The 72,089-nt window shown below is 39.0% G+C and overlaps 1 protein-coding gene across 1 annotated transcript; it reads left to right on the plus strand.

Annotated features, from left to right (window-relative positions):
* The first annotated feature begins 5,297 nt into the window (after positions 1 to 5,297).
* Positions 5,298 to 47,400, plus strand: rtn4r (reticulon 4 receptor). The gene is made up of 2 exons (XM_066689765.1): positions 5,298 to 5,793; positions 45,285 to 47,400. The coding sequence occupies exons 1-2, from the start codon at positions 5,772 to 5,774 to the stop codon at positions 46,700 to 46,702; spliced, it is 1,440 nt and encodes a 479-aa protein (XP_066545862.1). The 5' UTR covers positions 5,298 to 5,771; the 3' UTR covers positions 46,703 to 47,400.
* Positions 47,401 to 72,089: the final 24,689 nt, after the last annotated feature.

The following is a 72,089-nucleotide window of genomic DNA, read 5'->3' on the forward strand; positions in this document are numbered from 1 at the left end:
GGACCACACTCCCAGAGCTATTTAACTCAACTTAATGTTTATTCATGTCTTTATAACAACTTCGCAGCCACTGGGCACTGACAATGTACAGCATTTTGGCTTATGCCATTATGCTTAATATAAATCTAAGTACCAGAATGGTTTTACCAAAGATTGAAACAATGCAGTTCCAAAACATCTTCAGTGCTACTCAAATAAAGTCTGCTCCTGAGTGGAGAAATGTGTCAGGCATTGAAAAAACATGCCTTCTCCCCTCCCCTAGCCCCTCATCAATGTGTTTTTGCTCATTTGTTTCTCTGGCAGTTTCCAGCACAGCTTTAAAACACCTCACAACAACCTACCTGCTACTTCAGGCATTTATCAGCTCATGGAAGGCATAATAATTAAGTTCCTTCTCTCAAAGATAAATCATTTCCTTCTGATTTATAGGTCATTCTCTCTGGTCAGCTGATGGAGGGATTAAGATCCCAAAACCTTTGGCCTTAAATTTGATAATCTGTGTGTCAGAGAGCAGATATCTGTGTACCTTCTAGCATATACATGGAGGGAATCAGAAACCCATATACACCGATCAGCCATAACATTATGACCAACTGCCTAATATTGTGTAGGTCCACCTTTTGCCACCATAACAGCCCTGACCCGTTGAGGCCTGGACTCCACTAGACCTCTGAAGGTGTGCTGTGGTATCTGGCACCAAGATGTTAGCAGCGGATCCTTTAAGTCCTGTAAGTTGCGAGGTGGGGCCTCCATGCATCAGACTTGTTTGTCCAGCACATCCCACAGATGCTTGATTGGATTGAGATCTGGGGAATTTGGAGGCCAAGTCAACACCTTGAACTCGTGATTCATCAAACCAGGCCACCTTCTTCCATTACTCCGTGGTCCAGTTCTGATGCTCACGTGCCCATTGTAGGCGCTTTCGGCAGTGGACAGGGGTCAGCATGGGCACCCTGACTGGTCTGCGGCTATGCAGCCCCATATGCAGCAAACTGTGATGCACTGTGTGTTCTGTCATCTTTCTATCAGAACCAACATTCACTTTTTCAGCAATTTGAGCTACAGTAGCTCATCTGTTGGATTGGACCACACGGGCCAGCCTTCACTCCCCACGTGCATCAATGAGCCTTGGCCGCCCATGACCCTGTCGCCGGTTCAGCGCTTTTCCTTCCTTGGACCACTTTTGATAGGTACTGACCACTGCAGACAGGGAACACCCCACAAGAGCTGCAGTTTTGGAGATGCTCTAACCCAGTCATCTAGCCATCACAATTTTGCGCTTGTCAAAATCTCTCAGATTCTTACGCTTGCCCATTTTTCCTTCTTCTAACACATCAACTTTGAGGACAAAATGTTCACTTGCTGCCTAATATATCCCACCCACTTCACCTGTCAGTGGTCATAATGTTATGGCTGATTGGTGTATGTACTGTGAAGAACAGAGAAAAACAATCTTATACATACTTGTATATCTTCTATATCATTTAAAAAATACATACAGCAGTGTTACCAACTTCTGTCCATTCCAGGGAGCTAATCCTTCCCAGCCACAATGGTTTCAAGAATGGATTTCTGTGCTGCACGTTAATGAATTAAAAAATAATTTAACATGCAAACACAGACCACATATGTCTTTCAACACAGATAACTCAGATCCCAACAGCTGTGTACTACACATACAAGAACATTATTTCATCACACTACTGCCATTCTTGGCTGGGAAATGTGTGCTACCAAAGAATAACACTCTACAAATTTAATATCTGAAAAAGTATAATACAAAAGGGAAAAAAAAGAGTAAAGCTATTAAATTCCATATTGGTTACCTTATTCAGCCCCAAATGCTAAGGCATCACATCCAGAATGAGAAAAAGTAATTTATCTGTGAAGTATTATGCCCAAGCACATTACTGACCACTCTGGACTCTAGAGAAACAGATCATTTGTACCACTTTTTGTGCTGCAGTAAAAATATAGTGTGGAGAAGAATCACAACAACAACAAACAAAACAGTCAGCGTACAATGACCATGGCACCAATTTGATTATTTAAATGTATATGCTGTGCTTCCCTTTTATTGTAGGCATTAAACACATCAAAGCCTATCCTTTTTTTAGCCTCTGTTGACAGCTGGACTTAGTCAGCAGGGGGTCTTTAATATAGCTTTAATTTAACATACAGACGTATATAAAATCATTCTCACATTTCCAATATTTTAATAACTGGGTTACACTATGCTGTTAAGCCTATTTCTTCATATTATTGTTGAGACTGAGCGAGTGGTCTTTTATGCAATCAGGGCTTATTTTATTTGAAATAGTTGTTTAATAGAAATGCAACTGATGTTTATACTTTTGATTTTATTAACCATAATCATATACCATTCATTATTTTACAGTCACATGCTTTTTATTATCATTTCTGGAATGGCACACATACAATTTGTTTAAGGTAAAGTTTCTATATTTATTTAATTAATTCCTGCAGCCACCATTTGTGTCCCATCCACTGTACATTTTCTGCATTGTCAGTATGGATTTGTAGGATCCCTTTCTTTTCCAGCTGCCACCCAGTTGTTGCTCTAAATGAAAGACTCTGTGAGTCTTATGTTTGGTTTTGAATAGCTTGTGTTTTAATACAGTCCAAATCCATTAAATTAGTTTATTTTTATACATTTTTAATTAGTGTTAATTCAGATAGATACTTTCTTTGTTTTCATCCTATTCAAATGTAGCCATATGTTAAGTAAATTTGTTCATCCTTGTACTGATATTCCCTGTTTTTCATCTCTCTCTCTCTCTCTCTCTGTACTTTACTGGTGTCATCTGCTAGTAACAGAGATCCAAAGTGCAGGGATGGACAGGCAGTGAATCATTATGTTCATGCCTCTGTCAGACCCAAGTCTCATATTACATGTAAAATGACACCCTAAAGGCAAGAATATGCTAACTTGTATCGCGTTTGCCTTTTTAATATAGCAAAGGGGAAATAACATCTCTAGTAAGTGTTTTAATGTAGCAATAAAAGGATTGTCCTTAGGCTATCATAGCTGGTCATAAAGCCATCAAATGGGGAAGGGATGGATTGGGTGGGCAAAGTTGTTTAAATTCTAAATATATATTTTGTTGGAGTAACAAATTCAAAACATGGTTAACTGACATACAACAGGGTTCAAATGATGAATAAAATGCAATCAGTCCTTCATCGAAGTCTTCATTGACTCAACACTATGCTGAAAAAATGAATAAAATGGTTTGCTTAATACTATTACATTAACATCGTTTGTATTAAATGTTGTCACTTACTTATTTGTTAAAAAACAGCAGTGTGACCTTTAACCTTACTTAATATAATAATCTTTAGGCTGCATTCCCCCAGACAGGCAATTTGTATAATCAGTTTAGTCTATTTATGTACATAGAAACTGTAAAAGGTACATAAACAGACAGTAAATGTCAGTGTCACCTGGGAATCTTACTGAAGCAAAGACATTAAATATCAGATTGAACTACTGATGTTTCTCATTGTGTCTGTTTATCTTCCTCAAAAGAAAATGCAGTTGAGATAATGGTTTGCTGGCATTTCACTCCAAACTTTTTTAATAGCAATACCATAGAACCATAACATTTCAATGAGTTTAAGGTCAGATGACTGGGGACAGAAGAGCACATCAATTCAACACCTACTGTTCTTCTCTGACATTTTCCTCATCCCAATCCATTGCTCGCCAGACCATCTTCTCAAAAATATACATACAGTTTCCTGTTGATGAGGACAGCCTTGTCATGAATGTCCGCAGCAAGCGGAGAGTTCTTCAGTAAGGAATTAGTCTGGCTTTCAAAAAGTTAGCCTCTCCGCTCTTTGTATTCCCCCATTCTGCCCAAGACATTTCTCTTTTCCATACCTACCACATCTTCTGTATATGACTGGGGTTTGTACTGAGTGAAGTAAAACATTGCCTTTTCTTGCATTTCCCATCATAAGGTACCATATATTGTGAATGGAAACTTTGAAAACACATTCAAAGCTTACACTATTCTTATTTGAAATCTCAAACTCAAACAGTTATGACAGATCATACTATCTTCATTAGCGTGTAATGAGTAAATGGCAAAGTTTTCTTTTCTTTTCAAATGGATCATGATTGTGAAGAAGTCATTGGTTTATGTACAATCTATGGTTTTCAGTAAGAATTCCAAGTTACCCCATCATTTTCACCTCCAGTTTGTGTGTGCATTAATAGAGGTTCACCTCCTTGCGTTTGCGTTGAAGGTGACTAATAATAACAACAACAATGTAATTATTTCAATGCAATTTAAGGTGAATTGTATAACACATGGTATTCATGCTCAGCCGCTAGGTGGCATTTGTCCCTTACGAATAATCTTGCAAAAGCTCATGCAACGCCCCTATGGCTTCTCCTAATTTATGGACAGCTGGTCGTTACAGAGCGAATTGGTCTCTGCAGCCTCCACCGCTGGTGTGCGTCAAACGTCCACTGCGCTCCTGCAACTCAGTTTTGAATAGTACAAATTGGAAGTATTGATCAGCTCTGTTCGTACTGTGAATATATATATATATATATATATATATATATATATATATATATATATATATATATATATATATATATATATATATTCTAATGTTTATCAAGTGCATTTTGTTGTTTGCATCATTTCACCCCCCCACCAACACACACACACACACACACACACACACACACAATGTTGCTTTGAAATTTAACGAATCTACTTACTTACAAGACTGAACTACAGATGTACTCCGTTAATTTAAATAATGAGAAAGCCATGAGCAGTTCACTTAAAGTAAGCTAGATTACACCTTGCATATTTGGTTATTTCCTATTCCACTGAAGGACTGATTTGTTTTCCACCTTCTTGAGTCTATTATCCATGTCTAATGCATGCGGCAATTATACTCAGACTCTAACAGGACATCTCCACAGGTTCACCTGAGCACCTGCCCTTTCAAATCTGCTGCTTTTCTATTCTTAAGTGCTCCCTCCTCCCTCAGTTTATTCAGCACCTACCGCCTCTCCCTCTCTCTTTCACGATTTCAGTTTTTTTGTATGTGTGTGTGTGTGCGCAAATCTGATCCAGGCTGATTCCCCTCACGTCAAACCACATGATCCCATAAAACATTCATCAGCTCTCAATCCCTGATCCAGCCCCATAAAACATTCATCTTTGCTTCCCCCCCCACTCACAAGCCCCCACCCCCCCCACGCCCTCTCCCTCCTTTGCAATCCTCAATCCTATGCACAGGCTTACACCGCGCAGCAGCACAGTCAATGTCCCTCTACATTTGCAGGCTGCGCGCACTTTGGGATGCCTCTGGTTTAGCATTAAGACCGGGGACTGTTGGATCTGCATTCAGCATCCGTGGATTTCTGTGTGTTTTTTCCCTCGTCCTGCTTGGATTGCTGCGGTTATTCCCCTGCTTTTTGGTTTGTTTGTTTGCTCTTTTTGGGGGGCTATACCCGCTCACTGAAAGGGATCTTCCATCTGGATGTTCATCGCAGTTTTTGTACCCCTTGCCCTCCCCAAATGACTGAGCGCAGTGCGTTGGGGAGACCTGGTTCTCCACTTCGCCTCTATAAGAAAACCTTTGGCTAAAGTTTTCCTGGACCGGTTGTCAGAGATTACCGGTACCTTGGATTTGCGATTATTTCCCTTTTAAATTGCAGAGATCAAGTTGTCTTGCTGCCGTTTACAGGGTGCCTTCTGTTGGATTTTATTTTAATAAAAATGAAGACTCCTGTTGTCGAAGGTATGTAGACATTTAATTTCAATTACATGTAGCACTTATTTGAATAATACTGGGCACACTAATTCATTGAAACTGACTCAATGTGTGTTGGCTACTCTTGAAATACATGCAGTGCCTTTCCATTTGAGCTTTGGAGGCAGGACGTACTGTAAGTTGTGTGTACTAATTGAACGGGTAATATTATATATATATATATATATATATGAGCAGGGTATGTAACCCTATAATTTACGCATTTACTTCTCCCAAATGCCTCGGTGCGTATTAACGAATTAAACAAATTCAAATATAGCCTAAATATTTAAGAATTCATTTGATAAGCCCTTTTATTGCTCCCAGTGGAGTTAGAAAAACATAATATGGTTCATAAAAACGTTTTCATAGTTTTATAGATGTGAAACTTGTAGTCATTCATGTTGTACACAGACACCTGGACTTTCATATAGTTTATTCCATTACCCCTTTTTTACTGGTGCTGTAATATTTAAATCTTGACACCTAATCAGCCTCGGCCGGAATGTAAAGGTCTCATATAGACACAGAAGGGGTACATGCATGCGTGTTTTTATTCTGCAATGGGATTCATATTTCTGATGGCTAGAAGAACCAGGAGGGGATGTTTGGAGAGTGCGGCACGCCTGTTCAAGTCTGTGTATTTTTACTCCACCTTGCACCACCACCTATTGGACCCAAGCTTGTAGGCACCTTCTCTGGGCAGCCTTCTGAGACTGGGGTGATTCTGGAAGTTTGTATACACCCCTTACACTGCATAAACAACAAGGTGTTTATACCACCCGGGTTTAAAGGGGGAAACGCACAGTGGGGGACCTTGGTCTGGCAGGATTGTCCTAAGCCTCCCTATATGGATTGAGGATGTTGAAATAACGGGATTCAGGGCTCTGTAAATATGAAGGTGGGGTGCCATACAGCAGGACTGGGAATACGAAGGATAGGAGGGGCCTCACTGTCTATTTCACATGAAGGGGCAACTAAAGCCTGCTGCGTATGGACATGTTTGACGTTCAGCGTGGATTTTTGTCTAATTAGGACCCTCCACCCCCCCCACCCAACACACACACACACAGTCACAAGGACAGACACGCAAGCTCTCATTTCCTATCAATAAGATTCGAGTATCTTATTCAAAGTGGTGATCTTTAAGTAACACTGAGGAAACTTAAATCAATTTAATTGAACTAATTGTATTTGTTGTACCGGGGAAATTAACTGACAACAGGCTGTTCAAGGAAGGAAGGAATGAACCCAATAAAAAATAAAGAACAGATTATTATTATTATTATTATTATTAATTGCATTATTATTAATATTAATAATCAGATGGTGTGAAGCAAGTTAAAAACATGTATTATTGGTTAGACTACAACCAAACTAGTATTTAAACATATTCCATGCTATTTTTAATTATACCATTTTATTAATAATAATAATAATAATAATAATAATAATAATAATAATAATAATAATAATCTGAAGTTGAAGCTAGCAGTGTAATTCAATTTCTAAGAAGGCTGGCTGGTAATGCGGCTGGTGTGAAATGGGCCCCTGGCTATTTTATTGAAATGAAGCGCTGCATCCCTAATGGCTTATTAAGATCCAGGTTGAGCGTTCATGGTTTGTTTGAAACTATATGCTGTATCTTCAAAGGTACTGATTTCCCTGATGCAAATACCAAGAGAAGGACTGGGGAAAGGCCTCCATTATTAAAAATTACAGTTTGAATATGGTGCATTTTTCTCAGGAATAATATGTATTGCAGTTCTTCTCAAAGCAGGATTATTCAGAATGCAGATTCAACTATGCAGAGACGGCAATAATGCCATGAAATAAATACAGTTGCAGCAAGTCCATGGTATTTAACTTGTACAAAGGCTCCCTCCAGTCTGCCCAAGGTTACAACATAAACTAGAACAATTCTGTCTGTGGCTATAAATAAAATAAAAGGTATGAAATATGAAATAAATGTTTTTTTTTAACAATAAAAGGTAGCCTACAGCCGTAAAGCATGCTAGGCATTTAAGCAATGATGTCTGTGTATTTTATGGCATGACCCATTATTGCTAGGGGACACATTGATTGGATCTTGTTGTGCACTAAAGCTGTCAGAATTAGAGATGCAGAGATTCCAGGATCTGTCATTTGGTCAATTTATTCCCAAATATCTATACCGAAAATCCATATGTATTGCTGTAGGGTGTTTATTACATGTGACCTGCGGTGCAATAAGTTAACTCAACCATGATTTCAGTTCCCATTTTCTCAACAGTATCATAGATCAAAAAGAAGCTACACTTTATGAACATAAAATATATTGTATGTGTATAAATATAGTGTATGTGTATTACTAGAAAGTACATTATTCGTTTTATTTGGCTGATGCATTGTGTGTGAATGTGAGACCGGATATCTATATGGTGGGGGCTTTAGTTTGACGTTTTCTTCATTTATTCTTAAATAACAATCGTTATAATTGTACAATATTGTTGGTCTTTTTTTAATTCCACATAAACCCATAAAGCCATCAAAAGAAGGATGACATGTATGGCAAATAACTTGATGGGCATAATATAAATTAATTTCAATATAGAGTGTCAAATGTTTTGTACATCTGTATGTGTGTGCTTGTGTGTGCATGGAGGGGGTTGTGTGTGCATGTGTGTGTGTGGGGATTGGTGCGAGGATAATATTGGCACAGAGAAATCTTGGCTCAGCTACGCCTCAGCTTACTGCAGTATGACAGTTTGTAAATACATGAATTACACGTCTTAACTGTTATATAAATGGGGCATAAGCAGACATTCGTGATGCATGAGGCTTCTCTGGCTTTATAGGACCAGTATAGACCAAATCGTTGTTGTCAGATGTACTGAATGGTGGCTTGTTAAGTGATATGATATGCACCCAGACTGCCACCAATGATTCAGCCGACTATCAGACGTAACCTCTACAGTTGTCTGTACTGCCAGCACCTTGTACTCATTCCAGATCATAATCTCCCGTGGACTCAATGCAACATGGATCATTGCAAAGGCTGTGCATACCAGCACAAATGGCATAATTTATCAGCATGCATGAGAGTCAGAGTTCATGAAAAACCCCTCTCTTTTTCACCAGGTGGTGTCTATCAACCTGAATAATTAACACCAATTCCAATCAAAAGGAGGTTGCCTAAAATACATCAAAGTATTTATAGCTGAGAAAAAAAAGGGTGAAAAAAAGAAAATACTTCAGTGCTCTAATACCATTCCCCAAAGGATTAAAATCTTGCTGATAAAGGTGTTGCATGTGTTCAGAATGGGCCTCTAATTGAAGCTGTTCAGATAAGATGTCTGACTTAACCAGAAAAAAAAAGCCTTGATTAGCTTCAGGACTAGATCTGCGAATGAAACTAGTTCTCTGTAGCTTCTCCCTTGAGAAAACCGAGTAATGCTATTGGTATAATATATGTGTGTGTGTGTGTGTACATTATTCTGTGCTCACGGTCATCGCAAGATTTTCAGTTATGGGTCGGGTTGGTAATTGCTAGGAAAGCAAAGGAGTCCTGGTGATGCAAACTCGGATTTTATAAATAAGAATTAGATCCTGAGGGAAGCTGGAGACGCTAAGTGGATGAGTAAGAGGGATTTGGGAAGCTGATTTATTGCTGGAGAGGAGAAAAAAAATGCTTTTGGTGTGTCAATGAAAAATCTGCAGAAGAAAAAGATAAAATGGAACACATGCATACTTGGTGGCTTAATCCTTTCTTTAAGATACCATTTGAATAAGGAAGTTGGAAGTACGGCACATGGTAGTAATAATGTGTTGCGGAAATTCCCTCACAAGTTTCATTTGGAGTCTTCAACTAGGATCTGGCCATAGCTTTGTTCTGCAAATTCCAGACAACCATTTACATCTTAAATATCTATTTCCTTGGCAATGTTCTTGCTCTCCAACAAACTATTCAAGTGCTGCTCTGGAACGTGTTCTCACAGGATGTGGATATGTGGACCAGAATTTGAGTGAAAAAAAACCTGTCACTCTAATGGACTGGAAGATCTAGTAGAATCATCTGAGGAAGAGGTTAACCTGTACTGGACAGAGTTCACCATAGCTTTGATATGGCACAGCAGGCTGTTAAAATGGATCATTGAGATTTAGATCCCACTCCCGGCTCATACCCCCCACCGCATATAAATCTTTTAACTGATTGTTGAGCCAGGGCATCTCTCACTCGTTTAGATATCCATTAGCAGCACACACTCAATTGGATTAAGGTTAATTGTTGAAGGGCTAAATGCATCCTCTGTTCTCGAACAGTTGCATGCTATAGCCCTTGTCAGCACCTCTGTATGTCCCACATGAAATTTTAATCATTTAATCTGCCGGAGCTGGGTGGAGGGGATAGGGGGTAAGGGGTGCATTTGTTAAACTGATTATAGCATTGGTGGAAAGGCAGACGGATGGGGTAATAAATTGTTAATTAGACAGAGGAGAACCAGTCTTTTAATTAAGTAGTTGACTAAAGCTTTTGTAAGGTGGATAACCTATTGTTTCCCTTTTTAAGGATGGAGACTCTGGGGGTAACTTTCAAAGGATGGCGGCCTAAAAGTCAATAGGAGCCTCCATTGATTTTCATCTTGTGCTCATTTGAGAAAAAGAGCCTTGTGTGTCTGCAAGTGCCCCACATCAGCAGCCTTGTGTGGGCAAAGTGAAAATCTGCAGGTCACGCCTTAATTCAAGCAAATAGAGAATTTAATGATTTGGGTGAAGTTGAGGGGATAAAGTGTTTAATAAAGATTCCCGTCAATGTTCCCGGCACCAATTAATCTCTTTTCCTCTGCGGTGACCTTGATTTATTAACTCTGCGGATGCTGTTGGGATCTCCTGGGGAATATGATAGGGGTAGGTCTGAGCTGCAGATAATCAGGGTAAGTGATGGTTCTGTTTTTAATGGAGGGAGGAAAGTACATATTTCACTGTTTCCTTGCCATCACTGTCACCATCAGTGGGTAACAGCCTAGATTCATGGATGTCTCATGTTGTTTTGGGAGATGGCCTTGCGGTTCTCCATAAAGCATGCTTATGTCGTGTTTTTGCCTGCGGTTCAGAAGAGACGAACGTCTTCCCCACTCATCTTCACAACGATGCAATTAGTACCTTAAATGTTTGCAAAAGCTGCTAGTTTCATAATCCAGAGGGATGGGAGACTATCCTACAGGGAGCTAGGATGGTATGTGTTGCACCTGGTATTTAAGTTATTCGTCTAAGTTCTGAACAATATGGATTTCCCTTTGATTTGGAGATCAAAACACATCTTTCCTGGGAGGCCCTGTTTCGGAGACAGTGGGTGGGCTGGTTATATAGCGGGAGGACTTTATAAATATTCATACCATCTGGTTATTTTCATTGCCATTTCAAAATAAAATATGGTCCCTGCAGCTCTGGTCAGTAGTTTAATGGAAACTTATTTCGGTCCATGGTGTGAAATTGTGCATAGTGTATTAAATTAGTTTCTGTTTTGCAAGCCTGATTAAAGTATATACTTTTAAAAACATATAGAATGTATGTATGAATTTTACAGATGTAACTACAAAGGAAATGAAACTGCCACTTTTTTTTTCCCAAGCCAGTGCTTGGAGGAAATTGATCTGTTGCTGAAGTGAACCACTGCTGTAAAGGTTGTAAATAAAGAATATATGGCTGGGCAGTATGTCTGCTTATATCATTTTCTATATCCATTGACATCAAATTACATTCTTCTATAACTTTGCTAAACACTACCCCAGAATTAAACAAAATAATCTTTTAGAGTTTTTGAAAAATTGCAGAGCCTTACTTTTATTCGATTTTTTTACTGTATATAACGAGGACCAGTCACTTCATGTGTAGCTGTAGCATGAATGCGACTGTACATTGTGTAGTACGTCCCCATCAATCCATATTAGAAGCAAGGGGGAATCAAGTGGCAAATAAAATCAAGTTACACAAAAGGACGTAGGAGTTGCAGCCCATGAAGAGGCATGGTCGATAATTTATGTGGCCTTTTTTTTGTGGGTTTTAGCTAGTTGTTGAGGTATAGTTTCCAACCTCTTTAAAAAGCATGTCAAAGGCATTTATTATTGGTGTACAGAGAAACTGCTTGTTAGATTATATTCAGTCATCTTTAAAGCTTGAATGTTGATGAGGTGTGTTACAAACATTACACAATCACCAATATTCCAAGGAAAATTCTTAAAAGCATCTATCTATGAAATGTGTATAGACTTTGATCAACACTTTACTTGATATACAATACAGGTGGTACGGTGTTAATTCGCTACCATATCATCTCCCCAGACCTTCAGGGGAGCACGGCTTGGTGTCATGTTATAAAACACCCTCAGCAATAGACAGTATTGGCTTATAAATAGATACATAGCACTTCCATGCATTGTGGCTGGCTCAATTCACAGTCAGCATGCCAGCAAAGTGCAAGTATCCAAATCTATATTTCTGAAAAAAAGGCCCAGAATGCTGTTGATCTGAACTGTACACGTACTGTATCTATATATCTGTCAGTATATGTATATTTGTATATAAACATAATGTATATGTGTGTGTAAGTTAAATGCATATAGATTCAGAGCCAGATTTTTGATTTCTTTGGATTGTCTTCCACTCTTCCTTATGTCAGCAGATTCAATAATCCTGTGCTGTAACTGTAAGTGTTGATTATCTTGCATGGATGTCAAAACCTGTGAAATTAAATTTGACTACTGCTATCTTGCCAGGACCTCCATTATGATGATATCTGTAATCTCAAGGGCTCATGAGGGGTAAAACAACTACAATAGAGGGAACTGAATATAATATGGATCTTTTGCAATAGGTCTGGCGTAAGCAGAGCATTAAGATTTTCCTCGAGATAAATATTTCTGCTCATTTTCAGCATATAGCTCTTCTCACACCTGACCCACACACACCGTGTTAACTGCATTATCTCCAGGTATATTTCAGACCATACTATTTATCAGACCATAGTAAGGACGGATATATAGGCAATTTATCCCAGTTGATCTTAAATGTAATTTATTACAAGCCAAAACACACATTCAGTAATCATTTCATATTCTCATTGTAGGATTTGTCTGTATAGATTGACCCAAATGTGTGTGTTTATTCCTCTAAAGTAAAACAAAGTCCTTATGTTGTAGATATTACATTTCTCAGTTTATTTTCCTTCAAATGCCAAAAATGGGAGTGTCACATATCATGATGGAAGTCCCCGATTGGTGTATACAGTGTCTGCATTTATTTTGCATAAAATGAATCCCTGTTTTGCATGTGCAGTTGTCCTTATTCATTTCACCTGATATTTCACTTGGTATCAGTTTGTCCCTTGATGTTCCTGAGTGAGCCTGATTTTTATAAATGATGGAAATCTCTTGAGAAATGAGTGATTCCTTTATTCCGTTTTTCTGCATTGTCAATTTATTTCGTTGCGGAAATTTGCAGCGTTACATAATCACAACTCATTGTGAGTGTGTTGTTGTTGTCTCTGTTGGCTTATTTACATTTTTTGGTATCTGTGCAAGTGGAAGTCTGTGAAAATGAACAATGGAAATCGTTATTCTGTATGGCAACTCTGAGAAATGTTGTAGGCTCATCAAAACATTTTTTGAAATAGTAGCATTAAATGAGTGGACTGTCTCTTAGCTTCAGTCTCACTTTTTCAGATTTCAGATCAAATATTTAGACTGTAGTGAAGTAAATGCCGCACATGTAGTGTCTCTGCTAAATGAGGCAGTATTTGTTTAACTGTTTATGGAGAATCCCATACAACTTGAGACTCATCCCTTTCCATTCCTCACTTTGTGCTGCCAGCATATCGTATCTCACTCCTCCTTGGCCTCCATGAAAGGTGATTTTAGACATGTCTTTAAAAAGCCGTGCTTGCATAAGCTGCCTACAAAACAACTGTGAAATCGGAGCCACAAGAGGATTTCCTCCAGGCCTGTTTCACGATACAAAGTACATACCATAAGCCAAACTGCATGCACCACCTAAACCAAGCCTAAGGGATGCACGATATTCACTATATTTGTCTGTGTTCTGTAAGTATTTGTAGGTATGTATGAATAAAATATATGCACACCCCCTTACGCAGAGGTATTCCAAAGCAAGGAAGCAGACACATTTATTCTAAGAAATGCATTCTTGGCAGCAGTGACACTATGATTGCTCACATTTTTCACTTAATGTCAATAGCAATTATTATTTGTGTATTATTATTATCATTATCTTCATTCTCCTGCCCTTCTCCTAGTAGTCATGTATGCATATATATCGTTTCTGCAAGTTATAACATTCGTTTATACAAAAAGATAATTAGTATCCGTATTCATTCATAAGAACTTCAGTTTGACAAGGACTGTAGATGCTCTTTTCATTGCACAGTGTTGTGCGTCGGCAAAGGTTAGGTATTTCTGTGTGTGTTGTATTTTGGGGATAATTTCCTTCAGAGAGTTAAGATATAAAAGAACACACTGTAACTGACCATCTCTCCTCTGAGTCAAGGGCATGCCCCTCATAAAACTGAGCTCAAGAAAAACAAAAAACAAACAGACTCACACTAGTGGACAAACCAGGCGGGTGAATAATCTTAGGGGTATTGGACATGAGATCACAGTAGAAGATGTATCAATTAAGACAACCTGTAGATGCAGGGAGATCAGGCTGTCAGACTCCAGTCCTGGGGGGCCACGGCGTCTGCTGGGTTTTGTTCCAACAGGGAATCCCAATTAATTAATGTCATTATTTACTCAAGTAGGCTTTTTAAATTTGTATAGCCGACACCTTTACAATTTGTTAATTACTCAAAACATTTAACCTTCAGAACATTTCAGAGTCTGAAGAGAAGTGTTCAATTCATCCAGTTAATTGTTTAATTAGACCAATTAAGGAGTCAAGAGCTGGGCTCGTTCAAACCCCAGCAGGACTGGAGTCTGACACTGTTCTAGATCTTCTATAACATTTACAATAGTCATAAACGTGGAGCATGACAAGATTTTTCCTTCATAAATTCAAAGTCTACTTCATGAATAGCTACAATTTCAGGAATATAATTCTTCTTGGGCATGACAGATTAAGCATTATAAATATTGTTTAAGTGTGTAATGGACTTTAAATAACCAACTGCCAACATAATTGCAAGTATCTACCCTCTGGAAAATTGAACAATTAATAGTACAATATACAGTATTTATTTTTCATTCTTGCACATAACACAAAAGGACTTCCCTCCCCAAAATTGCCAAAGAAAGGAAAGTAATTAATTACCGTGTGCATCGATTTATACAAATGTGTATCAGAAATATTGTTTACTAAGAGGTTTGGTAGAATTAAAACATTTTTCTGCCGTCCTAGTTTGCCACTGTACATAGTTAAATTATTTTGTTATGTTCCTCTAGCTGTACTATTATAGAAATCCTGTTTACAGTTTCAGATTAATCTGCACAACCCATTTATAAGAATTATGATATGCTTTGCTGGAAATTGGCTGAGTCAATTATAGGTTTTCCAAAACTGTTAGCTACATCCATCAGAATTAAGAGAATCCCATCCAAAGATTTTGCAGTGGAATATCATCTGTTATTAAATCTATAAAAGTCCATTAGCAGCACTTTCCACAGAAGGAGAGCTTTCAAACTCAATGGAGTGATGATCGCAGTTCAAAGAGTTTCAAGATGAAGAGTTTATAAAGCATAAACAAATATATATTATAGAACTCGAGTACAATATGCACTTACCTGAAACTCCCATCCTCACGTCTCTATTGATGGATTTTCGAACCTCCAATGTTTTTGACCAGTTGGTGACCAAGTGGCAGACATGTGAGAAACCACTGTACTCTTAACTAATGATACCAATTGTTCATCCCTTAAAACGTCCATTAACCTGCCAGCTAAGGTGAGACTAATTACCTTATAATGAAGTTCTTGGCACATGGTCATTTTCTATAAAAAAGGACCAGTACTAAAACACAGAATTGGTGCAGGATTACAGGTAATTTATGGGCCGTAAGACTGGCTTGGAATGCAGGCAATTAGAAGTTGGCATTCTGCAGGTCTCATGAATTGTTTCAGGAGTGCTTAAATATGTAAAACCACTTATTTCCCTTCGCCATAATGAACCAGAGATGCAGCACTTGGTGCGATATAAAAAAAGGGGTTCTAAATTAAGCACAGTATCCATAGGAGCATGTGATGCACTGAGTAGCGTTTCTACAGCAAGTAGCGTACACCACACATGCGTGTCCTCATTAGAAGACATCATCGGCTTCAAGAAGAACCACAAATCAAAACCTCACAGCGATTGCTATGCCTTTAGATTCAAAAGCAGGCCAATTAAACCTATTATCAGCCAGTGAGGCGCTACTTCTTGAGCAGCCGATGAAGAAATCGATAGCGCTTTCTGATCATTTGTGATAACATGGAATGGAATGAATAATTACGTGTCAAAAGACAGATCGCAAATCTGAATCCTCATTACAAATACAACCTGTACAAATTACTAGCAGCATAAGCCATTAGGGTTAAGAAAGCAGTGCAAATGAAGGGTGCCATGTAAGATCATTGGCTTTATATCTTCAATATTTATCCATGGCTTATATTGATCGAATTGGATGGGTATTTCTTGAAAATCAGATGTTGCAAACGCATAAATTGGTCCCAATGGTGGCAAAACAGGGATTGAAATGTGAAGAATCATTGTATAGACATCAAATCTTTCTCCATTAATAAAACAATCATGAAAAACATATATATATATATATATATATATATATATATATATACAGTGAGGGAAAAAAGTATTTGATCCCCTGCTGATTTTGTACGTTTGCCCACTGACAAAGAAATGATCAGTCTATAATTTTAATGGTAGGTGTATTTTAACAGTGAGAGACAGAATAACAACAAAAAAATCCAGAAAAACGCATTTAAAAAAAGTTATAAATTGATTTGCATGTTAATGAGGGAAATAAGTATTTGACCCCTTCGACGTAGTACTTGGTGGCAAAACACTTGTTGGCAATCACAGAGGTCAGACGTTTCTTGTAGTTGGCCACCAGGTTTGCACACATCTCAGGAGGGATTTTGTCCCACTCCTCTTTGCAGATCCTCTCCAAGTCATTAAGGTTTCGAGGCTGATGTTTGGCAACTCGAACCTTCAGCTCCCTCCACAGATTTTCTATAGGATTAAGGTCTGGAGACTGGCTAGGCCACTCCAGGACCTTAATGTGCTTCTTCTAGAGCCACTCCTTTGTTGCCTTGGCTGTGTGTTTTGGGTCATTGTCATGCTGGAATACCCATCCACGACCCATTTTCAATGCCCTGGCTGAGGGAAGGAGGTTCTCACCCAAGATTTGATGGTACATGGCCCCGTCCATCGTCCCTTTGATGTGGTGCAGTTGTCCTGTCCCCTTAGCAGAAAAACACACCCAAAGCATAATGTTTCCACCTCCATGTTTGACGTTGGGGATGGGTCATTCCTCCTCCTCCAAACAGGGCGAGTTAAGTTGATGCCAAAGAGCTCGATTTTGGTCTCATCTGACCACAACACTTTCACCCAGTTCTCCTCTGAATCATTCAGATGTTCATTGGCAAACTTCAGACGGGCCTGTACATGTGCTTTCTTGAGCAGGGGGACCTTGCAGGCGCTGCAGGATTTCAGTCCTTCATGGCGTAGTGTGTTACCAATTGTTTTCTTGGTGACTATGGTCCCAGCTGCCTTGAGATCATTCTGATTCCTCACCGTTCTCACGATCATTGAAACTCCACGAGGTGAGATCTTGCATGGAGCCCCAGACCGAGGGAGACTGACAGTTATTTTGTGTTTCTTCCATTTGCGAATAATCGCACCAACTGTTGTCACCTTCTCACCAAGCTGCTTGGCGATGGTCTTGTAGCCCATTCCAGCCTTGTGTAGGTCTACAATCTTGTCCCTGACATCCTTGGACAGCTCTTTGGTCTTGGCCATGGTGGAGAGTTTGGAATCTGATTGATTGATTGCTTCTGTGGACAGGTGTCTTTTATACAGGTAACGAGCTGAGATTAGGAGCAGTCCCTTTAAGAGAGTGCTCCTAATCTCAGCTCGTTACCTGTATAAAAGACACCTGGGAGCCAGAAATCTTGCTGATTGATAGGGGATCAAATACTTATTTCCCTCATTAACATGAAAATCAATTTATAACTTTTTTGAAATGAGTTTTTCTGGATTTTTTTGTTGTTATTCTGTCTCTCACTGTTAAAATACACCTACCGTTAAAATTATAGACTGATCATTTCTTTGTCAGTGGGCAAACGTACAAAATCAGCAGGGGATCAAATAATTTTTTCCCTCACTGTATATATATATATATATATATATACACACTTACCTAAAGGATTATTAGGAACACCATACTAATACTGTGTTTGACCCCCTTTCGCCTTCTGAACTGCCTTAATTCTACGTGGAATTGATTCAACAAGATGCTCTATTGGGTTGAGATCTGGTGACTGTGGGGGCCAGTTTAGTACAGTGAACTCATTGTCATGTTCAAGAAACCAATTTGAAATGATTCGACCTTTGTGACATGGTGCATTATCCTGCTGGAAGTAGCCATCAGAGGATGGGTACATGGTGGTCATAAAGGGAAACATGGTCAGAAACAATGCTCAGGTAGGCCGTGGCATTTAAACGATGCCCAATTGGCACTAAGGGGCCTAAAGTGTGCCAAGAAAACATCCCCCACACCATTACACCACCACCACCAGCCTGCACAGTGGTAACAAGGCATGATGGATCCATGTTCTCATTCTGTTTACGCCAAATTCTGACTCTACCATCTGAATGTCTCAACAGAAATCGAGACTCATCAGACCAGGCAACATTTTTCCAGTCTTTAACTGTCCAATTTTGGTGAGCTTGTGCAAATTGTAGCCTCTTTTTCCTATTTGTAGTGGAGATGAGTGGTACCCGGTGGGGTCTTCTGCTGGTGTAGTCCATCCGCCTCAAGGTTGTACGTGTTGTGGCTTCACAAATGCTTTGCTGCATACCTCGGTTGTAACGAGTGGTTATTTCAGACAAAGTTGCTCTTCTATCAGCTTGAATCAGTCGGCCCATTCTCCTCTGACCTCTAGCATCAACAAGGCATTTTCGCCCCCACAGGACTGCCGCATACTGGATGTTTTTCCCTTTTCACACCATTCTTTGTAAACCCTAGAAATGGTTGTGCGTGAAAATCCCAGTAACTGAGCAGATTGTGAAATACTCAGACCGGCCCATCTGGCACCAACAACCATGCCACGCTCAAAATTGCTTAAATCACCTTTCTTTCCCAATTCAGACATTCAGTTTGGAGTTCAGGAGATTGTCTTGACCAGGACCACACCCCTAAATGCATTGAAGCAACTGCCATGTGATTGGTTGGTTAGATAATTGCATTAATGAGAAATTGAACAGGTGTTCCTAATAATCCTTTAGGTGAGTGTATATATATATATATATATATATATATATATATATATATATATATATATATATATATAACCTGAATATATTAGTATTTTGTGTAGTCCAAAATTGACGGCCCAAAAGTATTCACCAACACTAAACAAAGTGCAAATTTAAAAGTAGGAAAGTAAAAGCTAATGTAAATCTCTCTCACTCTCTCATATGTTATCTTTATTACTAGTGGTACAATTTGAAGGTCTGAAGTACTTCTATTGACTTATTCCCTGGCAAGGATATTCAATGTCTGACGTTTTTGTTAGGATTATTTTAAGAGCGAATGCAGACAGAGAAATGTGATGAAATATTATATATGACAAAATGAAACAGTTGTAGGAAAAAATATTTCAGCCCTAGATAACTGAACCTCTATGCTATTCACTTGAATTTACTGCTTTGCAGCTTGTGTTCTACTTAAAAGGAATATTTAAAACCTTGTTCTCATGGGGCTACTGCTAACAAATCAATGCATCTCCACAAGCATGTATAATCATAGTCATATATGTATCATTGCAATAACCTGATTAAACAAGACTGTAAAATAATAAACCATGAATAAATAAACAAGTTACCTGTCTATCACACTACAAATAAATACATGTCTAACATCCTTGTAGATGACAGCTTCAGTCTTCAGTAAACCAGTATAGAAATCCAGATGACAACTTGATGTCACTGTCAAATAAATATTAGCATATTATCAGAGTTAATTTATCTCACTTTATTGTGATTTGATTTGATTTGATTTGAGGCCAACTGACTCTAGGTTTCAGCAGGAGAGAGGCTAAAAATAGAGTAACAGACATGAACTAATGACAGTCGCCCTGGTTGGGTTTTAAGATGAAATGTCCAGAAAACTGAATGTGCATTAACACCGAAATTCAATTGCAGCAAACTTCACCTCTGTGGCAATGAGGTAACTGCTGGTGTTTGACATTTGTCAGGACACAAACAGGTGGAAAATGTGTTCTAATATGGACTGAGTGAATCTTCCGGGTTCAACAAAGAGAAATTGTGAAACAAAAACAAAAAAAAACATTGCCATTGCCTTTGGATTTGCTGTGGTGTCTATTAGCATTGGCAGGTGTTTGTTGTAAGACTCTGTCAGGAGACAGGGAGAAAGTGGAAGACATTGATTATGTCCACTGCATAAATATAGTGTTTCAAATTAAATAACCAGGCTTTTCTCTTTATCCTCCTTCTGTGATGGCAAAGATGTAAGCAATACTTTCTGGTAGATCCATTTCCCTTCCTCAGAATGTCTGCAGCCATTTTCTTTCAAGTCACCCTTTCTCATGGCACTGGCATTCATATTTTATAATTGCAGTGTTGCTTTCCAACTAGATCTGTGAGCTATATTTGAATTCGGCTGCATTTTGATCTTGGATTTGAGATAAACAACTGTAAGGCGCTCCAACCGGTCTAGATCTTCAGTTTCATTGAAGCACGATTTATTGGAATATACTGCAAAAGAAATATGAACAGAAGAGCATGGATACTATTCTGTTTTTCATTTTTCATTTGATCTATCTTAACCAGTTTCTAATTACATCTGTCTATCTATGAGACTAACTAAACTATTTGCACGGTTCCATTTTGTTGCACATAGTGTTGGATACACATATATCGTAGAGATTTAATTCCTGATCTGTCAGCTGCAGTCATTCTCATATGCCAGCCCTCTTCACTGCCATGCTGTAAGGTCAAAAGGACACATTACTACCACCGAGAGTCTTAACCATTCCATCTAGTGCCCATACACAACAGGGGGCAATGCCTTTTGCAGCTTGTTTTTCACAGGACACTAATAAGGCCCGTGGCATGTGCTGGCAGAGCTCAATTTCTTTTAAAGGCATACGTTTTTTTTTTCCTTTTTATCCCTGTGCATTTTAAATTAAACTTCGTGACAGTTCCTCGATACGGTACCAAATGTGGCTTTGAACTAGCAAAGCAAAGAAACAAACAAACAAACCAACCAACACGGCCGTGCGTTTCTTTAGAAACTGAACAAAGCTGATGAATCTCAATGTCCTTCTCTCTGAAAGGTGAGTCATCGGGCCCACAATTGAAACAGTGACTGTACCTGTCCAGGTCATTGCATGGGCTCTTTTGCCGGTATCTGTAGTAGACACTTTTAAAGCATCATTCCCCCGAATACAGCAATCAGTTGTAGTGAAAGGAGGTGTCTGACCAGAGGTGGCACCTTGATTGGGTTGGTAATCACCTTCTCTTTTCAATTTAAAAGTGATGCTGGATTATACTCTACTCTAATGTCTGTCTTGACTGAACTCCTACTACAGCTCAAATGGAAACAGAAGATTTTCCTCCCATTTTAGCACTTGTCAGTTCTGTTTTTGCTTTGTGATGAACGGTGACAATACAGTGAGAGAGAGAGCCTGGTGAGGACTAAAAATGTAACCGCACGCTGCCATTACAGCATTAAATGGAGCAATGCTTCTAGATCTATACATTCTGCTGAGTGACAAATTGCCAGGGTACCGAGGAACTTAAAAACCATGCAGAGTAGAGAACCACTGTCCTTTCATAGAAGAGTGCTCTTATCTCATGGAAGACAGATACAATGACCATTATACAAGGCCTACTATGTTGTTTGACTTCCTTTGATAACTACAGTATTTAAATACCGGTCATCATCTGGATTTCATCCCATAAACTCAGTGGAATTTGAAATCTGTCACACATTTTGTTTTTAATCCACAAACTGAATTACGTGGACAGCTCAGCTTTCAATACCATGTATGTTCAAGTGTGTCACACAAAGGGGACTAGACTGGATAGGATAGGAACAAAAGACAAGTATGCCTGGAAGAGAATGTCCACTATCCACAATCTACAAAGCCGCCATTTTAGTCTTTAGTTTTCACTTATAGCAGCATTGACTAGTTACCACAAGAAGCATTGGGATAATTTATGCCCCAAAACATGAAAAACCTTTAATTTCTTTCACCTGCAAAGTCATCAAGGTACTGCCAGTCTCCAAATGTCAAAGAATATGAGCTCCGTGCTTAACAACTGCCTGACTGACAGTAGTGTGAGATCTTTAAATGTGCATTCACCTTATCACTCCAGTCCACCTCATCGGCTTGGTATCTTGCTAAGAGTGCTTTTGAATTTACTATTTTTAGTTACCAAAAGCTAAGACTTAGCCGTGCTTAACACTTGAAGGGAAGATTTCCAGCCTCTACCGCAGATCTGAAGAATATTAGAATAAGCAGCATCAGAAGAAAGAATACAACCGTTCAAAAAAGAGAGAGAATACCATTATTTTGTTCATTTTACTGTGACATTAAAAGGAGGAATTCTGGTTGGGAATGGAATGGACCTCTCTAAGGAAAGTCTGAAAGATGGTTTTGGCTCTCAAGAGGTACAGGCATTGTTAGGAGGGTGTGGGTGTGTGTGTTTGCTGAGGGGAGATGTCAACGAGTAGTAATGCCCAACAGATAAACAGTCTTCAGAACTGTGGGAAACGTAAAAGCCATTTCTGGAATGTAACTTCGAGCAGCCTTGGAGATATCCAAACTTTCTGTGTTATAACAGGAGGGAAACGATAAATATAAGCCTCCAAATCCCAGAACTCTCACTACAGCCAATTTACAACATGCTTGTTCCAGATGGATTCAATCCTTTGGCATAGAAGCAAACCAAACAAGGCAAACCAAAAATCTGTTATAATGCAAAAGACTAAACCACTGTAACTTCATCAAATCAAATATAAAGCAGATTTAAGGCCTTATAGATGAAATTATTGTGTTATAGTCCTCTATGCAACTCAGGACAAATTATTACGTTAATCCCCAAATCTTTCTTTTTCAATCAATTTTTTCCTTCTGTATGTCGACTCTGGTCTCTCTGATGGTTGAGATGCCTATATGTTGTCAGAACACACCTTACATCTAAGGATACTCAAATATATAAATAACAGATGCTCCTTCATTATATTACTGTAGGATTTGATCCATATCCAAATAGTTAACAGTATGGGATTGGTTCTTGGGGAATGAGCGATGCAGACAGGTTTTATATGACCTTGGTTAAGTAATGTTAAGTAATGTATTGAATGGCCAATCACTTTAAAGTATATGCATACGTGGGGGAGATCTAGAAACATAGAGTATATCAATGATATCCAATTAAATAAGAAGCAAGTGATGGGATTGAATTTTAATTCCAAAAGGCATAGGTTTATGTTCTTTATTTGAAAAAGAAGTTAAAATCTCCCACTCCTGTGCTCTGCTACAGAAAGCAAATTAAGTATATAATGGACCTGAGTATCAAGAGACTTGGTAAGGGTGCTTCTCACCAACTTATTAAAGCATAATTACTTAATAACGCTACCCATCAAAAGTTGGAAAATGTAACAAGTTTTCACTGATGAAAAAAAAAAAAAAAAAACGTACATGCAGTCTATTTATAGCGTTTCTTTTCTTTCTACCCGATGTTCTAGATACATAAAATTTCAACTCATAGAATTTTGAAAGAGCTCTAAGATGCCTAAAGGTCTGTGGCATATATTCTGAGAAATGCGTCATAAAGATTAATTTCAAACGTTTGATCTAGACAGGCGATCAGAAGACAAAAGGCCAAAACAAAATCAAGCTTGGCTCTCACCTGAGAGTATTTCCCTGAATATCATCTGCATCATGTGTGCTGCGTCTGCTCTCATCCTCACCTCTCCTTAATAAAAACAACATCTGTGTTGTGGCCAATAATATTGCAGTGGATTTGTCAGCACAGAGCACTTTGCTTCTGGCCGCTCACGCATTCAGTTCATGCTCAATTTGAATATTGAAACCCAAACTAACAGCTACACATCAGATGTGTGATTAGACGCACGATGACATTGCGATTGCGTCAGTTTTTCCCATTAGAACAGAAGTGCAGGCAGCCCCTTTCAGAAAGTTAATAGATTGCACAGTAAGTTATATTTGCAACACAGTCAAACACCATTGGGAGTTTGACTTGTCAGAATGCAACTCAAAGGCCATTACAGATTACACATGAAAAACAAAAAGCAAAAGAACCACTTTTAAAAACACGAAACCATCTGGATTATTTCAAGTCGAGCGTGTTTCAAACGCCATGACGTCGTCTGAGTCTAACAAGGGCGAGACACGGCAAAACATACTGTATTCAAATTTTCCTTGAATTATTTATGGCTGTAATGATACATTTCGAACTGTGCAGATCATGATCGTGATACATTTTGTAGCAGCTGACAGATGAGGGGGGAAAAAGGTGGAAACAGAGAATTTTGAAAGGCAATGTTTTGATGAAGATAGATGTCAACTCAAATGCTTACAAGGCCAGCCAACTACCTTTCACTTCTATTGATGTATTTCCACCTACCTCTGGTAAAAACACATGCACCTATCATTCAGCTATTTAGCGAGGGGGAACCGCATCTACAGCATAAGATTTATGTGACCATACATCATGATCGTATGGTTCCCTTTCAAGTTGAAAGCAGCCACCAAGGGTATGGGAAATGGCTGCTAAAGGGGCAGGAGGTGTTAAAGAAGCATTGTATTACAAAGCTGCCAGGATTTGCCTCAGCAGGATTGCCCAGAATTTGCTGACAAAGGTTATAGTGTCTCAGCACACCTGAACCTGTCCTTCCTGCTGAGGTCGCCACTCCGCCTCAATCAGTCATTGAAATGAACTTCATCCCTTCTCATGTGAGGAAGATTGGCAGATGAGTACGCTCTGACCAGTCCCGGTTGCTATACTGAGCGACGAGGTCACCGAGTCATTCCAGACAGCTTTCTGTCTGTTATGGTGCTCGGACCCTGGGTCAGGCCCTCTCATAAGAACATAAGAAAGTGTCCAATCGAGAGGAGGCTTTTCACCCCATCATGCTCGTTTGGTGTCCTTTAATAACTAAGTGATCCAAGGATCCTATCCAGTCTATTTTTAAATGTTCCCAAATTGACGCTTCAAACACATCGCTGGGGAGTTTGTTCAGATTGTGATGCCTCTCTGTGTGAAGAAGTGTCTCCTGTTTCTGTCTTGAATGCCTTGAAGCCCAATTTCCATTTGTGTCCCCGGGTGCGCGTGTCCCTGCTGATCTGGAAAAGCTCCTCTGGTTTGATGTGGTCAATGCCTTTCATGATTTTGAAGACTTAGATCAAGTCCCCACGTAGTCTCCTCTGTTCCAGGGTGAAAAGGTTCAGGTCCCTCAGTCTCTCAGTAGGACATTCCCTTCAGACCTGGAATAAGTCTGGTTGTTCTCCTCTGAACTGCCTCTAGAGCAGCGATATCTTTCTTGAAGTGTGGAGCCCAGAACTGTCCACAGTATCCAGATAAGCTCTAACTAGTGCATTGTACAGTCTGAACATTACTGCCCTCTCCATGCAGTGCCTGCCATATTGGATTGTTGACATCAAAGTTATGACCTTGGCACATGGTGCCATACTTGACCAGAGGGCTGGTCTCCTTATTGGCTGTACCTCATTGTCAGTTAGCTGTGCTCTGTGTATCTGTGTCAATCAAGAGCTTAAACTCAGAGGAATCTGTCGTGCATTACACAGACTCATGGATAGGGTTACGATATTTTCACGGTGATAATTGTGTTTACCTACCTGCCTTTTACAACGTTTGTAGTTGATGTTGTTTATTAATAAGACTTGCGTGAAGGCTATTGTAGTAAAGTTCAAAAGTCTGAGGAAAAGACATTGAAGCATTTTGTGCTACGGAGTTTAGCTATGTTGTAGGAATGTAGAACGTGTTGCACTGTGACTGATGAATTAATTAAACATTTGCGGTGTTGTGGAGGTACCTTGATGCTAAGTGATCTGGAGGCTGTTGCTCATCAATAAATACAATCTCATCACAATTACTAGCTTTCACAGCAGTCTAATTAAGAAACAAAGTCGGCGAGAACATTTGAAAAGGCAGGTAGGTAAACACAATTATCTACCATGACAAAATCGTAGCCCTGCTCATGGGTCCTCAAGGTGGCTCAGCTGCAATCCCCTGCCAATCTCTGCTCTGCTGGTGGTGCCCTTCCAGTCTACCTCACGTTGGCACTCAATGTCCCAAACCCATAGCTCCAGTCTACTTGAAAGGGATTTTTAGGTTAAAGATATAATCACTCTGGTCCCCTGATAGAGAATGTAAACCACCAACACCTTGAAGTTGTTTGGTCTCAGAGTGAAGGGAGCAATGCCACTAGGAGGTGGGTCTCCCTACTTCCTGCTCTTTTCAAATGCAATGCTTAGTACCTGGCAGCTTGGTCTTTCATCTAACCAGGGTTCGATCTATAGCCTAGGAATTAATGAGGCAATAGGTGTGAAATTTAGGATATTACATTTCTTCTTTTAATTTCTAATTGTATTTTTTCAGAGCATCAGGGGGAAATAAAAGTACTGTTATGCAACATCTCTTGCCTTTCTTAATATAAGTCATAAGACTTTAAAATCCCCTGGTTTGAGTGTCAGTTCAACTCTGGTTCATTGATACACCAAAATGGACTTTAATAGCCATATGGTGGATAATACCATGCTTTTAAATGTTGACCTGAAATAGTAAAAAAATAAAGAAAAACACACTTGCAGAAATAAACACTTGACATGGCCCAGGTTTTGTGTTGACAGCGCAGGCTTTTAAAACACAAAAACATATGGCAACCTCATGAACGATAAAAGTAGACCATATTCATACACCGCAGAAGTATCCAAAGAGATTGTTATGTGAAATTTGTCAGGCAGAGAGTGCTTTCTATTTTGATGTTATTTTAATGCAAATCCAGTCAACAAAGACAGAGGTTGTATTTTGGATTACCTGGCACCCGACTAAGATTGCTTCCTCCTCTGAAGGCACGGTACTGCCTGTTAGCTAGAAATAAAATGGAAGTACAGCAGAGCATGCTTCGAGACAAGGACCAACTTTAATTGAAGCAATGTTTTAACAGATATATTTTGGGGGGAACATTTAAGGGGATTGCTTCACATTTAGCAGAGACCTTTGAATGCCAAGTACTAATCCACCTGGGAGAGGAAAGTGCATGCTGATTTTCTAGCCCTCATTCATAGCCGTTTTAATAATGAGCCCTGGACTTCCCTTGTGCCTTTTTTCCCTGCATGCCTGCGGGCTTTTCTACACTGCTTACATAAAAATGCAAAACAGAACTGTAAGATAATAACCTCCCAAGTCAGATATTACTATTGTTAAGAGTTGCATTGTTTATGGATTTCATCTGTTATTTTGTGCATTTTTTATGACAAAACTTTGATTCTCACATTGGCACTGAGATTGCCGTGTAAACAGCACTGGCATGCACAGAGAGTAAACCTCTCTTCATTACTATGTTCCTTGCCCAGGTACTGCTCTGTGATTGGCTGTGGATTAGTAATATTGGTTTCCTAGTGATTACATCAGCTCAGATTGAAGCCTTTTGCATAAAACAGATAAGAAAGTCTGCAAACTTATATCCACAGTATTCAACGTCCTGTGTTTGTGAGCTTTTATTTTAAGATGAAAAATGTATGCTTACTTGTAGATCAATATGTTAATTTAAACATTGTGGTCTCAATGGGAAATGGGGTAAAATTCTGAACTGTAACACTAAAAATAACTTTTTATATCTCCTGTAGTTCTGTATACTGCTTTAAAATGATCACATTACAGCCCTAGACAATGTGGTCAACTAACATATGCACTATATGGGTGTGCCTTTGTGTTTGTTTGTGTCTAAGTGCAGTACATAGCAACAAGCATTGATTAATCAAGTGATTTTCCTTTTGTTTCTGGATAATAGTTTATTTGTGCTTTTCAGGGGCATTTGCAACTATGAACTATTTCACTTGTCTGCATGGCAGATTGAAATGCATCAGAGAATAACCTGAAATCATATACTGTATAGAATTACAAATCAAAAATGCACCCAAAGGATCAATAACTTTGTTTATGATAAAAGACAGGGACTTGGCAGAGAAGTCGTTATGAGGTATGGGAAACAGCGGGCTGCAGAAATCCACAAATGTAACTGTTTCTTGAAGCCAGGACTCAAGGGTTGATAAAAGGAAAGCTGGTTTCACAACATTAAAAATCAATTTCTGTGAAAATAAACCCTGCTGTGGATGTAGAAGCCATGAAGGCTGAACATTTCCGAAATACTGTGCATGTGCCATTAAAAATAAAAATACCTTGAAGAAAACAATAAGAGGAAAGGACAGGAGAGGTCTTGAAAAGATCAGTTTGGATAGTTACCACTGTGTCTCTTTGTTGGGACGCATTTTGTGCAGATTGCTACGATGGAGTCCAGACAGTGGTGTCAGGGGGATACGTGTGAACACTAGGGGGCAGGCTTGTGCTATTTTACACATATACGTTATCACAGCAGATAATGAAAGAAAGAGAAGACATATGACTTCTGCAGACTTGCCACATCCAACACCTTTTCCACGGCATGTCAGGTGTGCCTCACATTAATTCCACTCTATAAATAATGAGAACAAGCTACTTTGTATTCTGATTGAGGGATGAGGGGAAGATTTATGCCTCTACCTCCAATTAAAAATGGATAGAAGCTAATGAAAGGAGGCTTGTGCTTTCTCAGATGAGGGTCAGGAAAAGACAGTTTTTCTCTTCACAGTGTTTGCCTCAATATGGGTGACATGATGCTTTATTCGTGGACTTGGTCTTCATAGCTGGTGTCATCTGCTCAGTCTGTGATCAACAGGATTTAACCAAATGAACTAGAAGGATACATCTCCGTCCTAGGTGACAGAATACGGTATTTCACAGGTTTAGGGCTGTGTAGGCATTCAATTTTTATAGAGCTGGGTTTGCAATCCTTGGTGTAATAAGGGTGTTGTTCACAAGTAACTGTTCAACTTCGCTTCTGGCAGGAAAATCGAGATATATTGGACTTCCCACAGTTGGAAGGTGATTGGGTTCACCGTAGAGAAAAGTGGAGTCAACTTCATATCACAGCACTTATCTCACTGTCGACACCGTGCAGCACTGATTGCTGCATAGGTCAAGTATGGGACTGCTGTAATATTATTTATATGTATTTTTCTTCTTCTTTTTTTAAGGCAGTGTTCCATCCTTGTTCTAGATTATCCATGCACAAACACAAAGCGCTTCTACATGGAAGATCAGGCTGAAAATCTTCTGTTTTTAATGCAACTGCTTTAAACTGACTACAGACCAGCCATTTTGTGTCTAACCTATACAAGCACAAATCATGTGTGTCAGGATTAATCAAGAACAAGATCTGCATTATATTTATTATGATTATTATTATTAACAATGATGGTCATAATAATGTCGATTCAAATAATAAAAAAAACATATATTGTAAGATCTACTGGAAAAGAAAAGGACATATTTTATTATTTGGTTGCACAACACTGTAAGAATATATTTTATCTCATTCCAGAACAAATTATTTTTGTTTATCAGGTTTGCCTCTGTAAAGATGAATCACTGTAATATCAGATTTGTTTTCCCCCCCGTCTATAGGATTGTGTTGCATTGGACGTCTTCAGCAGTAAACTCCACTACCTGAGCTATCTGTGCCATGTGCTACAGTATCCTAGTAGCCCCGAGAACAGGTTCACTATGCAAACAGAAGGAGACAGTTATTTATAAAACAGATTGCATGTACCTCCCCCGAGACCGGATTGGGTGAACATAAGAGTGTGAATCTATGCCTAGGACTCAAAGCCCTGACTAGAGGAGCGACATAATGTGAGACAGGCTGATATTTATCATACTTTAGACATCTTTCAAATCTGCCAGTCCTCTCAAGAATATGTACACTCTTAGTTGAGCTTGTAGATCAATAATAGTAATAATAAAAACAAATATCTAGTATGTTTTTATTAGTTCCCAACATCCATGTATTTGTGTATGCAAGACGTGAATTCTGAAACCACTTGGATAGTGACACTAAACTGCGGAGTAGCTCAAAAGATATATATTTTTTTCTGCTGGGGAAAGGCAGATTTAATTAAACACGCCACAAAGAGCTAAGGAAGAGATTTTAAAAAGCAAGTACCAGGGTTAAAAAAAGAAATACTATTTCAGTATATATATATATATATATATATATATATATATATATATATATATATATATATATATATAAGTACCTATCTATCTATCTATCTATCTATTTATATATATATATATATATATATATATATATATATATATATATATATATATATATATATATTTACTGATCTATCTATATTATGCATTTATTTTTATTTTCTGTCTATGGTCTGCAAATTTAGTTAAATTGTACATCAGCATATTTTGCACATTTACTGTTTGCTTTACTAAGAAACTTTGTGACAAGTTAATTTCCCTGCAGCTACTGGAAAAAAATGCTTGTGGAAGCAGAAAAAGCAAGTGAACACAATCTCAAGTTTTGTTTCCTGTCAAAGCAGTTTTGTGGAAGAGAAGAAAAACATTTAAACGGAAATAAAAAAAAGGACTTAGAAAATAAATAATAGTGGAATGCCTCTGTATAAGTGACTGACACGGTTTCCTATACATAGCCTGGAGATCATTCTTCTCTGATTAGTCTTCTACCTGTTTGCCTTTGGAAGTCATGACTGACTGTATGGCATAATTGTGTGACAACCACAGATGTACCTTTGTATTAGGGCTTTTATTTCTTTCAGTTATTTTTTTCCTCCATGGGTCCGTTGCGTCTCTGTGAAAGCTCACACTATTGATTTGCAGGGAATGTTACATACCAGTAGAGATAATTAGATAGTGGGATCAGAAATAAGTCACATAACATCGGTTTTGACAATAACAGTTCTCCCACCAACAATCCAAGTCTCCTGTTAGTACCATGTCACAAATGAGATTCGTGTAACATCATGGCATTTCAAGCTGAATTTGAAGTCTCTAGCCCTGGTCGATAAAGAGTGGCTGCAAGGAAGAGAGAAGAGCGAAGTGAAATGTTCGTCTTATGTCTTATATCACCAACGCATGGTTAGCAGTTGATTTATGACAATGCAAAGGCAGCATTGCAAATAAATACAATCTCTGCCAATTTATCTCACAAAGACACAGGTACAACCTGGTAGTTTAGGAACCTGAAACTAAAAACTTCAGATTCATGGTAGGGATTAGAGTTCTTAATGTGGTAAAAGTGGTTAAGGGTAATGGCTTCTGGTACAATCCTTGGCTCTGATACTCAAGGTCCTTCAAAAGATGCAAAAAAAACAAACAACATATGACCTATTGTAAGTGACTCTGCAGCAGCTACAATCTGTAAGATGTTTTGCATCAAAGCACCTGCGAAATGACTAATTGCAGTTGGTTAATTGAGGAAAAAAAAATCCTCCTCCCATCATGTATAGAATGCCAGCCTAATTTATGTTCATTAGCTACAGGAATGAGTTTTGCACACTTCTGCAGGGGACTCATACAAAACTAAACCCAGTTTTTTTTTTTTATATATATATATACATATAAATGATTTTGAATATTAAAACCTGCTCAGCCAGCTTCATACCAGTTGGAAAAGCACAATGTTCATTTTCCAGCGATTTCAGGTAGTGACTTGACTGAACAAATCAACACCACAGGGAAAAGGACAAAAAAAAGGTGTAGCAAAGTTTCCAGTCAAGGCCCCCCTCCCATTTATCCCCTTTTCACATCTAAGCATGCTCTTCAGACTCCACTTATGATGAGCTGAACTGTGGCAGAAGATAGGGCCGGCACCTGCGTCGAATTCTCCGCCTGCTGTAAGATTCCCCCTTATCAGACGCCAGCAACGCACACCACTGTGCTGTAACTACTTGTTAAACTTGTCATACCTTCATGTATTCACCATTCTGCTATCTATTTAAGCGCATTCCTTCTAGCAATAGGGTATACAAGCTAATTTCACGTTAGCTGACTCCAAACCATTGTACGCGTGTAAGATAAAAGCAAATCGTTTCCCGGCAGGAAGGCATTGAAAGCCAGGACATGCCCTTTAAATGAAAAGGCAATAGATCAATAACCAGCTGATGTAAAGAAGTTCCTTATCAGTGCAGCAATAAAGCTGAAGGGTACCTTTTGACTCGGCAGAAGTATCAGAGTTCAGTGGTCCAGTGTTATCGCCACCCTTCCCTGGGAATCCATTTTCTTTAGTGTGGCTAAAGTGCGCTCTCCGTGCACCATGGCCCGGCTGAATAGGAGCACAGAGTGAATAATTCAGTGCACTTTCTTTGCACAGTGAGTGTCTTCAGAGGAGATCTACCTCAAAGGGCTGTATTATTGAATATAGCACTCCCCCTGTCGTAGATGCATCTGGATGGTCGTCCAGGGGGCGGTGGCAGCAAGTCACACTCCAAAAAAAGGCCACTGGACGGCATTTCTTGAACAACTCAGCGTGCCATCTGAAACCCCAAACTGCCACCCTAAGAGCGCCTGTTCCCAAAATCTTAGGATGACTGAATGCTTTGCCATGTAATTGCTGGCTTACAGCGTCAGCACCAGCAACATCAAAAAGAAGCAGATGGCTCTGAAATCCAAATTTTCCTGATTGAATGAAACCACGGTTCAGTGATTTAATTTAACTTTGTGAATTTAAGCTTGCCTGTGTGTTATACCCCAGCACTGAGATCTCAAATGTTCAACACTGTCCAATAAACAATTTGCATACATCTTAGACTGACCTAATACAGGTCAATCAGAACAAAGGGTTTATTATGTTAGTTAAAAAAATATTAAACCCCCCAATTTAAATGTCCTTTCTACTGTGAAATCCTGCATTCAATTTAGTGTTTCAGTGAAAACCGCCATGCTAGGAATCGCATGTTGTAATGGAAAAGCCTTACAAATCCACTTGGCAGTTAGGGAACAGGGAAACTAGCAAAATGTCTGCTTCATTTCATCTGCAGAAATAAGGGTTCAAACAAAGGCAGTGGGTGGATCAAGGAACCTATTGTGTTATATATAGAATAAACACAACTGCTCATACTAGCAATTCGAAAGATAACAATGTCCTGAATGGGCGTGCATGCGACTCCAGTGTTGGGATTTTAATGCAAAAGTATAATTAATATGTCAGGATAGCCTTCATAATTTAATAGGTGCAACTGAGACCCAAGCATCCATTACAGATTTTAGATTAGATTTAGTTAGCTGTGATGTGTGTGCTTTTTGTGTCCCGATGTCGAGTGTTACATGCAGAAGGGGAAAATCACAATATGAGGCACAGCTGGCACTTTCCCTGCCTATATTATGCCCTCCATCCAAACATTGAGGTACATGAACTGGCTGCAGGAATTGAAATTGCTATTAATGGTCAGTTCCCTCCAGGGTGTTAGGATCTTTGGCTTCATTAAGACGTAAAGCACCGGAAAGCCGCCCCGAACTAGTAGAACAGACTTAATCGCAGGACATCTCATTTCAAAACATTAGCTAAGCCTCTGGGGGGACTCTTTATTTTCGAATCTCTGAATTAAAATGGGAAGGGCATCCGTGAGAGGTTTCCACTTCGTCAATTACAGGTTTGACTCCTGTGTTCCTGTTAGCATTAGGTAATGTGTGACTGTTTGCTACTTGAACTGTAATTTTCTCAATGCAATCATCTCACCGGCTATAAATGCTTCAGGTTTGAATCACGGCTCTTGTTATAATCAGTTCTGTTGTAATCAAGAACATTAACATTGTGTGTGTTTTTATGTCAGTCTCTCTTAGCAGTCTGAATACTGATAACCGAGGGGAGTTATGGTTAAATTGAATAACAATAAACCATATATCAGCAGTCTAATGTTAATGTCACTTCTGGGTTTCATAACAATAAGTCATGTCTTTATGAGTTTCTGCACTTGTTAAAAGAGGTAAAATGACCATCATATGTCTGGTTTGTCTTTTGGACCATACTGATGTGGATATTAAATGCATCTGTTGTAATCTATCATTCATGCTTTGAGAGAGTGCTCTCACCATCTCTTATAGTTGATTAATCTTGAGCGTTTTCAATGCTGTCCATGTTTTATGCTAGTTTACTATGCTTCAAGCAAGGCTGACTATGAGATTAAGTCTGTGAAATCAAGCGTGCCACGTGAAGCTTGTAAGTGAAAGGTGTTCTGGAGTAGCTGGCGATGTGGAGATTGCATTGCTCCTTATCTCTATGTTAGTAAACCATCTATCTAAAACTTGAGGAGCTCCCAACCCATCTGTCTAGCATGCAGTCAAGAATACACGACTCCTTATCCCAAGGAATTATTTGTTATCCTGTGCTCCAAAAGGCTTAAGATGAGCATGCTTCCAAGGAGTTGTTCTGCAGTCTTTGACAGCGTACACATTTGCTTAGGAATTCAAATCTAATGGATTTGCCATCATGCAATTAAAAGCTATGAATGCTTTCTAGATGGTGGGCATCTTTCTTTCAAAGCTAGACCCACAGACATTAAATATCATTGCTTTAAACATCTGTTGTGAGCCCACTGCATTGCAGGCTTTTCAAAAATTAATAACCAGTTCTAACCAGCTGCTGTGCTGGCTGGGGAATAGAAGCATTCTTTCAAGAAAGCAGCATCTTTTGTTCAAAACACGACCGTCTGAATTGAACGTTTCGTGAAAGGAGCACATATAGTGGTAGCCTTGGCGTGCATCCACTGGTAATTTAAAAGAGGAATTCAAACCCGAAAGGATGTTTCTTGTGTTTCTAGTGCACAGCGTTGACGCCAATCAATCGGTTGTTTTACAGGCGGTCTTTTCGTGGTTGTTCAAAGTACTTTAGCATTGGTGCGGGGGTTTGTCAGGACTGGAGTCACTAATTGAAAGGTGCGAGGAGGCAATCTTGTCAGGAGAGCGAGGTTGATAGGGATTAATGGTGGCCATCTTAGATTATGAATAAGAAATTGAATTTCTGCGGAATGGAAGTTTAGGATGAATTCTGGTACCGGGGTATCGCAGCGCAGTTTCTGTTATAGCCAGGGAAAGTGTTTGGCAGGTAGGCAGGCCATTGTTGTCACTCTGCATCCGGTTTCAGTTTCACGAGTCTTGTAAACGTTAAAGAGAGTATATGTCAAACAGAAAGGTATCCCATGGCAGGACAACCGATAGAATTTCTAGGTTTGGATTCAAAGCGTATTTGAATAATTTATAATTAGTAGCAGTTTATTCAATCCTCTGCACTCTCCAAAACTGGTATAATAATTCTACATGTAAAGGTACATACTGTAAACTGTATTTATTTAAAAATTTGATATCTATGACAACCATGTAAAACCAAATGACAACCAAATACGGCAAATTGTATGGACATACTGCAAAGGTCTGAAATGTATTCAAGGATGTTATAAGCACAGTCCTTTTCCCTATAAAGATGAAATTTTCATTTTCCCAACTGTATTTGCGAGATGCTCTGTGGTGGATATCGAATGAACATACTTACACCGATGCGGAAACTGTTTACCAAACTAATTTCCTAAAGATCATTGGAAAGTTGTTTTATTTCAAAACCAGCCTTTTCCCATTAGAATATATTTGGTCACAGTATCAATTTACTCCATATTGCAGTCAAAGACAAAATTGTATTTTTTCCACTAGAATATAACTAAGCAAAATAAGTAATTTGCAATGTAATAGCGGGAATTGCATTCTTATATTCATTTAAAAGAAACATATTGCAATGGAAGAACAATGTAATGAATTAAACATATTCCTTAAACTAAAAACTAAGTTGTAAAACAATTTAAATCCAGATGAACCTTGGTCCTTGCTTTGTTAAAATGAACACTTCTGTCACTCATCAAATGATAGGATGTTATCCAAGAACTTATTAAAAACAGTAGTTTGGCCTTCGGATTACAGTGATGGTTGTGCATTGTCACCCATCACCCATGCACACGAATGGGTATCTTTCTATTGAATGTCTCTAAGTGCTTCTTTTAAGGTATAGATGTTTCACTTGGCCTGTCAGCTGTCTGACTAGCTATTATTCTTGTTTGCGCTCTTTTTCTGAAAGTCCCATCTATAAGAACAGTAAATACATATACCGTAAGTGTTAGCTTTTATCTTATTTTGGGGGATCTCCTAATCTGGATGAAATGACATTATCTGAAATAAATACATAATGTCATTACATATATACAGTCAAGACAGGTTTCCCACCAATTAAGTTCACTTTCTTAAAATATTTACCGAATTATCATGTTGATTCCACTGTAAACTATCCCATTAAGCCAGTAGAGTTGATTTTGAAATCACTGGTTACAAGTCATCCTTATGTGTCATAAATGAGCATATTCTGTTGGTAACGAGGCATCATATTTAATTAGTCCGCACAATAACACTGCAGTGTAGTCACTTGTCCCTGCACTTTTTCTGACTGTTCCTGCTTTATTTTCAAGTTACCCATGTGAGACAGGCATATCACTCAAAACATTGTGTAGGAATCCATTCAGACTGAACACAGTATCTACGCAATGGTTGAGTATGAATAAGAACCAGCATTTATTGTTCACGTTGTTCAGAACATAAACAAGTAATTAAAGCACAGACTAGTGCAGATCTGGGTCTTTAGCAGAGACCATTGCTTTGTGGTTGCCAATCAAGCCCAGCCCTAGTTACGGACACATTCATCTCAGCGTTTTATCTGCTTTCAATCACTGCGCAACTGAAAGGAAAACACAATCTGGTGCCGTTTCACACAGAACTGACTCACACAAAAACTCGCATGTAATTCATCAAAGTAATGTTTGATTTGCCTAAAATAATTAGATTACAGCAGCCTTATTAAAATGGTAAATGGAGAGAAGAACAAAAGATGTACGACATTTGTTTAATCTTGTGCTAGGTAGCACAAGTAAGGCAGAGGTGTGCAAATTGCACATTTACATACAGAGCAGCCATTATTATCCAGCTGACGCAGGAAACAATCCTCAGAATTATGTCAAGTCACTTTGAGATTAATTTCTTTGTTATTTCAAACTACCTTTACCATCATTAGTGTGAACAGACTTTTCAGACCTCTTCCAATTTTTCCCTGTATGAAATGATCATCACTGACACATCGTTATACATCAGTTATATTACTGACACATCGTTGTACATCAGTTATATCTCTGACAATCGTTATACAAGAGTTATTCTATGCTCGTCTGTTCTGGATTCCATTCTCTCTCACATATGCATAAAGATGTGAAGAATCCACAGAGGATAAAGGGAGGTTATTAATGTAGATAAAAAAGAGGAGCATGTATTTTCAAGCTCTAGAGCAACATGCACTCACATTTTAACTTACTTAACACAAAAAAAGAGGTGTAAGTGTTTTCCAAGTCATTTATTTTTGATGCATTTGAGTCTTTGAGTTCCACCACTGAGAAAACATTGTTCCTTGCCAAAAAAGCTTGTTTTCCCTTCGTTCTCTGTGCAGTGCGTGGGGACACGACTACTGGTTTGTCATAATTCAATCTCAGTGGATGAGAGACCAGTTTGCAACTTTGTCAGCCATAGTACAAACCTGTTACACAAGAGTGAAATCAGCCGTTAAATTCAGTTTTCTGCCGTCTTATCATCTTAACTTACTTTTTCCGACAATTAAATTCTCAAATATATTCTCATAAAAGTAGTGTAAAGTATATTTAATTGAATTAAAATGTACTTCGTATAATTTGCAGTGGTAGGACATTTTTCAAATGTATTTCATTTGTTCATATACCAGTAAGGCACAAAATACAAAATATGAAATGGACATTTTATAAATGCTTCTGCAACAGATTAATTATACGGGCTCCATCTACAATACAACAGGCTAGGGACTTCTTCAAAAGTGAACAAATGCCTGTGGTTTTAATCGCCCTTACCAACAGCAAGATTCACAGCTGGCACATTTATCAGGGGAAAGCTCTCACACCAGGACAAAATTAATTAGATGGAAGAAGAGACATATTGTTCAGTCAAACTTACAGAAGAACTACAGGCAAAACATACAGTCCAGTGATGTCAAACAGAACAGCATCACTTAAATGGTTGCATCAGTTCAACAGACATCTGAAAAATTTGAATTCAGAAATGTACACTTAAAGGCATGTGACTGTATGATCCATTCATTCCATGGCTGCTCATGTATTATCCTGAATAAACTGGAATTAATTCCCGATCTTCTATTTAAAACCATAGGGGAATAATACGATGAACAGAAGATAGGCTAAAAGACAGTGCCACCCCCTTATTTAGTTGCAGTTGAAATTGCCTGGCAGCCACTCTTACCACCTTCAACGTGCGGTTCCTTATGTATGTGCCTTCTCCAGCTTACTTTCCTTGGCTGGGTAATTTCTATGACCTGTGGTATAAATAAAGCTGATCTGAAGGCTATGCTCTTGTAAAGTTGTGAATTTGCACTCTTTTTGTCACTCACTTTACTGGTTTCTTCAGTTATTTATGAGCCATCTGTTCGCCGAGGCACAGTGTCAGATGGGAGGCAGACAGAATCTGATCCCTCCACAGCTCATTTGCTAATTGTCTCCTCGTCTGTATGCAAGACATTTTTCCTTTCTACCATATCAACGGGCTCGGTGTTCCTTTTTTTCTTTATCTGTAATGGTCGGTCTTTCATTTAATTGACTGCTTAATTGATAAGATATGTGCATACATTTGTGTCACTGCTGACTCTCAAAAACCTAAACACAGCCAAGACTTTCTACATTTCTACATTGTTTTAAATACCTGTACTCTCGTATATGAGTCATTCTGTATATACAAATGAACTATAAATTAGAATCGCATATACAGATTGTGTCCACAGGGATTAGTTGTTCTGAAAAGCAGCAAAACTGGTAAGAGCCCATTTCCTACAGTATATGTATTTATAAAAGACCGGTGTGGAATTTAGAGCAGCATTTGAATGTTGAACTTGAGGCGAAGAGAACAAATTGTATTTGGCATGTCTCTTCTGAAAAGGTGTGTGGGTGTACTTGTACGGGTTTGGAGCAAGATGGGAGGGTTAGGGAGTAGGAAGTTCAAGGGGTGTACACTAAAGATACCTAGGTGCAGTGTGTGGGGGGGTATAATTTAGAATTTGTGAAGCAGGAGATGCCATTCATACTTCCGACCCCCGATTCACGTTGAAGTTACAAACAACAGAATGTGCAATTCTCTTTTTTAGGTCACCTATAAATAACACTTTTTGAGAAATTGGTATTAAAAGATGCATTTGACTTAATATGTAAATGTGTAATAACCATGTATCTGAAAAAGCTGTACACGGCGTCCAGAGAAATGTATTCATATGCCTGGTATATTTCATTTTGTGTATCAGTGTTTTAACACAACAGGGTGTAATTACATGGGTAAACTGACAATTAAGATCAATATATTTTGTGGCATTGCATTCACATCTTTTGCTCTCTTGCCATTTAAAATGCTTTGTTTAAATTCACTATGAGCAATGTGGTCTAAATACAATTCATACGGGCCTTGAGTTTGTAGATGATTCGGTCTTAGGGGACAACAACAACAACCCACCCCGTTTCCGAGAGAGACACACTGTCCTAAATTCTCAGCCCCATTAAATAATGCGCAACAGAGTAATGCACTTTGGAGGAGAACAGAGCCTCTGAAGCCGCGGCGCCCGGCGTGTAGCAGGTCCTTTCAAATCAATGGCTTCACTGAGATGCTGAAATGGAAAAGTACAGGTTCACTAAACACTTCAGAGCTTATCCTTTTATGCAGTGGAGTAAATTTCACTGGAAGCGAGAGACAGGCTGAAGTAAATCGGAAGAGGCCTCTATCTTATGGAAAACGACAGGGAAAATGGAGGTGAAGTAATGCTTCCATTTCTATATACTTCAACAAACCTCAGCTGAGATGGATACGTGTGATTCTGTGCATGTTAGGGCTGTTGCATATTGCCAAGCCAATTTAATTACATATTACAGATACATTCAGGATCTTAACATACATATATATATATATATATATATATATATATATATATATATATATATATATATATATATATATACACACATGAAACGTGTGTGTGATTGTTGAAGCATGCAGCTAGGATAATCAGTACAGTACTCCTCAAGGTTCAGGAGTTTCATTGATACTGTATCGTATGTAATGCTCTGACAAATAAATGAGTTGATATGATAAAGAAATGAAAACAGATAAAAAATAAAACAGAATGAGAGAGAATTAAAGCTCACCTAAGCATGACAGTAAACGCTCATTATCTGGTTTGCTGCTGAAACCCGATCCTTCCTAAGGGAGTTTTTAAATTTTTTCTAGGGTTGAGCATGAAAGGTTAAATCGAAACACAGATAGATGTGTGTTAGTTTGCCGACGTGTTTTTTTTTTTTTTTTTGGGGGGGGGAACAAAAATCAATTCAGCAAATAATAACGGTGCAACATTGTTTGTGGAAAGCTTATAACAGCGGCATTGGGGAAGAGGCAGTAGTTGTATGAACTGACAAAAAAACTAAGTAAATTAAAAAAAAAAAGTTGGAGAATGAGCCAGGCAGATTAAAAATGGGTTTATCCACCACCTCACTAGAGAAAAACAGCCAAAACTTGGTTCAGGAACAGCATCGGCTTTGCGGATCATGTGGGGAAATCAGGTTCCATAAACAAAACGAGAGCATATGGAGAAAGCAGTGTGAGGATAGTCATGTTTCGACCCTGGGATGACTCCCAGACATGCCATCCTGCATTAATTAGACCGGGACCCTTAGGAAGCACTTAACTGGCTTCTACATTCACAGCGGATGGGGTGAGAAAGCATACTGGAGATGGATTTTACTCAATGTGGAGAATGTGGAGGAGGTCAAACAAAGACTGCGCGGGCTGAGCCAAGTGCCCATCAGGATCAATGCGTAGCTATGGCAGAATGATGTAGGTACACTCATTGTTATTACAAGGAAATTATGCTAATTGTTATTACAATGTTATTACACCAAGCACGGATGTCTAAAGGTGAAACGTCAGAGCTTGACATGTATTCAGTTGCCTAACATCAACGTTCTCTCTCTCAAGGCACAGTAAAGATATTTGTATCTATCTGCAGTGGTCCAAACCCTGCCAGTTTTACACATCTATATATGAGCTCCTCCAAAGTGAAAGATGCAGGGAACATGTTAGGAAGGCATATTATCACACCAAGCAAGTGTTGGATGTTTAACTAGCAACAGTGCCAGCCTTATATAATTTGAGTTTGGGGGGAAAAACTGATGGGAGGTATTACAGTTGCCACTAAATGTGTTCATCTGGAAATCTGATGATGTTGTTCGCTCCTCCAATTTCTCCTTTGGGTTGAGTTTCATAAAAGGCCATCCTTGCCAACATAAAAAAAATGAAAATGTCAGCTTACTAATGCTTAGTGAAAAATGAGAAATGGTATCCCATCTCTGTTCAGCCGGATTGAGAGCTGAAAAAATACGCAGCAGAAGCTTACGCTGGTTATCACAGGGTTGGGCTCTCTCGGTTGGAGGATGTTTCCCTTCTCAGAGAGGTGTTGGGCCTTGAGAGTGGTGAGCTGATGAATTAAGGAGACTCTCACGGTGTTGGCAGTCAAGCTGGGTATATTTATCCACGGGAATACAAGGCTATGCGTAGTGCCTCATCAGTTGAAGGTCTTCTAAGTATTTATAGCGAGCGTACAAACTGCGACATGATTGTAGAACACACACACGCCATCTGTACCGACACTGGTCTTCTCATACCATTAACGGAGTAAAGTGTCATGTCAAACATCTGTCACAGCTTCCGTTGCGGTCCCACTAACCCCTCTCTCGAGTGAACTGTGCGTGCTGTCGAGGCTGTCAATGGAAAGGTAGACGAGGCATTTGACAGAAAATAATACTCATTGAAAAGCTTTAAAACCACAATATTTTTTAGCTGAAGTCATGGCAATCTCTAAATTGATTGAATAGTTAAAATGAATGCCTTTTCTGCTTGTTTTGTGCATTTTCCTTATGCATTCAACCCTTTATCTGCATCTGTTCGATGTTCGATCTTGGCAGTTTGCAAGACAGCTAGATAGACAGGGGGTACACACAATCTATTGTTTAATTAAGTTGTACAAGTAGATATGTATAAACCACCAGACTGACGAAGCAACATCCTAGGAATAAAATGCGAAACATTCACAAACTATTTCTGGCAGCGGTTGCACAACACGTAGAATTAATTTAATGTCAAACTGAAGCCACTTTTTACTGCATTAATTACTCAACTGATTTATGATACTCCAGGTCTCCTTAAATAGAGCTCTTACGTCCTTTATCTTGATTTAAACCTTCAAAAAAAAGAAAAGGATGAACCTCAAGGTATTCGGCCCTGGGAACCAAAAAAAAAGAGAGAGAGATGTATCATCCCTCTGGATTATCCACAGTAAATCCAGTTAGATTTTTATTTCTTATTTCATTATTTCTTTATATGCAACAGAGGTATAGGGGTTGAAAGGGTGTGGGGTTGTGAAGTGCATCCTGCAATTTTCTTTTGTAAAATAATAACGAAAATAAATGACAACAACATATTCAGGCATCAAGGGATATACATATACAGGACTGGCTGCTATTCCTCATTTCTCTGTATAAGGCCCCCTGATCTGGTGACTGTTCCCTGACTTTTCCGGCTTTATAGAAAACAAAAACAATGGCCAATCTGCAAGTCAATGAATGTCACTCTGTCAAGGATTTGTCTGGCTTGATAATCAGAGTTTCTTTGACTACACGAATGCCCTTTGCGTGAAAGCTTCCACTCAGAAATGTTTGCCATGAAAATGTGTGTTCATAGGAAACTAAGACTGTGTCTTTGCTGTATCAACTCACTTCATTCCTGTTGCAACACATTTTATGATTGTGCTCTGTATTTTTGTATTGTTGTGGACTGGTTTAGGGAAATATACATTTGCAGGTAAATAGATTTGCTTTTCGAGTAATTGGAGAAAAATAACTAGTATCTCTGTCTGACAAATAGGCAAAATAATATCTTAATATACATCTATATCTTAGTATGGAGCTGCATCTCCTTTGCATTACCATTCTGTTGTGCTAAACAATTATAGCTATGCTACAACTGTACATCTCCCTTGAGCTGTGTATCTAAACCCCCCTGGATCTACACTATACTCTCCTGAAGCATAACATCCAACTTATCTCATACGATAGGCTAAATGTCAATCCCTAGCATTATGTATGTGTGATTATTTCAATTTGCTCTAATAACTCGGCTGATTTTGCCCTGGAAACCCACCCATGTTTAATTTAACAGGCATCCCGTAGAGCTTTCTCTCATCTACTGCTGTACACCTACATCAGCAGTGAAGAGAAATGACTCCCTGGGCATCATGGGTAGTTTGGCCTCCTTAAAAGGCAGACTGTACCACTACAGAGAGAGACGCTACAGTGCATTTTACAAATCATCAAACTGCCCAAATAACAGCTATAATCTTGCATTCATATCAGCTAACCGTCACAAAGATTTTAAGGAAAAAAGATGGAAGCTGCAGACTTTTTGTATCTTTTCCAATTAATAAGCATTTCTAAAAGTGTTATCGAATGGGAACAGGAGATATTTTTAAACATCCTTTCCTGCAATTCCCATTGCAGCACACCCAGAGCTCTGTAAAATCACACACAGCACAACTCTCTTCCTCAGTTATTTAACAAGCATATGTTAACACTGTTTGGTTACTTTTTCGCACAAACCACAACACAACCTTAAAGGTGGTAATTAAACTTTTGCAGAAATTAAATAAAAATAAAATGTGATAATTTCCTTCAGGCGTTTTCTTCCCCCTTTATTTTAATTATGTTTCCAGTTCTAAGAAGAAGCCATTGCAAAAGAAGTGAACTATTGTTTTTGCTTTTTTTTTTCTCCAACTTTCTGCTGTTTTTACAAGTCTATGAAAATTATTTTAAAAAACTAAATAAATTTGTCCCAAAATAAGTTACCAATGCAGTCTTCACATATATAATAATGGTTTTTATTTTAAAACATTTATTTAGCAAGCTAAGTCAAATGAAAACAGATTCTCATTTTCATTAACCCAATGGCTAATGCTGGGGTCACACTACATGATTTCTACAATCCGACCTGATTTTGTGAACAGTGGGCAGCTCACACTTAACGACTATTTTGCACCGAATTTGTGTCTTTTGCGTCGTGAAGGAGCACACACTACCCGATCGCTTAAGTACAGGAGACACACACTAAATGACTGATCTGAAATCCTTGTCGTGGTGATCTGTGTCACAGCCTCCAAATCTCGCAGAAACACGTGTGATCCAGACAGCGAGAAAGTAAACAAACACGGACGTGGACATTTACAGGTCACGTTTGTGTAGCGCAGATCTGCGCTGCTCCACCAATGGGGTCAGTGGATTTCTGTAGATCTGTGCACAACTGCGGAAAGAACGCGACCACAAGCCACTGTTGTTGTTTGTGTTCGTCTGTGTGGACAAACACAAAAAGCGTATAGTATTTTAAAATAACGTGCCCCAAAACAACCATTGGTAGTTTTTAATAAATACGTATGAAAATCTTATTCTCCTGTCATGTTTATTCTTCCTGTTTCTTTTCTCTTCTTCAGTCAGCTCAGCTCTCATTGGCTGCTGGTCATGTCACTCTCCATGATCGGTGGCGATCGAGTCGTAAATATTAAACATGTTTAATAAAATCGTAGCGGCTCCGAATAGCTTACGATCGGATCGGAGGGCAATCGATCGCATCACAGCCCGTCTCACACTACACGACCATCGGCGGCGGGGACGATCAGTGACGATTTGTCGTGAGGGCCAAATCGGGCTCAAATCAGGCTTGAAATCATGTAGTGTGACCCCTTGTGAACGTTTACAATATAACAAGAGTCCTCATCTAAATAATTTCCATTTCAGGTGCAATAATATTTCACCCAAAATGGCAGCTAAGCATTTGAAATCCAATGGTAGGCAGGATTGTTGGTGTGGTTTTAGCACTGCGGTTCAACTCTGATCTAGTCTTCTCTTTCCTTTCTTTTCCAGGAAGCAGACTCTTATTCTTGGTGCTATGGCTGAACTCCATACCCCAGGTTGAGTGCTGTCCAGGGGTCTGTGTGTGTTACAGTGAGCCCAGGACCACGGTGGCATGCCAACAGCAGGGACTGTCCTCAATCCCAACAGAGATACCCATTCGCAGCCAACGGATATTCCTCCAGAATAACAAGTTGACGGTGGTGAAGTCGACCAGCTTCAGCTCTTGCCACAACCTGACTGTGCTTTGGCTCTACTCCAACAACATCAGCCACATTGAGGCTGGCGCATTTTACGGGCTGGAGAGGCTAGAGCAGCTGGACATTGGAGACAACAGCAACATGAGGATTATCAGCCCCACTGCCTTCCGAGGCCTGTCAAGACTGCACACCTTGCACTTGCATAGGTGCGGCTTGTCTGATTTGCCCGTTGGGGTTTTCCGAGGACTGTTTTCCCTACAATACCTGTATCTCCAGGACAACAACTTGTTAACTCTGCATGATGACACTTTCCTAGACTTGGCCAACCTGACCTATCTCTTTCTCCACAGCAACAAAATCAAAACGGTGTCGGAGAACATGTTGCGTGGTATGATCAATCTGGACCGCCTACTGTTACATCAGAACCGGGTGTCCTTTGTGCACCGGAGGGCTTTCCACGACTTGGGGAAGTTGACAACCTTTTACTTGTTCAATAACAATTTGACTGTGCTCACGGGGGAAACTATGGACCCCTTGGTGTCACTACAGTACCTCCGTCTCAACGGGAACCAATGGATCTGTGACTGCAGGGCCCGGTCTTTATGGGATTGGTTTAAGCGATTTAAAGGCTCAAGCTCTGAGCTGGAGTGCCATGTTCCATCGAATCTGGCTGGCAAAGATCTCAAGAGGTTGAAGGCCAGTGACCTTGAAGGCTGCACAGATTATTCGCAGCAAGTCCGAACCAGCATCTTTAGCACCAAGACCCGATCGGGAAAGCTGCCCACGACCGAGACACCGTTAACAGATGGCACTCCTAGGTGCTGCCAGCAAGAGAGTGACAAATCCTCCATTATATCCAGCAAGGGCCTCCCAGATCCCTCTTCTTACAACAGTCGACAGATCACAAACAACCCACTCAAGGACAAAGAAAACATCTCCAAGACCAAGTTCCTGGAAGTAGACCCCACCAAGAATGGCACTCATAACATACAGAGACAGAAAGACGACCCTGCTAGAACCTTCTCTGATACTCTGGACGCGCCTTTGGGGAAATTGAAACCAGACTTCATTGACAATATGGAACCTTCAACAGCGCCCTCAAAGAAGAGAAAGAAGTGCTCAAAAAAGCCCAAACCAGATGCCCAGTGTCTCAAAGGCAATGGTTCCACATCTCGGGCACTGAACCTTCTCTTCCTGCCCGCTATCTGGTTCTCTTTAACGATCTGCTAGGACTTGAGAAGCAGCTCTCGTATTTTCTTGCTGATGACAATTTCATAGAACCTGCAGTGACCTCCACAAACTGATAGAGAGAGAATCAAAAGGGACATACTGTAGATCCTAAGAAAAACTAAAAATCAAAAAGAAGCTTTGTTCGACAAAACAAAACGACAAAACAAAACATAAAACTGGATGCCTTTATAGAATACATCAAATCTAATGTATATAATTAATTGGTGCCCAAATTGTTTCTGTTCTATGTACTGTGTCTGAACTGCACTTCTAAAAAGCCCCTCTTCCCTTCCCTTTCAAGGCTTATGCTGCAAAGACAGTGACATGACAGACTATTGATGACAAAGCAAATGGAAAAGGGAACGCATAGATGCTTATTAAACCAAGAATGTGTCCGGGTTTTGAGAACTGCTTAAACCTGAAGACAAGACAGAAATTATTTTTATTTTTGTTTGCAAAAAGTGATGCATTTGTTCAATGCTGTTTTTTTGGTTCTTCTGTTTATAAATATTACAGTTCAAGAAAAAGATGTTTATTCTCTTTCTCTCTTTTTTTTCTGTCACACCGTGGTTACGGGTAGCATTTGCTAAAGAATGCTGTCTATTTGTTCACTGAGATTGCAGTATATATAGATATGCATTTTATTTTACTTGTGTACAAGTATAAATATATTATAAATAAAGTCTTCTTTTCTTAGAGCCGGCATAGTATGGACTGTTTTTTTTTAAAGGGGGGGAAAAGTAATACAAAGGCTATTTGTATTTTAAAATGCACATTGTGTAATATAGCTATGAATTGGAACTTCATTAAGGTTCACTACTAACACAGACCACAATATGAATACATCATGTTATATTGACATCAACCTAATAAAGGTTTTTCATGGTATCATGGTTTTCCTCTAAGTTGTATATAGCATCCATTGATTTTTGTCCTAGACAGACATGGTAATACCATAATGGTAAATATTCTTATAGGCTACTAGAAGCTAATGGTATACTTTTTCAGGTAAATGGATTAAAGCATGCCAAAGCCCTAGGCAAAGGACAATGACAGCAAGATACCTTTAAAATATAGAGGAAACCCACAGTACAAGTGCTATGTTCTTCTGGTAAATCATGTGACATTTATGTAATGGCATCAATCGAATAATTTAAAGTACCATACACTCATTTCAGTACTATAGCTACAGGAACAAAAAATCCAAAGGTAGGCTGACATTACGTCTTCTATATCTTTTGAATAAAAAATATATAATAATCTTATTATCTGCTTTAACTGTGCTGTGTTTCGGGTGGTTGTGTGTGGTAGGTTCTTAAATAACATTTTGCCAGGTTAACTGGGTCACCCAGGAAAAACAGCCTCAGAAACTCATCCTCAAAGCGGATTGTCAGGGAGAGTCTGAAGGGGAGAAACATTATTCCGCTGAAGAAGCTTTCTGGGAAACTGAAGCTTTTTCTTTGTGTTTTCCCAAAGACATTTTTTTTTAGGTTTCAGAAACCATATATATACATATGGAAAATACATTTGAATGTCTGTTGTTGTTAATTATTTACTTTACTTTTTATTTATTTAAATTATTACTTGTGAAAACTCTCTACACAAAAATAAAGATTTTTGCACTGATTGTTGGTAAATATTCCAAAACAGTGTTTCCAAAGCTTGGGGACACAGTTTGTGTCAGTTTGAAGTATTTTCTTCTCAAGTGTCCTTTGAACTTCAATTAAACCATTTTAATGTAAGCATTGCTCAATTAGACTCAAATAACCATTTTCTAAGCTCTAAAAGCTCTAAAGTTCTGACACATTGAACGGGTTAGAAATGTTTGTTATCCTGAAGCTTGAATCTGACTTTCCCCTCATGTGAGTTTGTTTAAATTAGTAAGTGTCTGGGCCAATGCAAAGCCAAGTCCTTGTTATGTTTAATACAGTGCAATTCCTCTCTGTGTCTCTTCATCAACAACTGGTAACCTATTTTGAGTTTTTTAGAAAGCTATGGGAGTGCTTGTTAAGGACTGAATAGCGTTCTGTTTAATAAATGTTTTACAAGTAAGCCCCACAAGATGCTGAGGGAGTGCAGAGAACTGACCTGGTTAAAATATGGAACTAGACAGAGGCACAGAGAAAACACATCTGGCTACTAAATAAGCAAACAAAAATAAATAGGACATGAAAGCAAGCAGTGGACTAACAGGGCGATTTTATTATGCACTACCCCTTTAAGAAGTCAAATTTGTAATACAAAGTTAGGAACCAATAAATATAATTACATTAATAATATACCACAGTCTGTATATCATAACTTGTCAAGTTTATTAGAGTGAATTGTATTACCATGCATATTTGTTTCTCTAGTCGTGAGGTAAAGATCTCTTTCTTCATTTCCAAGATAATCAAATGGCAATTCTGAGATAAACTACTTTAATAACAAATTATAACAAACATATTTCAGGATATAACAGCCTGCATTGAACCACTCCAGACCTTAAATCGTCATGTGGATAAAATTCTATGGCTACAATGAAGATGTAATTTAGTGAAATAATCCTCTAATTTATATTAACTGAACTTTAATACTATGCTTATTTGAAATGATTACAGATCAATCGCAAAACAAACGATCAACTTCCAGAAAAATAAATAAATATTTCTAATGTTGCTACACATTAAACTGCTGGATATAAATGACGGCGATTTGGAGGGAATGTCTCATTTCTCTTCATTATCTTGCAGTATATCATTATCATATCATTATGCCGTGAACCATGAACCATAGACCAATGAGGGCCAAAAGGGACACAGATATAAATCAATGCAAGCCTGGATCTACCATGGATATTCAAGGTCAATCAACAGATAAAAATCCATCCATTATACTCAATTATATCTCACTTGTATGTAATTCACACCACATTGAATGTTATTCATTTGTAGAATTAAAGATAATGAGAGAGAGGTATTTTGGAATGCTAATTAAAATGACTGGCAAAATAAGAAAAAGAAAACTCACAGAGATCAGGTATATGGAGGTATAACTGAATGGTCATATTTCTTTCCCCTCAGAGGTTGTTGGACATACAAATATTATTCAGGAACATTAGGGGACAATTCTCAATCTTTCATTCGAATTTTTTAGCATTAAACAATCTCAGACAAGTTCATAACTCCAGTCCTGGGGAATTGTCAGTGATGCAGCTTTTTGATCCAACAAACTCCTAATAATTTATTTGGAAGTCTACACTGCTTCAGACATTGTATAAAACACTCACTCTTCTCATTTTAACTGAAAATCTAGGACAGTGAGGGGTTTCCTATGCAATTTAAAGCCATGTCCATTTTTAAACTAATTTATTTGATGCTGCTAGGATCAAAAACATGACCTCTGGGGATGCTGCCTCTCAGCTATTTCTGACCATCAAAAATAAGTGCTGTAAATAAAGTATGAGACTGCATGGAACCACAGGGATTAAACCTACAAAAACACACACACAACTCCAAGTAGGATTGCATCTGAAAGTAACGTTAACACTGAACAAACCCGACAAACTACCCACTAATCCTCTTTAGGATCTCTAGTCTATATATATATATATATATATATATATATACACTCACCTAAAAGATTATTAGGAACACCTGTTCAATTTCTCATTAATGCAATTATCTAACCAACCAATCACATGGCAGTTGCTTCAATGCATTTAGGGGTGTGGTCCTGGTCAAGACAATCTCCTGAACTCCAAACTGAATGTCTGAATGGGAAAGAAAGGTGATTTAAGCAATTTTGAGCATGGCATGGTTGTTGGTGCCAGACGGGCCGGTCTGAGTATTTCACAATCTGCTCAGTTACTGGGATTTTCACGCACAACCATTTCTAGGGTTTACAAAGAATGGTGTGAAAAGGGAAAAACATCCAGTATGCGGCAGTCCTGTGGGCGAAAATGCCTTGTTGATGCTAGAGGTCAGAGGAGAATGGGCCGACTGATTCAAGCTGATAGAAGAGCAACTTTGACTGAAATAACCACTCGTTACAACCGAGGTATGCAGCAAAGCATTTGTGAAGCCACAACACGTACAACCTTGAGGCGGATGGGCTACAACAGCAGAAGACCCCACCGGGTACCACTCATCTCCACTACAAATAGGAAAAAGAGGCTACAATTTGCACAAGCTCACCAAAATTGGACAGTTGAAAACTGGAAAAATGTTGCCTGGTCTGATGAGTCTCGATTTCTGTTGAGACATTCAGATGGTAGAGTCAGAATTTGGCGTAAACAGAATGAGAACATGGATCCAACATGCCTTGTTACCACTGTGCAGGCTGGTGGTGGTGGTGTAATGGTGTGGGGGATGTTTTCTTGGCACACTTTAGGCCCCTTAGTGCCAATTGGGCATCGTTTAAATGCCACGGCCTACCTGAGCATTGTTTCTGATCATGTCCATCCCTTTATGACCACCATGTACCCATCCTCTGATGGCTACTTCCAGCAGGATAATGCACCATGTCACAAAGGTCGAATCATTTCAAATTGGTTCCTTGAACATGACAATGAGTTCACTGTACTAAACTGGCCCCCACAGTCACCAGATCTCAACCCAATAGAGCATCTTTGGGATGTGGTGGAACGGGAGCTTCGTGCCCTGGATGTGCATCCCACAAATCTCCATCAACTGCAAGATGCTATCCTATCAATATGGGCCAACATTTCTAAAGAATGCTTTCAGCACCTTGTTGAATCAATGCCACGTAGAATCAAGGCAGTTCTGAAGGCGAAAGGGGGTCAAACACAGTATTAGTATGGTGTTCCTAATAATCCTTTAGGTGAGTGTATATATATATATATATATATATATATATCTCAAATGGAGTTGATATGAATCTATTGGCTTATTATTTATTTTAACGTTGTGGAAACTGTGTTAGAGCTGAAAGCAAAATAGACAAACAAAAAGTACTGGAAGGCGATTGCAGCCTAACAAACATTGAAAAAGTGCATGGTTAATTATGCACCTGATGTTCTTTGGGTTTCTGCCAAACTTGGCTTTTTCAAAATCTTTGAGCAATCACAGCCTAGAGTCTTGATCTACTGAGAGATGAAACCGATCCTTTAATTAGTATGAAAAATTCAAGACTCAAAAAACAAAACAAAACAAGAAAAAAACATATTAGTGGGCTTTTTTTTAACAGCATATTAATATTACTATTAACATTGGTAACACTTTACAATAAGTCTCCTAGTTACAGTGTATTTCCATAGTAGTTATTATGCTTTATTACAATGTACTTAATGTGTAAAAAGTGGGCCATGCCTCGTATAGCTACAGTTAGCCTCCCAGTGGGTATCCTTACCAGATAATTGTGTACTTACATTTACCATTAATCATTATTACACATTAAGTACAGTGTAATAATGCATAATTACACTGTTCTTATGAGTAACTACAGATGTAGCTAGATGAATGAAATATAATGAAGTAATATATAGACTGAAAACCAAATTGTATGAGATTTTCAACCACGAAGTAAATCAATGAATACAAAAAAAAAAAAAAAGGAAATTCTTCAGCGGGATTTCTATTTTGACCTCAAGATAAACTCCCTCTGAAGGATAAAGACAAGTAAGTTTACCCTCCTCCCCCACCCATACATCTCCTACTGTTACATTTTTGGTCATTATAAATCTATTTCTGGCTGTTCATGAGCAGCGGTACCTGCTGATTGAACAACCTTCCTGTTTAATGAGAAACTGCCAGTCTAGGTTGCTGTATAACCTCTGGTCAGTATTAATAAATGGAAGAGACACACAACACTTCCCTCCAGCCAATTAGAAAAAAAATAAACCTCTTAGGGTACTGGGACCCAATATGAGCTTTCATTCAAGTCATTCTACTCAAAAGTTGCATGATTTGCTCTGGAATACTTCAGCGGGAAATTAAAAGATTAAGAAGTAGAAGTGGAAGTATAAAGTGGCTGTGCCTTACAAGGGAAAAATACAATACAGCACAAAAGAGATAAAGGAGTAAACATCAGAGTGTCAAGTAGAATGCATCGTCTCTCTCCACATGCTAATTAAACAGTTTGACATTTATCTTTTCATTGTCCACAACCTGAAGAGATTGGAACATGGTACCTCACAAGGACAAGGATCAATGAGTTGTAAGCATGCAATCAAACGTGCTAGAAGGGCCCCTCTTCTCATTTGTAACCTTTCTTATGTTCTTCAATCCACTGCAATCGCTTTCAAGATCTGAGCTCACCACTGTCCAGCTGCAGGTGAAACGCCAGCTCCAGGTCCACCCAGCGCATCAGGCATGAGCTTTGAAATCCGATATGAAACGTGAATCCTAATTGTATCACTACGTTTCATTTTAGTACGCAATTCAGTCTTAAGTCGGCCTAGAAAATGTTGCACAATGCTGGTATAAAGCTTTAGATCTCCAGAAACAGAGACAGGTAATGAAACATTAACCTGTGTTGCTTCTCAACAATGTGCAATTAATTTCAACAGATGGCCACGCCGCCACAAAATATTAATTATCTCAAAATTAAAGGCCAAATTCTTAGTCAAATCCCTGGCTTTCCGCTTTCAGTTACTTACGCTTATCCCCCTGGCTACTGGCTAGCCGAACAATGACACGCTCCTGGACTAGATGTTCCATGTGAACCTGGCGTCTTTTCAAAGTATGTGCAATGCCAATGCATCTGTGTATCCTTTGACGGTATAATAAATAATCCCGACGCCAAAGGCAACTGTTAAACAATGCAAGGAAGTGTTCCGGCCTTGTTTCAACAGTGCTTGCCGACTGTGCTACCTTTGTGATTTGAAAGGAGAAATATTTTCCCCTCACTCGATGTTTGCCAAGTAAATAAATATAATCAATTCAGCTGTCACCAACCATAAAGCAGTATTTGGTATTTGTTCAACTACAATCCCCCCCCACCCCTTTGTTTATCCATAACACAGTTCAAATAATACATATGCGGACTGCTAGATTAAGTAGTGTAAGAAATGCACACAATCTTGAGTAAAATTCAGGTTCGACGGATACTGGATTACAGAATATGGGCTTGTTTTTCCCTTTGACATTGCCCTACAGAATAAAAACTTTTTAAATTAAATCTGAATAATCCTATAACATCAAAAGATTATACCAGGGGTGGGTAGGGGTGGCTCTGGTGAGAGGGAGCATGTTTCCTCTTGTATAATTGACAGATTTGACAGGTTTTTGTATGACATATTGTGATTCTCAATTCATCGCACATTAAGTACTTGTGAGAAAAGCTAATTATGCAAGTGTCAAGATCAATGTCCTGTTGCAGTATAATGTTGTCCACGGAGAAGCAAGATAACAAGTAAACCATTTTTTAATGCACATGAAAGTTTATGCAGCAGCAGGTTCATAATTAAAGTCTAATACATGTAGTTAACAATGGCTCATACTAAGAAAATAGATAGATAGAGCAGATGTGCAGACACTGTCTGTTCTTTTTATATATATATTTTTTTATTGCATGAATATTTCAGCCATTTCCTGTCAGTTTTTAGTCAGTACAATGCCTAAGGGAATGCATTTGCACTAGGTGCCTAAGGCATCTGACAGACGCCTAAGAAGAGACAGAGAATGCAGTACTAATAAAATGTAAAATGCTCTGTATTATGAAATATTACCCTTTTAAATAACAATATCCAAAACAGAATTTCTGAACATTCCTGGGGAATATCCTTTTGTTATTATAATTTTAATTTTATTTTTTTAAGTTGTTTCAAATGTAACCTTACTAGGAATTGCCACCGGTTAGCATTGTCATATTTTGTTTCTGACGGTCCCACATGGACCAAGAAACACACTGTGAAATGGTAACAATAATAACAATAACAGTAACAATATTATTGTTATTATTATTAATACCAGTAATTAAACTGAAAGGTCTGTGATCTTGTTGTTCAAGATACACAATCAATATGACTTATTTCTACTGATAATTTGAACAAAACACGTTTAAGGCTAATTATATCTTTCCATTTCTCTTTTGTCGTTAGTTTCTTTTTTGTCTGACTGTGGGTACCAGATATGCCACAGTATAGAGAATTTACGGTCCAGTCAAGCCAGAGCACACTTGGCTGTCAAAAGAAAAACATTGGCTGGCAAACATGGAGTCCGTTCTCAGATTGAAGAGAGGGCGGACAACAATCTTGTGTTTTCAGTGCAAGGTGAGGGAGGGATTAAATCACAGGGCTGTAACGATTAATCTAATTTAATGTTGTAGTTTGTTTTTTGCACCGACCAATACAGTTGTCACTATATTGATCTAGCAAACAAACAAATACAGCCAATAAATGGTTGTCATCTCACAGACTGACCCTTTCCACCCAAAGGACATTCTAGTGAATGTTTTCAAGCTGCTGGTAATTGGGGTCAACTCTACTGATCTACACTTGGCTTCCCACTGAAGCTAATCAGTAGGAGTTGACATGATAGACAAGAAAGCTAGTCCGGGAACACACTGTGCTCCTTCCAGAGCTACAGAAGGAGGCCAATTCTGTTTTCCCGTGGGTCTTCTGTTAAAGATAGTGTGCAGGAGCTGAAACCATTAGTAACCACTCTTCACTTAGTTAAAGGTCCCGGCTGATCATGGTTTAAATGCAATCAAGTGCTTCCAAAACTACTGGACGATTTTTTACATTCTCCCTACAAGTTAATTATCCTTTCATCTTGGTGATAAATGAGGCAATATAATTCTCAGTGCTTCCTTTTAAAACTGCTCACAAGGTACATGTATGAGCTATTTGGAGAAAGAAAAAAGCACCAAAGCATTTCATCGGAATATATAAATATACATAAAAACACACAATACACTCAACGCTATGTGAACAATGTGAACAATGAGCTTGTTCCACTCATTATAGGAACCAAGTTTTTAAATCCATGCTTACATAATTTGATTAAATGCATAATATGGACTTGTTGAGAACATGTTCACTGTTTCTTCAGTGCATCTACGGAATGCAATGGTACATTATAATTACAAGCTGAGGATGCTTTTCACTTTATAATTACATAGATAATGTCTTCAGAAAAGCCTAAAGGTTTAATTTTCTTCCAGCTTTCTTATAATTAAGAGATGTAATGACTCCCTCAATCATTTCAATTTCAATATTTTGTAGACACTTTAACTTATCAGATAGAGCAAAAGATGAGGCGTGAAAACTAATCAGCCAGCAAAAGGGGAAAATCAAGCAATCTTTTAATGAATCGATTTAAACACTAGTATGAAAGGTGAAAGCGAGACAAACGCGAACTGTCCGTGTCTTATTGACATTTTTTAAAACTTTAAATTGCTCATTATTTGCTAGTTATGAAACATTGATAAATGGGTGCAATTTTCTTTTTTTTCTTTCTCTTTTTTAATTTAGATAAACTCGACCAAAGGAACTCAAGTTTTGACAAATGTTGCTACATATGAAAAGATTAAATAAACGTTCAGGGGGAATGCAAAAGATGAATTACATCAATATCCTGGCAGGATTGCATGTTTTACCTCAAGTAAATCGATTGATATGCACACAAATCCAATCAATAAATACATCATATTGCAGTAGATGGGGTTTATTCTTGGTTAATTACTTCTTTCCCCAATTAGTGCATTGCTGTTGTGCACAGTCACTGGGATACCACATATTTTCACTTTAAACTTGGTTTCTTGGATAGTTTTACATTCACTTTTATTCAAGATGCTCTCCTTCTAATTATGCAAAGGTGTTAGCTTTAATTAATCTCATGGGATGAAGTTGTAAAACTTAGAAGTTGTAAAATGTATTATATTTTGAATTGCTATGTTTTATGTAAATTGAATTTGTAATGATTGAAGCCTTTATTGAACTGTATTTTTGCACTTTGTTTTGCACTTATGTTGTAAATCGCCCTGGACAAGGATATACTGTTAATCATTTTTACACATTAAGTACATGTTAACAAATCCATTATTACACTGTGAGTAACTAACATGTAGTTACTGAATACAGTGAGGGAAAAAATAATTTGATCCTCTGCTGAATTTGTACGTTTGCCCACTGACAAAGAAATGATCAGTCTATAATTTTAATGGTAGGTGTATTTTAACAGTGAGAGACAGAATAACAACCAAAAAATCCAGAAAAACGCATTTAAAAAAAATTATAAATTGATTTGCATGTTAATGAGGGAAATAAGTATTTGACCCCTTCGACTTAGTACTTGGTGGCAAAACCCTTGTTGGCAATCACAGAGGTCAGACGTTTCTTGTAGTTGGCCACCAGGTTTGCACACATCTCAGGAGGGATTTTGTCCCACTTCTCTTTGCAGATCCTCTCCAAGTCATTAAGGTTTTGAGGCTGACATTTGGCAACTCGAACCTTCAGCTCCCTCCACAGATTTTCTATGGGATTAAGGTCTGGAGACTGGCTAGGCTTCTTCTTGAGCCACTCCTTTGTTGCCTTGGCTGTGTGGTTTGTGTCATTGTCATGCTGGAATACCCATCCACGACCCATTTTCAATGCCCTGGCTGAGGGAAGGAGGTTCTCACCCAAGATTTGATGGTACATGGCCCCGTCCATCGTCCCTTTGATGCGGTGCAGTTGTCCTGTCCCCTTAGCAGAGAAACACCCCCAAAGCATAATGTTTCCACCTCCATGTTTGACGGTGGGGATGGTGTTCTTGGGGTCATTCCTCCTCCTCCAAACACGGCGAGTTGAGTTGATGCCAAAGAGCTCGATTTTCGTCTCATCTGACCACAACACTTTCATCCAGTTCTCCTCTGAATCATTCAGATGTTCATTGGCAAACTTCAGACGGGCCTGTACATGTCAGGGGGACCTTGCGGGCGCTGCAGGATTTCAGTTCTTCACGGCATAGTGTGTTACCAATTGTTTTCTTGGTTCTATGGTCCCAGCTGCCTTGAGATCATTAACAAGATCCTCCCGTGTAGTTCTGGGCTGATTCCTCACCGTTCTCATGATCATTGAAACTCCATGAGGTGAGATCTTGCATGGAGCCCCAGACCAAGGGAGACTGACAGTTATTTTGTGTTTCTTCCATTTGCGAATAATCGCACCAACTGTTGTCACCTTCTCACCAAGCGGCTTGGCGATGGTCTTGTAGCCCATTCCAGCCTTGTGTAGGTCTACAATCTTGTCCCTGACATCCTTGGACAGCTCTTTGGTCTTGGCCATGGTGGAAAGTTTGGAATCTGATTGATTGATTGCATCTGTGGACAGGTGTCTTTTATACAGGTAACGAGCTGAGATTAGGAGCACTCCCTTTAAGATTTTTTTGTTGTTATTCTGTCTCTCACTGTTAAAATACACCTACCATTAAAATTATAGACTGATCATTTCTTTGTCAGTGGGCAAACGTACAAAATCAGCAGGGGATCAAATTTTTTCCCCTCACTGTAAATACTATGTTAATAAACTGTAATTTTAGAGACCTATTGTAAAGTGTTACCATTAACTTTAAGGAAAAAATTTAATAAAAGAGACATTAGACAAGTCCACCTAATGAAAGCAAACGCTGAAACAAATTATTTTACTTTCCATCCAGCAGTTCTGAAAAGTATAGTATTTCCATGTGATTCATCCTGTTGAGTTTTTAAACTTGTACGTCCAATGCAATCACTTTCAAGATGAGGAAGAAGCTCTAGCATCGACTACATGACCTCACAGTTCGGAAAAACCCATTTCTTTAGCAGCTCAGAATGATACTCGACAGACAGCAGCCCCGAGGACACATCCCTTTCAAAGAAGCAAGCTAATGCTGACATCTGGAAAGGGACTGTATTGGACTTACAATTGTACAAACAAAAAGTTGTGATGTAAAAATGTACAGTTTGTTTTGGAAGCTTGCTATTTCCCCTCTAAGCATTGGAATATGATCCCACTGAAATGCAGGGCCACTTTTCTTTGACAACTAAGGCTTTTCAAATGGATTAACCTTTTCTCCTTCTATTTTGCTGTTTATTTTATTTTCACTTAAGAATAAATTGCCAGGGATAAGAATAAGTGTAATGTTTTCCAGAGCGTTGCACTGCACTCTTTCATTTTTTTGAAATATTGCTTTTAAAGGACAGGCTTTTGAAATACACTCCAATCTTAGGGGAAGCTAGATTGTTCCCTCATCAATGCTTGTGCAGCAATCAGGCTTACTGGATGACAGCCGTTGTCACAACGAACTTCATTCCGCATGCTACCAAAACTGACAATTTCCATGATTTTTTTTTGTGTGTTTAAATTATTCATGACATTACACTTTTTTCCTCACAATACACAAAAACAAAGGGAGAAAAAGTCAAATCGAACACACAGAATACATTTCTTGAGGATTGTTTCTTCAAAATGATATTTTAAATATGAAGATATCCAGGGGCAGATTAGTTGAATACACCACAGTCTGAAATCATGCTCGTTCTTACTAAAGTATTAAAATGTTTATAATGGTAAATATTCTAACCAAAATATAACTCACAATCCAACTAAATGCAAGACCTTGTTATGCCCATCCTTATACCTAGTTAAAGCCCTAATCTTAAATTAAGCCTAGGTATTTACCTTAATTTAAGTAAGTAGAAACATAACCATAACCCTAACAGAAGCTTAAATCCCCACTAAAATCTACTATCCAATCTAACCTCCACCTGAAACCTAAATAACCACAATAAAACGGCCATATTACATTTCAAACTGCAATAGATTAAACTACTGATGAGTTAATATAAAATACGTCTAATTCGCCGTAAAATAAAAATTGAAGTCACTCCTCCGAATAATTATTCTGTCTCCAGCAGTGACCAATAGATTCATTCATTCCAGGAAGGTGCAGGACAATTTCTGGTGCTTTAGCAGCCCTAGTTATGAATGTATTAAAACATGTATTCTGAGTGCTAATGGACAGCAAAATGCTGTTGTACACAGATTACACACATAAAACATGAACTGTCATGGTAAATAATTGAACAAAGTCTTGCTCTTGTTTCTTAGCTGATTATTTAATTTTTCTAATATTGCAGTTCATTATCTGCCAGTTTTGCATTAGAAGTAAACCCCCGTGGATCCCCAGAGCTCGTAAGTATGTATGCACTGTATCGTCAGTTATGTTTCATCTAAAACTTTAACCCTGCCACGGTCAAGGTGATTTATGGTGATGAGGAAGAGCAGACATCCTGGTATTGAAAGCAGGCAGTACAAAGCCCACACTGAAAATTATTCATCTTACAAGGTCAGCATCCATTTCTGTTTTGCTTACATTAACAGGCAACTGTAGAGTTTTATTTTTTTTGTTTTACCCTGCAGCAAAGTAATAAAGGCTGAGCTGAAGTGGATGCTTTGTCCCTGTAGTCTTAAAACAATTAGGGAAACTTGGACAGATTCTAGGGGGATGCTAATTAAGTAAATTGTCATTAAGCTTACTACAACAGGTGTGCCAAATCAGGTGGTAATCCTGAAATATAAGAAAGAGAAGAGGACAGGAATGAAAAGGGTGGGATTTGGAACGGGATTTGAAATTCTGCAGTGTTTGGTTTTCCCTCCAATCCCATTACAGAGTTCCCATACACAATGGAATGGTTTTAAAAATCTCAAAAATCTATATTTTGCCTTATTTGATCATTTTGGAAAATACAAAAATGTTACTTTTGTGGTACAGTACCTATAGGAAGTTTTCACCCTCCGTGGACTTTTTCTTTTTCTTTAACTGTTGTTTCACAATAAAAAAAAAACTTTAAATTGTAGAGTAGGTTGTGTAAATCAAAGGGGGAATCAAAATCCCTCTTAAATGCATCAAGATTTCAGGTTGTAACTCGACAAAATATGAAAAAGTCCAAGAGGGGTGAAAAACATCCCATAGGCACTGTATGGTACATGATTATGGGTTGTTTTGGGCCTCCTGAAGTAATTTGCACTTCTGCCAATCTTATTCAATTTTCTTATTATTTCTGTAAGCTGTGCATGTACATTTTTTCAACCATTTTGCTGATTTATGATTTTCCAACACTAAAAAACAATTTTTCCTTATGTTTTGCTCCATTGATCTGTTAAATCCCTGTGGCAACTGCTTCTTTAATCTAGCTTCTCTCACCTTTGGGATGAATTATTCCTGCATGACCATCACTTTGTCCATTTGTCTCTTTTTTTTCTGTACTAGCTCGTTACCCTGCATCTTATTCCAGTCAACATTGGTCTGTCATTGCTTCGAAGCCCTTCCCTGTCCTTCAAGGAACCATTCATAATCTCTGCAAAAAGAAAAACATTGGAAAGCTCCTGTAATACAGAAAACATCAGTAAAAAAATACAGTTTGCTGATCTGAAGAAAAATTGATATGCAGGTAAGGACAATGGAATTGAAATGCTCAGTATGTTTGGCAAATGAGCATTTTATCTGAGGCCGCCCTGTAAACAATCATGTTGTAGCCTTTTATATCTATACACATAAGGAATGTCATGGAACTATCAAGATTGTGCTTCAAACTCCAAAAATATACTGAGATTGTCAACACCCCATGGCTTCTGGGCTCAAGCAATCAAAATTTATATGAAATGAATGTTTGTTCCTTGCTGTCAAAAGACACTTGATAAAGAAAAGCATTAAATTATTTCTAAGAACTGGCTGTGAAAGCAATAACAGTGCCGTCCTTTCATTGTATAACCCTAAGAAACGGAGTAAACTTTCCCTCACCCCTTCTTTAGACATACAGACAACACTTGAAGAGCAGACGTTCAGCAAAAAAGTTCTGAGTAAGTCTCGGTAGCCATTAGAAAGAGTCTTCTCGGGACGTCAGAGAACACTGAAATGGCTTTAGTACAATATGTAGTTATGATTTATTGAAATTGGCTTCAAATGGCGATGGGAAAGGTTTTGGAAAACTTTTCTAAGTATACAGGGAGATAAAATCCTTCTACATAAATATTGCAGGATTACAATTTACATGTCAAAGTTGCCTCGAGTTCCTATATAACACAGAGCTGACTGTCAGTGAACTACTTCCAGAAACCTTAATGTACTTTCAAGTGCGGAAGATCGGGTAATTAAGATTTGGTTTATGATATATATTTACATATATTTTATAGACATACAGTTAGGTCCATAAATATTTGGACAGTGAAAGAATTGTCATCATTTTGGCCACCACAATGGATTTGAAAGGAAACAATTAAGATGATTATTATTATTAATAATTATTTATTTATTTATTTATTTATTTCTTAGCAGACACCCTTATCCAGGGCAACTTTCAAAATATAAGTGCAATACAAAGTGCAAAAATACAGTGCAGTTCAAGACATAAAACATTACAAATTCCAATTTACATATTACAGTGCAATTCAAAGCATAATACATTTTACAAATTTCAATTTACACAAGTGTATACAATATAAGAGGTCTTACATCTTGGATAGTAAGAGCTGAGTACAGACAAGATGTTAGGTCATAGTCAAGGGCCAAGGGAAAGGGAGCATAGCGGAAATCAAAATAACAATATGAGTACTAGTAGCGCAAGACAAGTAGTATGATAAAACATTGTAAAGTGCTATCTTACAGGAGAGTAAATGGCTAAATTACAAGTAGAGTCTGAAAAGATGCATCTGGAGTAATCGCCGGAAGGAGGTCAAGGACTCTGCTGTTTTGACTTCAGTGGGCAGGTTGTACCACCACTTAGGGGGCAGGGATGAGAAGGAACGTCTCTGGAGGAAGGGGAGTGGAGAGGAGGCAGAGTTAGTTATCTGGCACCGGAAGACTGCAGTGGTCTGGAGGGGATATATGGAGAGATGAGGGTCTGCAGGTAACTTGTTGGAGTGTGGTCGAGACAGCGGTAGGTGAGGGTCAATGTCTTGAACTGAATGCGTGCCGGTATTGGGAGCCAGTGGAGGGAGTGGAGCAGTGGAGTAGTGTGTGTGAATCGGGGCAGAGAGAATACTAGACGAGCCGCAGAGTTCTGGATGAGCTGGAGCGGTGGGTAGTAGTTGCAGGCAGGCCAGCCAGGAGGGAGTTGCAGTAGTCCAGGCGGGAGAGGACCAGGGACTGGATGAGCAGCTGAGTCGAGTAGTTGTTGCGGAAGGGTTGGATTTGGTGTATGTTGCTCAGGAAGAATCTGCAGGTGCGTGTCAGTGTGGTGATGTGCCGAGTGTAGGAGAGCGCAGGATTGAGGGCGACTCCTAGGTTCTTAGCAGCAGAAGAGGGAGAGAGTGTCATAGATTCCAAGGGGATTGAGATGGAGAGATCAGCAGAAGGTGAGGAAGAGGGGGGGGAAAAGAGGAGATCAGATTTTGGAGAGGTTGAGCTTGAGATGGTGTGAGTGCATCCAGGCAGAGATAGCAGACAAGCAGGAAGAGATGCAAGGGGATGAGGGTGTCGGATGAAGGAAAAGACAGGAAGATCTGGGCATCACCTGCATAAAAATGGTAAGGGAAACTATGGGATGCGGTGAGGGGGCCCAGAGAGCGAGTGTAGAGAGAGAACAGGAGGGGACCCAGGATGGAGCCTTGGGGTATGCCTGTGAGGAGAGGTTGGGGGGTGGATGAGGAACTTCGCCATGTCACTTGGTAGGCCCGGTCGCTGAGGTAGGAGGAGAACCAGGTGAGAGCAGTTCCAGAGATTCTGAGGTCAGCAAGGCAGGAGAGGAGGATGGAGTGATCGACAGTGTCAAATGCTGCAGAGAGATCAAGGAGGATGAGGATTGAGGAGAGGGAGGCACCCGAGCACAGCTGAGGGAGTCAGTGACTGCCAGGAGAGCAGTTTCAGTGGAGTGAGTTGTGCCAAAGCCGGATTGCAGAGGATCCAGGAGTGAGTGATGGGAAAGAAATGCAGAGAGCTGATGGTGGACAGCTTGAGGGTCTTTGTGCTTTAAGTGTAGACTTTCATCTTTAATTTGAGGGTAGTTACATCCAAATTGGGTGAATGGTGTAGGAATTACACCCATTTTTATATGTGGTCCCCGCAATTTTAGGGGCTCAAAAGTATTTGTACAAATTAACATAATCATTAATTAAATTGTGAGTTTCAATACTTGGTTGCAAATTCTTTGCAGTCAATGACTGCCTGAAGTCTGGAACCCATAGACATCACCAGATGCTGTGTTTCTTCCCTGGTGATGCTCTGCCAGGCCTGCACTGCAGCTGTCTTTAGTTCCTGCTTGTTCTTGTGGTGTTTTGCCTTCAGTTTTGCCTTAGAAATCAAAACAAACCAATCAGAGATATAGCAAAACCATTAGGTGTGGTCAAATCAACTATTTGGTACATTCTCAAAAAGAAAGAACGCATTGGTGAGCTCAGGAACACCAAAAGACCGGAAGACCACGGAAAACAACTGTGGTGAAAGATAGAAGAATTCTTTCCCTGGTGAAGAAAAACCCCTTCACAACTGTTGTCCAGATCAAGAACACCCTCCAGGAGGTAGAAGATTTCACTAGAGTAAATACAGAGGGTTTACCACAAGATGTAAACAGGAAGACCAGATTAGTCTTGAGTATTGAGTCTCACAATTTAATTCATTATTATGTTAGTTTGTCCAAATACTTTTGAGCCCCTGAAATTGGGGGGGCACATATACAGTACTATGCAAAAGTTTTAGGCAGTTGTGAAAAATGCTGTAAAGTAAGAATGCTTTAAAAAATAGACGTTAATAGATTATATTTATCAATTAACTAATTGCAAAGTGAGTGAACAGAGAAAAAATCTACATCAAATCCATATTTGGTGTGACCACCCTTTGCCTTCAAAACAGCATCAGTTCTTCTCGGTACACTTGCACAAAGTCAGAGATTGTGTAGGCACATAGTCAGGTGTATGATTAAACAATTATACCAAACAGGTGCTAATGATCATCAATTCAATATGTAGGTTGAAACACAATCATTAACTGAAACAGAAACAGTTGAGTAGGAGGAATAAAACTGGGTGAGGAACAGCCAAACTCAGCTAACAGTTAACTGTCAAAAGTCCTACACCATGGCAAGACTGAGCACAGCAACAAGACACCATGTAGTTATACTGCATCAGCAAGGTCTCTCCCAGGCAGACATTTCAAGGCAGACAGGGGTTTCCAGATGTGCTGTCCAAGCTCTTTTAAAGAAGCACAAAGAAATGGGCAACATTGAGGACCATAGATGCAGTGGAAAGGAAACTTACTGCAGCAGATGAAAGACACATCATGCTTACTTCCCTTCACAATCGGAAGATGTCCAGCAGTGCCATGAGCTCAGAATTGGCAGAAAACAGTGGGACCCTGGTAAACCCTGTCCGGAGAAGTCTGGTCAGAAGTGACCTTCATGGAAGACTTGCGGCCAAAAAGCCATACCTCTGACGTGACAACAAGGCCAAGCGACTCAACTATGCACAAAAACACAGGAACTGGGGTGCTCTGGACTGATGAGTCAAAATTTGAAATATTTGGCCATAGCAGAAGGCAGTTTGTTCGCCGAAGGGTTGGAGAGGGGTACACAAATGAGTGTCTGCAGGCAACAGAGAAGCATGGTGGAGGTTCCTTGCAAGTTTGGGGCTGCATTTCTGCAAATGGAGTTGGGGATTTGGTCAGTATTAATGTCTCCTCAATGTTGAGAAGTACAGGCAGATACTTATCCATGCTGCAATACCATCAGGGAGGCATCTGTTTGGCCCCAAATTTATTCTGCAGTATGACAATGACCCCAAACATACAGCGACAGTCATTAAGAACTATCTTCAGCATAAAGAAGAACAAGGAGTCCTGGAAGTGATGGTATGGCCCCCACAGCGCCCTGATCTCAACATCATCGAGTCTGTCTGGGATTACATGAAGAGAGAGAAGCAACTGAGGCTGCCTAAATCCACAGAAGAGCTGTAGTTAGTTCTCCAAGATGTTTTTGCCAACCTACCAGCCGAGTTCCTTCAAAAACTGTGTGCAAGTGAACCTAGAAGAATTGATGCTGTTTTGAAGGCAAAGGGAGGTCACACCAAATATTGATTTGAAGTAGATTTTTCTTCTGTTCACTCACTTTGTATTTAAATATAATCTAGTCTATTTCCGAAAGCATTCTAAATTTACAGCATTTTATCACACCTGCCTAAAACTTTTGAATTCCTACACCATTCACCCACTTTGGATGTAACTACCCTTAAATTAAAGATGAGATTCTACACTTGATTGTTTCCTTTCAAATCCATTGTGGTGTACAGAGCCAAGATGATGACAATTGTGTCACTGTCCAAATATTTATGGACCTAACTGTATGTATCAATTTATATAGCTGTACTTTACAAGTTAAGAAAGCTCAGCTTAAAGTAAAGCATAACAAAGACGAGAAGAAGCTAATTGTCAAGTTTCCATAGATACATACCATAATATAACATTTCAGGCAGACTACACCTTGAAGACTGCACTTCAGGGATTTTTCTTTAATCCCTTTTTAAACCCACTTTCCATTTGAGCTATCTAGTTCGACTTTGTTCTAAATCTGTGGAATTAATTAGCACTTAATACTCATAATTAGCAGACGAAACTGGATAGTTTTAAATTAGCCTCAATGGGCAGGCTGATGACTTCATAACTGCAAAAGTCAAATTATTCGCTTGATCAGGATGAGCTGGCATTTGCTGAGTATGGAGTGTCAAAGCACACACCGTGATCTCTATCAACATGGCTGCCCAGAGCGATGTACAATGAACAGATGGTTCATCAATGTCACCCCTCAGAATTCAAAAGAGGGGGGGAGGAATACAAGCCAGTTCACATACTGTCAAAGCTCAGGACCAATTTGTAAAATGCCCAGGATTCTGAGATCAGTTAGTCACTAGTCTGAAATCTGTGTGTGTGTGTCTGTGTGTGTGTAATATTGCAAGAATTAATGTTTGTAGTTACAGGGACGTTGCAGAGAGGTTTGCTCCCCACTGGCCAGAATCTTTAATATAATTGATTTAACCTTAATATTAACATTAGGGTGTGAGCTTGGATTAAGATGGCATTATTTTAGTTGCTGGAAAATCAAAACCTACAGAAGCTTTAACAAACACATTTTGACTGACCATAAAGCATCATCAGGTTATGTGCTCAACTTCCAGCTGTCCCTATTAGGGCAGCATAATTCAATGAGTCACTTTTCCACAGGGGTGGGGGGTCTATAAAGATACAACCCAGGAAGCCACTGTGCCGGTCCATGCTGGCCTGGCATCTCTGAATGATTTATTACTGATATTATTAAAAATCCCCCATTCAGCAATTAAATGATACTGCAGCTCAGCTTCCCAATTAATTACTCTCACCTGCGGATACTCTGTGGCTTTGACAGAGAGGACATTAACCCCATAAGTTGGGATTGTTTCAGTGTCAGGCATTGTGTAACCATTTTTCTAACTAGGCCATGGCAGAACTGGGATAGAGAGCTGTAAGATGGTCTAACTATCTTCCCAACGCCAACATTGATCAATGTTGACCATTTTATGGAACATGGTGAACTACTGCATCAATAAATTATATACTAAGATGTTTCACGTCTTATCACCAAGCAACAAAATAACTTCAATGCCAAATTCAACAGCAAAGAAATTGTTATATTTTTGTAAAGCATTTTTATAATTGATAGATCTACATATCTTGTCTTCTGTTCTTCCGAGTAACTGTATATGTAGCTTAATTCAAAATAAGCTAATTCAACTCTCCCCTTGTATATCATCATCTTCATCAGCTTATATCAATTCACAGCTGGATGAAAGCCTCCCCAAGATGTTTCTTGTTGTTTTGATCTTTAGCTTCCTTTGTCCATGCCACACCTGCAAAGTTTAATTATTCTTCCCATTCTATATTCAGATAGACAGATATATAGAACTGTATTACAATTTAAGGAAATGCAAACAACAACAAAAGTTACAAAATCAAAATATTTGCAAGCATTTCGTTCAAGCCTTTTACATTTTTTTTTAACACTGGCAAGTGGGTATACAATCACCTATCATGTTTTTGTTGCTGTTTCTGAAGGAAGGAATGTCAAGGATCATTTAAAAATGATTTTATGAGAGGAGTGTGCTTAGCTCAGAAATGTAATCTTTAATGCATAGCACATTTAGACGAATCTCAGATGAATCAAAATGCTTATGTTGTTCTCATTTTCCACCTGTACTCTGGGGAAATGATTTGTACGATGCATTGCAGTGTTTACACAGAACACAGTGGAAAGATGAGAATGAGATTCAGAAGGAAATATTTTTTCCTCAACAGTTTACCCTTTAAAATCCCTAGTGCTATAAAGCAATCACAGACATGATTCATTGGACCACATACAGATTTATGCTTGCAGTTTAGACAAAAATTAAAACTATGATATGTGTGTGTGTGCGTGCGTGCGTGTCTGTGTTGACATGAGTGTAACAGTGTGTTTATGATGTTCAGTGTAATCTAAACAAAGCACACATATTAATGCACAGCAGTGCGTGCCATAGAGAAGCGAATGACTAAATGAGGAATACTCGAAGAATGCAGGCATTGATTTAATGTTGGGAATAATGGATAAATTAGACCCATTTGAAGAGAAGCACACCTTTGCTCAGTTAATAATAAAATGCATCTGACTGCATGGTCAAACAGGGCATCTTGATAGAGCAGAATTAATGCAGAATACCTTGGGTGGCCAATCTCATTAAAATAAAGTACCATGGTATTGTAATCCTAATGGCATACATTTCAATTAGAAATAATTTAATCAGTAAATTCAAAGAAAAAACTGGCAACTCAAATGTTTTCAGAGTGGTGTTTGGTTTCTGTCCGTGTGGCACCAGCAACAGATCACTTTTTAGCTCACTACAAATGCACCACACCACAAAGTAGCACTGTCTTGAACTGTAGAGAAACAACTCTTTAATATTCAGCTGCATTCTGTTTCCCAACAGAAGCAATGTGAGGCTTGGATTATAAAGCGCTATCGGATTTCTGTATATTCTGTTCTGGTACGGGATTATGTGATTATTTCCTGAACACATCAAGTTAAAATGATGCTACAAGGAGCATTAAAGGACAAATCCAATAGTCCTGGGCATTGAGCAATTAATCATATATTAGGCTAACAGCTGATAGGATTGAGCATTTACTGGCCAGCTATATTAATCATTCATTTAATCAATCAATTAGTCATGCATTTAAATATCCCCAATGCACTAGTCTCATGGCTCTTAACCGGGTAAAATTAAACAAGCCTTATCAAACAAACAAACAAACAAACAAACAAACACACTAAGTAACATACAAAAAAACAATTGGTTGTATTTTTAAATGAAGGCAAGGTAAAAAATTACAGCTGATGCTTCCTAGGGCAAGAGTTAGTGAAAAGCCTACACCACTGGGCACAAGAGGTCGCCATATAAATTACATAGGGCAGCAGCAGAATTCAAGTGCTTGACATGACACCGTTCATATAAAAAGATGACACACACTCTCCATTTCGTGAGCTACAGCACCAAAAGAGTCAAGACAAAATGGTGGTTGCATTGTATTGGGTCTCAGAATAACAAGATTGCAGATGCACTTAACCAAGGTGTTTTGTTCAGACCGCAAAGAACCAACTAAAAGAAGACAAAAATAATCTCACTTGCAACATAATAGTCTGCAGTCCATTTAACATGCTGGCATATCATTGATACAACAGATTTCAGAAAAGCAAAGCCCCCAAACACTTCACCAATGTCCAAAATCCTTATGCCTGGTAACTTGACCATATACTCCCTAACAATCTATTATCTCACGGCCCAAAATCTGATTATCCTGATAGTTTTTAATCTGCCAAGTAGTTCAGAAATCAATGCAATCTGACAGCCTTCGTTTTATGCAGCTTGTTATACACTAAACCTGAAATGTTGATGAGTATTATGCATTGCAAGGGAACCAAATCCTCTCACATTTCATAATTATTAAAATGCTCACAAAATAGATACCATTGTAATATAGGCGTTCCTGTTAATGATTTTTTTTCTCCAATCGGCGAGAAAAACAAAAAACAAATACTGGATCTTTCCTGCATAAACAAATGTGGCGAAGGTAGTGTGCTGTGATTGTTGGTTAGGCACAGGTGATTAAAACAGCATTGTTTTTGTAGTAGAATTAAATATTTAATTATGTATGAATATGTCATATAACCGTTCTTTTAATCTATAAAATATTAAGGTATAGATTTGATTGAAACAGAAGGCTCTCTTAAAATTGGCAACGAGTCAGGTCTGGTATTGCACAGTGGGAAAAATATGAGACATGAGAATGCAGGAAATACGTGTATTTATGAATAATCTGTATAGACTCCAACACAGGGGTCATTCAAGAAGCAATTAGAGGCTGATCCTGGAGGGTACCTGTAGGTCTATTCTGATGCTATGGATTCGTCAGGCTCTACGTTCCCTGGCAAAGTTATGACTGACAACCAGCGATGGCCACAGTCTTCTAAATCATCTACTGCTTATATGAATCAGTATTTTATACGTGTAGCCTATGATTATGTGTAATTCATACTGAAGCATGAACAATAATACACAAACATACACAGGGACACTAATGTGAAATCCGGACTACGGGTCACAAAAGCATATCAGATGAGCCAAAGTACATATTAAGAAGACTATGTATTAATATTTGAACATACGAAGCCAGCTACAAGACATGTACATGTATATGCATTTACTGTTGCTTGGAAGCTAGAGAGATTGTACATTTCAACATCTCTTTGGTGTAAAATTAATATGGATATTGTAGCATGATGAAGGGTCATAGACCATCATTGTGTGCTGCACGTTTCCTTTCTTTTCTAGCCCACAGGCAGTCCCAGGCAGCTCTCCCAGCATCAGGACCATGGACAGCAATGTGTACATTTCCAGAGCAGCAGACTGAGGCACACCTGCTGCTAATCCTCTCAGTAATGCAAAGGTGAAGATCATAAGAACATAAGAACATTAGAAAGTTCACAAATGAGAGGAGGCCATTCGACCCATCATGCTCGTTTGGTGTCCATTAATAACTAAGTGCTCCAAGGATCCTATCCAGTCTATATTAAAATGTTCCCAAATGTTCAGTATTGCTGTGGAGTTTGTTCCAGATTGTGACTACTCTCTGTGTGCAGATGTGTCTCCTATTTTCCGTCTCCTATTTGAAGTCCAATTCCCATTTGTGTCCCCGGGTCTGTGTGTCCCTGCTGATCTGGAAAAGCTCCTCTGGTCTGATGTGGTTGATGCCTTTCGCGATTTTGAAGACTTGAAAGCTTCAGTTCCCTCAGTCTCTCAGTAGGACATTCCCTTCAGACCTGGAATAAGTCTGGTTGTTCTCCTCTGAACTGCCTCTACAGCAGCGATAATACTGGGCTGTATAACTGAGACCTCTTCCTTCCTTTCCTTTGTCTTAAGAGTGTGCTGATGAAAAGATGCAGAAGGTGTGCTGGTGAGAACAACTGAAGATAAATGATTGACAGAAACCAAGACAAAGACCCTGGAATGGAATTGGACCCTGAATGGCAAAGAAACATTTTTGTTTGCACAACAACCCCCCTCTGGTAAAGACCCACCACCTGTGACCCGAAAATGACCTCTGGACATGACCTTCGAAGACTTCCAGCTAGTAAGCAGCCCAGCTGTCTTGAAAGACATTGAAGAGTGTTTTGTCTTTGCTTTCTTTTTGTTGGCCACCCCTGTAGCTTTGGTTTGGTGTCAACTGATCACCACTTGGTGGTGAGTTGGATCCAACGAACGGGATGCCGGCCCGATAGACCCGGGAGACGCAAACGAGCAGTGTGGGTCTGCTGGGAATGTCTGGCTGACGATACTGTGAGGAAAGATTTCAACTCCCACCTCCGGACAAATTTCTCATGTATTCCGAGTGAGGTCAAGGACATTCAGTCTGAATGGACCTTGTTCAAGACCTCAATTGTGGATGCGGCTGCAACAAGCTGTGGCATGAATGTGGTTGGTGCCTGTCAAGGTGGTGGACGCTGGTGGTGTTGAGGGAAGCTGTCAAGTTGAAGAAGGAGGCCTTCCAAGTGATACTCATGAGTTGATTGAGAGGTACCAGCTGGCCAAGAGGGCTACAGCAGTAGAGGTCACCAAAGCGCAAGCTCGGGTATGGGAGGAGTTTGGAGAGGCCATGGAGAATGACTATTGGACAGCTTCAAAGTTGTTCTGGCAAACCATTCGGCGTCTTAAGAGGGGACGGTGGGGCGTCGCCAAGCTGTTCTCAGCAAGGCTGGGGAAACACTGTCCACTACTGGGGAGATCGTTGAAAGGTGGAAGGAACACTTTGAGGAACTCAACACAGTGGACACGCCCTCCTTGCAGGAGGCAGTGTTGGTTAGCTCCGTCAAGATCAAATCTATCGATGAGGTTGCTGCGGCGGTCAAGGGCCTCTGCGGCGGTAAAGCTGCAGGG

The sequence above is a fragment of the Amia ocellicauda genome, chromosome 17, assembly GCF_036373705.1.
Source record: "Amia ocellicauda isolate fAmiCal2 chromosome 17, fAmiCal2.hap1, whole genome shotgun sequence".
NCBI lineage: Eukaryota > Metazoa > Chordata > Actinopteri > Amiiformes > Amiidae > Amia > Amia ocellicauda.

Excerpts from the sequence above, each read along its gene's own strand:
- rtn4r (XM_066689765.1), top strand. The coding sequence starts at position 5,772 with ATGAAGACTCCTGTTGTCGAAG. Across the intron at positions 5,794-45,284 it reads GAAGACTCCTGTTGTCGAAG|GAAGCAGACTCTTATTCTTG; the intron begins GTATGTAGACAT and ends TTTCTTTTCCAG.